Raw genomic sequence first — 72,089 nt, forward strand, 5'->3', positions numbered from 1 at the left:
TCCTGAAAACCGCTCAGTGTTTACAGCGGAGCAGGAGAGAGAGGAGCTGCTACTACTGCAGCGCACCCTTGTCTGTCTCCCTCAGCACAGAGTCCCCCTTTTATTCTGTGTAATGGTGTCCTTGAGTGCAGCTATCATTCCCACCAAGGTCGCATGCAGTCTCGTGCCCAATCACAGTTATATCTTATACTGTGCATAATAATTATGTAGGGTGACCATATTATCCCTTTTACCTGGAATGCTCATGGATTACACAGGTTCTGTGGTCTATAGTCCCCTCAGGGAGGATATTCACACACGGAGGCATATGTTTAAACACCAGTATAATCAGATATACATATCTCCCAACATGACCCTCTCCAGGAGGGACAAAATGCTCTGTTCCTGGACTTCCCTCTCAATGTATGATTGCAGACACCTGTGTTGAACAGGTTAATGGCTAAGAAAGTTGTTTCAGCACTGGTGATGGCAACAAGAAATTAAGTGGGAAGTCCAGTAGCAGAGCATTCTGTCGCTCTTGGAGAGGGTCATGTTTGAAGGTATAAGATATACATTGTTATATGCATTTTCTACTATAATATTAACATAAATAAAGTTATATATATTGTAATTCTTAATATTTATTACACTATTGTAGAGGGTTTTAGTGTATTGTACCTCTGTATTTGTTACATGTGCAAGATCAATTGGTTCTGCTGCTGCCCTCACCACAGGTTCTATTCCCACTGTCGTGGACACCAATGAGTGGGAATAGCCCCTGCAAGCCGGAATTCCGGCAGTTGGCATTAATGGCAGGCGGGATTCTGGTGTCGGTATCCTGACCGCCTGGATCCTGACGCCAGCAAATCAACTACATCCCAGTTGATGAGTGAAATTTTTTTGTGCTTCTATGTGGCTATTAAATGAATACTGAGTATTAAAAGCTTCCATTGCAAATGCATTAATGAAATAGCAGTAAGGTTTCAATATTGAGCATTATGAAAGTAACACATTAAGTGATCACTTAATTAACATGGTCTTAGGGCCTAATTCAGACCTGATCGTAGCAGCAAATTTGTTAGCAGATGGTCAAAACCATGTGCACTGCAGGTGGGGAGGGGGCAGATATAACATGTGCAGAGAGAGTTAGATGTGGGTGGGTTATATTGTTTCTGTGCAGGGTAAATACTGGCTGCTTTATCTTTACACTGCAATTTAGATTTCAGTTTGAACACACCCCACCCAAATCTAACTCTCTCTGCACATGTTATATCTGCCCCCCCCCCCCCCCCCCCTGCAGTGCACATGGTTTGGCCCAACTGCTAACAAATTTACTGCTACGATCAGGTCTGAATTAGGCCCTTAATTTCTATTGTTTACACAAAACACTCCTAGGGATCTCTGGAAACATGGAAACACAAGAAATCCTACAGAACACGATTTACACATTGAAAACGATGGCCAAATAACTATATCTTCTTAACTATGCATTGTTTAGTGCAGATGGTGTAATGGTTAGCATTACTGCCTCACAGCACTGAGATCATGCATTCGATTCCCACCATGGCCCTAACTGTGCGGAGTTTGTATATGCTCCCCGTACTTGCGTGGGTTTCCTCCGGGTACTCCGGTTTCCTCCCACAATCCAAAAATATACTGGTAGGTTAATTGGCTCCCAACAAAAATGAACACTAGCGTGAATGTGTCTGTGTGTACATGTGATAGGTACAGTAGCTGATATTGCCACGGGCAAGAAGGACTTTTGCCCGGGGTGCCACCTTCCGGAGGGCGCCGCACCATGGCAAGATCCCGCTACTGTGCCCCCGCTGTGTCCCGCCCTGGTTCCCCCACTGTGAAGGGAACTAGACGCTACGCGTCTAGTTTCCCTTCGTGGAGAGGACCTTTGCTGTGCGGTGTGCGATGACGTCATCACGCACCGCACAGCATTGTGGGACTGACACAGACGCTTGGGGTCTTAATTGACCTCTAGTGTCTGTCTATGCTGTGCTATAAATCCGAGGAGAGGAATGGCGCCGGCGGAGGTCTGCAGCGGTCGGGAATCAGGAGCGGGGATTGTAAGTATTTTTATTTATTTTTTATTTTTTCTTTCAGCGGCGCTACAGGGGGCACAAATAGGGACGTAACTGGCCATGCCCCCGTATGAAACCACGCCCCTATTTTTTGCCCGGGGCGCCACAAGGGCTAGTACCCGCCCTGGATAGGGAATATAGATTGTAAGCTCCACTGCGGCAGGGACTGATGTGAATGACCAAATATTCTCTGTAAAGCGCTGCGTAACATGTGTGCGCTATATAAATAACTGATAATAATAATAATAATTGTGTATAGTAATGGAAAACTGTATGGCCATATCTTTTCACATTTCAATGTGTGCATTGTTTTCAATAGGGTTACAGTACCAAAATAAATAAATGAACAAACTCATTATTTTTAATGCTTTAATATGCCAAAAAACCTTGTTTCATCTTACTCTTTTGGAACTTGCCTTAAGTGAAATCATGTTTATTGATTTTCAAATTTAAACTACTAAATTATTATTTTGTAGATTATCTGTTCTCTATTAATCAATAGATTATCTGGGATTTAAATGATTTTAATCGATTTGTTGATTAAGGTACTGATATATGAACAAAGATGTAGCAGCCATAGGTGCAGGGAGTGCAGCTCCTATGGGGCCCAGAGGTAAGAGGGGCCCACCTTCCTTGTCACAGTTACATGTGTTATATACAAGGGTGTAGCTACCATAAGTGGAGGGAGTGCAGCTGCTATGGAGCCCAAAGCTGAGAGGGTCCCACCTTCCCTGTCACTGTAAAGTGTTGTAATGTGAATTACTAGAAATAATCATTTTCTCCACAGTGAAACATCGGGGTGTAGAGTGGAAACTTGATCCAGAGGCACCATCAGGCAAAGCTTTGAGTGTCCCAGGAAGCATTGGGGCCTCCTCTATAATCCCGCTTCCAAGTTTAGAGTAGTGCTACAGGCAACAGGTCACTTAACAGGCGGTCTGCACTGGGCATCCCAGAAAAAGATAAGGAGACTTCAAGGGCTGCAGCACTGTTATTTCAGGGTGAAATTTAGTGCTGTGTCTCTGTCACCTCCCAAGCGACGTTGCATACTCCTGCAGCTCAGTTCCCAGGTACTTCCAGTGGAGATGCTCCGGCTTAGGCACATGGTCGCAGATGCTCTCCTGGTTCGCGTGGCTGCTACAAAGGGAGAGGGTCCCCCAGGTGGGAACTGCCACTAAATCGTGTTCCTTGTCGCAGTCTAGGGAGATGGACTGCGACACTGGGACCCCACTATGTCCGCCAGGGCATAGGAGTACAGGTCAGGTGTACTAACACCCCTATTGGTAAGGCTTCATAGTACCGGCGGTGAGGTCCAGCATAGGGGGCGCTTAACCTGTAGCCCATCCCCTGGCCCAGGGCACCATCTCCTCACAGATTTCCTGCCCTGGAGCTGCCTCACACTCTCTCTCAGTTACTGACAGAGGCGCTGGGCGCCATCTTCTGAGCATAGCTGCTGCTGGTCTCTGGGATTGCAGGGCAAGGTCTCCCCTGTAAAGCCACCTGTACACAGCGCTGAGACTTTACAGACACTTGAGTATTCTACATGTCTTCGTACAGACAGCATTAGTTAAGAAAGAGTGTACCTGTTACAGAATATATTGTACGAGTATTCTGATATATACCTCCGATCTAGGACCGCGCTGTGTTTTATATATATATATATATATATATACAGATTACACTGGTTGTGACTTGAAGCTATTGTAGCTACTGGTAAGGTTACACACGCATATGAAATTGTGGTAGACCTGTGTATTTGAACTTGTTATCCAAATCCCTGAATCATAAGGTCACATACCTATATGAACTTGCGTTCAGGCCTATGCATTTGAACTTGTTATTCAAGCACTTAACCATAAGGCTTAATCTAACTTTCACCTGTGTACCCCACCGGTGTGTGGTTTTTTCAAGTATCCAGAATACGTAATTGCCATTTCATTGATGCACTAACAGTATTTATCAAGCACTAGAGACATACCCCTGATGAAGTCTTAGAGTAAGACGAAACGCGTCGGGTTATTTGTTCATAAACATCAAATCTCCGAATTGTCAAAGGAGAAGGAGGAATCTATCAAAGTTATTTCAACTGGTCCTCTGTACTATATGGTGTTATCTGCAAGAAGAGATACTATACCGTTTTATATAATTGCTTTTATGTTGTAATACATTTTTACATGGAACATGTTAAATGTGGTTTTATGCTCACGAATTAGGAGTAAATATCTTAGGGAGACTGCTGTTTTTCCCCATTGAATATTGGGTGGAAAAACAACCCAAATGCGCCCATTCCTCTACTGGCACACATATATATATATATATATATATATATATATATCCAAAAGATGAAGGAGGAAATCCCGAAACGTTGCAATAAAAAACACATCTGCTATTTTATGCAATTTATGTGAAGACTCCGAGTGCCGCTTTCTTCTTTTGGTATATATATATATATATATATATATTGCAAGAATTGGAAAAACAAGCGCCCAAGAGTGAAGTTATTAGGGTTAGGGAAAATGAAGGTATAAAAAACGTATGATAAGGATTGATTCAAAAAACTTATCTGGCAGGTAAAGACTTGACTCAAGTGGTGGTCTTTTTGAGGATTAAGAACATGTGGATAAAACAGAAAAAACTAACATAGTGTGTACCGTTTATGTTACATATTATGTTACTGTTTGCTTTCACAGGCCTTATTAGGGAACTTAGCTTATTCCCATATAGCAACAATTTATAGCCTGAGCAGTATATGGATTAAAAATACAAACAAGTTTTTAATAACATAATCACATAAAAACACACATAAAAATAGCTGTATAGCATGCGTACAAGATAAAAATTAAATCAGGCTTATCTGTCCATGAAATGACTGAAATGCATGCGTACAGGATTTAAAATAGTTTTAGGCTTATCTGTCCATCAAGAGGGGATGTCTGCAGGTACTCCCAACGCGTTTCGTCCGTCAGCAACAGGACTTCATAAAATAGTCCAGGGCAGTTTTATTGTGCTTATAATAATGTCTGCATTGCCTGTGACTGCTGTGTGTGTCTGTATCTGCTGTATGGTTTCACTCTCATGTGTATCCCATCTAAAGTAGCTATAACTATAGTCTGTACCCGTAGGGACTAGGTGCATCACGGTCCTTTAATATAGTGTACACAGTACTTATCGCTATACGGATATTTTACTGTGTGACAGTCATGTACAATGGGATTTAGGGCCTAATTCAGACCTGATCATAGATGTGCTAAATTTAGCACATCTACGATCAGTCACACAGACATGCGGGGGACGCCCAGCACAAGGCTGGTCTGCCACACATGTCAGGCCCGACCTACCCCCCCACATAAGTACAAAAGCATTACAAAGCGGTGATGCTTTTGTACTTAAGGAGTAGCTCCCTGCATGAGCTACACATCGCTGTAAGGGTCGCAGTGGCTGCGTTTGATATCACGCAGCCACCGTGGCCCAACCTCCTCCTAAATGGCGGCCAAATGCTGCCGCCCTGTCCCCTCCCGCCCAGTGACCATCTCTGCCTGTCAATCAGGCAGAGGTGATCGCAGGGCTGAGATAGCCATCGGCTGTCCGGCGCCGTCGCATGCGCAGTTTAGACCTGATCAACAGCTGTGCGAAAATGCACAGCAGCACTCAGGTCTGAATTAGGCCCTTAGTTCACAAGTTTGTGTACTCTTACTCATGTTGTGTACTTTGTCCGCAGATTGTGTACTTTGTCTGGCTTCATTGTACTATTAGCCTGATTGTTGCTGTTTTACAATGTCTAACAATAAGGGCAGTAAAGCTCTGGAGGATCCTGTAAGTTGCAAGGTATGCTCCAGGGGTTTACCTCAGGGGGATGTATTGTGTGATGGGCTGTGTTCTAAATGTCAAACACCTCCCAGTCAGCCTGCAGCTCCTGTGACTGCAATGGAGCCACCCTGGGCTATGTTCACTACCTTCCTGAGTACTCTGGTGGAACATTTAGCCCTCCCCCATGGGACCTCCGTGGCCACTGCTGCCACAAGTTGTCCCTATGGTAAATCTGTCTTGGCCGGAAAATTTGTCTAACCAACTGCAGCAGTTAAATCAGTCTTTGGTTAGACATAAATCTAGTCCAGGTGACTCCCGTGTCACTGGGTCCACTAAGCTGCTTCCTCCTCACAATCCACTCACCTCTCTGATGTTTCATCTAATGAGGAGGGAGAGCATACAGTCCTGTCAGACACTGAATCCTGTGTTATTGACGAGGATTCTCCCTCACAGGTAGATGTCCCTGCCCTAGTGGCGGCTATTAAGCAGATCCTACAAATCCCTTAGGATGAGGATTCCATTACAATGGGTAAGAAAACTGATATGTTTAAACAACAAAAAGTGGTTAAAACTGTATTTTCCCATTCTGATCATCTTGTGGACATCAGGCGGGAACCCTGGTCTACCCCAGGTAAGAAGTACCCGCTCCCTAAACGGGCTTTGGCTCAATATCCCCTCTCTGCCAAGTTATGTAATAAATGGGATAATTCAATGCCAGTTGATTTTCACGTCACCCGTCTCGTGGTGTCGTCTACTCTGCCTATCACCACTGTCACCTCACTGAAGGAACCGACAGATAAGCATGTGGAGGGATGCCTGAAATCTATATATTCCCTCACGGGGGCCATTCATAGACCCACGATAGCTGCCACTTGGGCCGCAAAAGGTATTGAGGCATGGGTTCAGGTGTTAGAGGGTGAGCTGCCCGAGGACAATGCCAGAAAATACCTGTCTCACATATGCGTAATGGGGGTAATGGCAGCCAAAGCGTCATCCACATCTGTCTTGGCTCGCTGCATACTGTGGTTAAGGGTGTGGAAAGTGGATTAAGACTCCAAGAGGACCTTGGAAGTACTCCCCTTCACAGGGGACATTTTATTTGGAGAGGACCTGAATAAAATAGTGTCTGAATTAGCAGCTGCAAAGACTGCTTTTCTTCCTCCTACTAATCCTTTTTCACAGAAGGCGAATACTACCACTTTTTTGTTCCTTTCGACCTCATGGGAAAACCAAAGGTCAGACTTACCCGAGACAATCTCATGCTCCCAGACCACCAAGCCCAAGATGAAGCAGCCCTGGGCAGCCTGTTAGCCTGCTTCAAAACAAGACAAGCCTGCGGCATGCCGAGGCGGCCCCCCCTGGGGGACCCCAGGGTGGGAGGCCAACTTCTACAGTTCACCCAGGTCTGGTTTAAGACCACTTCAGACGCTTGGGTACTGGAAGTTTTCTCTCACGGGTACGCTGTCTCTTTCAAGAGACATCCCACTCACCAGTTCTGCACTATGGTACTCCCTTTGGATCCTTTGAAGGTGCCGGCTCTACAAACGGTGGTAGGTTCCCTCCTGAGTAAAGGACTGGTTGTGTCGGTACCTCATTCCCAGAATGGCAGAGGTTATTATTCAACCCTGTTTCTAGTTTCTAGTGGAGAAACCCAATGGGTCTTTTCGGCCTATACTCAACCTCAAATCACTGAACAAATTTGTGAGGGCAGCCAAGTTTCATATGGAAATGTTGCGCTCTATTGTGCTGGCAATGGAACCTAGAGATTACGTGATATCCCTGGATATACAGGATGCTTATCTGCATATTCCTATTGCCATATTGCATCAGCAGTTCCTGCGGTTTGCTATTGGCCACATTGGCATTTCCAGGCTCTTCTGTTCGGACTGGGCACGGCTCCTTGTATCTTCGCCATGGTTATGGCCATGATGACGGCTCATCGCCAGGGAGACAGAATCCTGTCGTACTTGGATGACCTGCTGATTCTGGCGAGTACCCACGATGTCCTCCTCAGTCATCTACACTTGACGGTGAGTTGCTTACAAGCCCACGGATGGCTGATCAATTGGAAGAAGTCCTTGCTGGTCCCAGCTCAGAACATGGTGCACCTAGAGGCGCTTTTGGACACACACAGTCAGAGACTGTTCCTGTCTCCAGACAAGGTTCTGAAAATCCAAGACAGGATAAGACACTTCATCCATCACCCTAGAGAGTCAATACACTCGGCAATGCAAGTACTTGGCATGATGGCGTCGACATTTGACATTGTGAAGTATGCTCAATTTCATTCCCGCCCTCTGCAATTAATAATTCTTGCCAAGTTGGATGGCCTGCCTCATCAGATCAGATCCCAAATGATCTCATTGACTCCAGAGGTTCATTCATTGCTGACCTGTTGGCTCCAGTACCAGCAATTGAGCAGGGGTTATCCTTTCTGGAACCCTGACTGGGTCCTCCTGATGACAGACGCCAGTCTGAGGGGATGGGGAGCAGTGTTGGAGCAACACTCTTTTCAGGGATGGTGGACCAAGGAAGAATCACTCCTCCTAATAAACATCCTAGAGCTCAGGGTGGTGTTCAATGCGTTGTCACTTGCCCTGCCTCTGGTACAGAACAGGCCAGTTTAGGTACGGTCAGATGATGCCTCTATAGTGGCATACATAAACCATCAAGGTGGCACTTGAAGCCGCATGGCTATGAAGAAAGTGTAAAAAATCCTTTGTTGGGCTGAACGCCATCTGCCAAGTATATCAGCAGTATTCATTCCAGGTGTCCTGAACTTGGAAGTGGACTACCTCAGTCGCCAGGCCATACATGCTGGAGAGTGGAGTCTTCATCCAGAAGTCTTTCAACTCCTAGTGGACAGGTGGGGTCTACCGGATGTGGATCTCATGACGTCTTGACACAATCACAAGGTTTGAGTCTTTGGATCTCGGACCAAAGACCTTCAAGCAGTGATCATGGATGCACTGGTGGTGTCATTGATCTTTTGGCTGCCTTCTGTGTTCCCTCCAGTGTCGCTCCTGCCCAGGGTTCTATGGAAGTTCAAACAGGAAGGATGAATGCTGCTTCTAGTCGCTCCAGGGAGGCCCAGGAGGCATTGGTTCTCAGACCTGCAGGGTCTATCGACATTGCATCCTCTTCTACTTCCTCAATGACCAGACCTCCTTGTACAGGGCCGTTGCCTCTACCCAGACCTGGACAGACTGACTTTGATGGCGTGGCTTTTGAAGCAACACTCCTGAGAGCCAAAGGATTTTCAGAGGCAGTTATTCAAACTATGTTGAAAGCCCGCAAACCGGCCTCTGCCTAGATTTATTACAGGGTTTGGAATTCTTAATTCATCTGGTGTGCTGAGAAGAATTACGATGTCCATAGATTCAGAGCTTCCAGGATACTGGCTTTTCTGCAAAGAGGGCTTGACTTAGGTCTTTGTCTGGCCTACCTCAAGGTTCATATATCTGCCTTGTCAGTATAGTTTCAAAAAAAAATTGCCTCTATACCTGATGTTCATACGTTCATTCAGGGCATTATTTAGATTCAGCCTCCCTATGTCTCTCCTGCGGCTCCATGGGATTTGTTTGTTGTGCTGAATGCCCTGCAAGACTTTATATTTGAATCTCTTGAATCGGTGGACCTCAAATGGCTCACAGCCAAGGTCCTGTTCTTGCTGGCTATTGCCTTTGCAAGAAGGGTGTCGGAATTGAGCGCTTTACCCTGTCGTCTGCCCTTTCTAATATTCCACCGGGACTGGGCAGTTCTACGAACTCACCCAGGTTATTTGCCTAACGTGGTGTCATCTTTTCACCTTAACCGCCTTTTTCTCTTCGGATTTGACTCCAAAGAATGTTCTTTGGATGTGGTTAGGGCTCTCCGTATATATGTGGAGAGGACTGCCTCCATCAGGAGGTCAGATGCCCTTTTTTTACTGTTTGGTTTTCACAAATGTGGCTGGCCTGCGAATAAGCAAACCTTGGACAGATGGATTAGAATGGTGATTGCACAAGCATATGCACAGACTGGACTCCCAGCTCCTGCTGCAGTTAAAGCCCATTATACGCAGTCTGTTGGACCTTCTTGGGCAGCATGCTGTGGCGCGTCCCCAGAACATTTGTGCAAGATGGCTACATGGTCTTCAGTGAACACATTCATTAGGTTCTATGCCTTTGATTCTTCCACCTCCCAGGATGATTCCTTTGAATGCCAGGTTCTCTTACCTGCTAGGGCACGACCCCTGCCTTGAGGAACTGCTTTAGGACATCCCCAATGTTTCCCTGTGGAAACCAAAGTACCCTGCTGCAGAAAAGAGTGATGGTAGACTCACCATTATTAACTCTCTTTCTGCAAAGTACATTGGGTTCCACAGGGTGCCAACCCTGATGCAACTAGCATCTTTGGGTTGTATGGCATTAGCCGCTGGTACCCTCCCCTGTCGTGAGATTTTGGTTCTATGTGACTAACATCTGCCTTCTCTTTTACCTGCTCCTGCATTGGACTGGATAACGAAACTTAGCTCTCAGTGCCTGGAGGCCCCAATGCATCCTGGGACAGTCATAGCTTTGCCTGATGGTGCCTCTGGAACAAGCTCTCACTCTACACCTGATGTTTCCCTGTGGAACCCAATGTACTTCGCAGAAAGAGAGTTAACAATGGTAAGTCTACCATAACTCTCCATATAATCACTATTTTTACAAATCAACTTTCGTAGATGTCTTCCTAAGGGGTATATTCAATTCATGTTGGATCCATTCCTTACAGAACGTATCTGACATGTGAGTATTCAATAATCGGCCAAACTTGAAAGATTTGGTCCATTCCCGACAATGCCAATCTGACTTTTTTTAAAGTCGGATTGACATTGTCGGAAACCGTGCTAAAGCCTGTCAGGTTTGGCCACGCTTTTGACAGTACACGTGGATTCCGACAATCCACATGTTTTCCGACAAGTCGGGAATTCACAATTTATCGGAAAATCTAAGCTGGCATTGAATAGGTCAGACACCCTTCCGACCTAAACAAGTAGGAAACTGCCATCTTTCTGACAAGACAGCAGTTTCTGACAATAACTGAATACACCCCTAAGTCTTCATGTAATAAGAATTAATAATAATAATGTTATTTATATAGCGCTCTTTCTCCAATAGGACTCAAGGCAGGGTCCTTTGGTGTCAGAAAGTAAAGTATTTAAAAATGAATGCCCTCAGGAGAGCTATTGGGAATTCCCATAATCAAAGAATGTGCATTACAGTACTTTATGTACTGTAGATCATTACAAGAATATTTGCATACAATCTAATCCTCTATACCAGTAGTTCTCAAACTGTGTGCCTAGGTACCATGGTGTTCCTAATGGCACTTGCAGGGGTGCCTTGGATAGGCAGTTCAGGAACAATTCAAATTATTTGTGTTCAAAGTAATAGGCAAAACCAGTGCTGGTGGCTGCCAATCATAAAATATATGGACAAACAGAAGCAAATACTGACCCTCACAACACAATTGAATCTAAGGATGACATGTAAACACAATTTATTTCATTTAATATTTATTTTTAAATTTCCCAATAAAAAAACTTTTAGCCAAGGGGTGCCGCAAAAAAAAGTATAGTTAGTCTTCTATTTCTCTGAGGTAGATAAATCCATATCATCTTACCCCTAATTTCCTTTAAAATGTTTATAAAAGTTTACATTGTATTTTGTCTTCTTATTGACTCCTTTATATTCTTCTTTTCAGAGACAAATGGAAGAGACAAATGAAACTTCTGTAAAAGAGTTCATCCTTTTGGGACTTACTAGCTTCCATCAGCTACAGATATTTCTTTTCATCGCATTTCTTATGTTCTACCTGTTTAGCTTTGTTGGTAACCTAAGCATTGTGGTTGTGGTTGTTGCTGATCATGGGCTTCATACTCCTATGTACTTTTTTTTGGGCAATCTCTCCTTTTTGGACTTTTTCTATGCAACTACAACAGTCCCAAAAATGTTGTCTGGTTTGCTTATAGAAGACAAAAAAATATCTTTTCAGGCCTGTATAGCCCAACTCCATTTCTTTCACTTCTTGGGTAGCACCGAGGCCATGCTTCTTATGTCAATGTCTTATGACAGATATGTTGCCATTTGTAACCCATTAAGATACCATGTTCTCATGGGTAGGACAGTATATATTCAGTTGGCCTTTATTTCCTGGCTTATTGGATTCTTGTACTCATTGTCTCATACAATTCTGACTTCCAGGTTGCCTTTCTGCAATATGAACAAAGTCACTCATTTTTATTGTGATATAAAACCTCTTCTAAAGTTGGCATGCACGGACACACATATAAATGAAAGCTTAGTGACCATAATCACTGGATCTGTAGCTGTTGGCACATTTATTTTAATTGTAATTTCATACACATTTATTGCAATCCATCTCCAGCACATTAAATCTGACCAAGGCAGGAATAAAGCCATCTCCACTTGCAGTTCTCACTTGATGGTTGTCCTTTTATATTATGGAACTGCCTTCTGCACATACTTGAGACCAGCCACTAAGGATGCACTGGAGCAGGATAGAATGACTGCCATCTTGTTTACAGTTATTACACCGGCCTTAAATCCTATGATTTATGCACTGCGGAACAAGGAAGTGAAGAGATCTCTTAGGAAAATGTTCTTAGTGTTGAAGTACAGGCACTCTGCGTTGCCTGTGTCTTTGTCCTAGAACATTCTGGGAACTAGGACTCAGTATGGCTTTTCCCACAATTATATAGCATTAGATGTGGGTAATTAATTACTTAACTGATGATTTTTCCCTTCAAAACCATTAATTTAGTTATTTGTTTAATTTTTTTAACATTTAATATAGTTTAAAAGTATTTTTTAAATATTTAAATATTATATTATGTAAATCAGCAGAATGGATCTCCTCATCAAAAACTGGGAGACACGGTGGACCATCACGGTCGCATGTGATCTGACCATGCCCGATAACTGGTTAAATTGCTAAAAAGCAATAAAATATATATTTTGCTGGGGAAATACAGGTCACAGCAAACCCTGTCATAATTAAAGTTTATGGGGATAATGGGGCTTGTAGTTCTACCAGGAAGAGCAAAGCCTGGAAAACAAGTTCCAAAATGCCCTGGCGTCCAGGGTCCATAGAATTTGTAGTCCATCTGTAAATAAAAACAGAAAAAAACAGCTATAAAACTCTCCAACATATTCCCCATTTTCCCAATTTATTACCTAATGTAAATCCAAATGTTGAACAAATCTATAAATAATGGACACCTCAATCCTATAACAAACACGGTAAGAATTGGTAATAGACTATGAAGTTACATAATTCTAATCACAAAATTCAACAATTTGCAAGATTTACAGAAAACACAAAACACTAACATAATATTGTCGGTTGAAAAAACTCAAACAATCCAGATTCTGGGATACAGTGTGTTAAATATGGAGACTGACACAGGACATTTCATAAAAGATAAGTTACAATAATGAAAACATGCAAGAAAGTAAAAAGTTATACCCAGTTACAATAATAGCTAGAACAATTTGGAATACTCTGCTCTTATCTCAGATGTTTTAAGATCTGTCCTAGATGATGACCATTGATAAAGTAGTTTAAATAATAAAGTTCAATTAAAACTTTTGTCGCAAGTTAAAAGCTGGAGGGGATTTGTAGAAGGCTAGAATCTGCTGAAGACAGACCTAGCTTCGATCAGAACTGATCTGCTATGTGTAAGTTTCTAGGCTTTATAGCCCTCCTGAAGGAATCTCCTAACATTGTCTTAAAATTTATTACATTCAGTGTCTGTGAAGTTGGGTGTAGTAGTGATTTGATTCACATAAGATGATTTATCTTATACATGACAACTGTCCTCTTTCACCCACTAATGAACACAATACCCCAAACAACTTACCGTGCCCAGACCATTGAGGGGGGTGGGCCGCTGCTGCGTGATATCACATGCAGCCGCTACAACCCAGGCAGTGATGAGTAGGTCCCTGCCAGCGCACAGGAGCTGCACTTGCTGGGAGCTACTCTTCCAGTACAAAACATGCGAACTAGCCCTGCGCGTCCCGTCCCCCCCTCTCCGCATGTCTGAAGACTGATCGTAGATGTGATAAATTTATCACATCTACGATCAGGTCTGAATTAGGCCCTGCTTATGTCCTTCACACTAGGTCAAATGTGAAAGACAACTTTGGAGCTATATTTCTAACTGGAGCCTACATGTCTACAAAAGCACTTATCCTAATAAAAAGTACATATATAAATCAATGAAGTTATACATATACAAAATGGAGTTATACATGAACAATATGGCGTCAAAAAGTAGTTAAAAATATCATCCCATACACATAACCCCTATAGTTTCCCCGTACTCAGTCAATTTTGAAGTACACTCCACTGGACATGTGTTCCAGGCATTCTTGGAGAAGTGAGATGAGGTGCTTCTTTGAGTTCTTGAGTAATTAGATATTTATTTTTTAGTTATCAGCATTTATTTTTATAGCGTTAGTATATTCCATTGTGCTTTACAGTATGAATGAAAACAATAATTAAATGAGACTGGCTAATAACATACAGACTTAGAGGTAAGAGGGCCCTGCCTGCAAGCTTAAAATCTACGGGGAAATAGGAATTTCATAGATAGGGATAGGTGCTACACAGTGCAAATTGGTCCAACCACATTGCAGAGAATCTTGGTGAGATGCAAGATCCAGTCACACAGCAATGTTGAACTGGAATGAGTGAGTGTAAAAAGAGAACATATGTAAAGATACAGTATGTGTGGACTGTCTAGAATAGACATTGTTAGTAGAATAGTTTATGGAGTTTATGTGGGTTGTTCTGGGATTTGATAAACTGTCTGTAGGGGAATGCTTTAAGCAGGTTTGGAAATGAAAGTGCTATTGTGAGTGGAAGGGCATTCCACAGAGCGCAGAGCGGGTGTAGCCTGAAAAAAAAGTCCTGTTAATGGGAATAGGAGCAGGTATTGAGTGTGGATAAGAGAAACTGATATTGCACAGAATGGAGGGTGAGCTGGTTAATACGATATTTCGAGAAAAGAAAAGAGATATACTGTATGTTGTAGTGTGGTTGATAACAGTATGTGCAAGCAGATTTTTTTTTATATTGAATTAGGTAAAAAAACAGGTAAGCAATATAAAGAATGACAAAGTGGAACATTAAAAATAGATTGTAGGAGTTGAAAGTCTGTTTAAGAGACGACCAGAAAGATGTTGGAGATAATGACTGCCTGAATTAAAGTTTTTCAGGTGTCTTATGTAAAATAGCGGCAGAGTCTGTATTAGGGATCGCCTGTATAATTTATTAATTAGAGTATTCCCCCATACAAAAACTGGTACATGACATATTTATTTAAAATAAAATGTATGTATATATATATATATATATATAAAAGCACTTGAATAAAATGGATATCAGTCCATACGGCATATGCTCATTACTGACAACAAAACATAGTAGGCTCCGGTTCCATAAAAAGCCACATATATGAGTAATGACGGATTTTATGATTTAGCAGGTCATCAGTATGTATTTTTCAGTTGTAGTTCTCTAGCCAGTGGTATGCTACTACTTCCCGCTCCTGATGTTATAGCTCACCATCTGTATGCACAAGCCATCCTGAGTGTGAAGTCTCTGTTGCTCTGTTGAGCTGTTGCTCTGTTGAGCTGGTTGGCTAAAGGTGGGTAATTGCAGATGCTGTGTGATGGGAAATGGAAGGGAGGCCACAGCTGCACTCTGCTATCTGTCGTATTGTGCGCTGTCAATAGGCAGAGGGATCTCGGATCAGAAAAGGAAATGCCGTCCGTCCTTAATGCGTTTCTCTGCCGTTCAGCTCTGGCAGTTTCTTCAGAAGGACAGGTAAGGTAGTTACATCTCCTTCTGAAGAAACTGCCACAGCTGAACAGCAAAGAAACTTGTTAAGGATTGATTGCATTTCTTTTGACAGCGCACAATACATGCTTCATATATATGGCTTTTTATGGAACCAGAGTCTACTATGTTGTGTTGTTGGTAATGAGCATATGCCGTATGGACTGATATCCATTTTATTCAAGTGTTTTTTTTTATATATACATTTTTTATAAATATGTAATTTACCAGTGTGTTTTGAATGGAAGAATACTCTAATTAATAAATTATACAAGCGCTATTTAATTGAGTAATCTGTATTACTCGTTCTTCTGTTAATTATATGTGACCTGCTATGTCAGCTGGAAGCTGCTTCTTTTGAGCACTACTAATGTGGAGCTGTTTTATTTTTTGGCTGAAATACAGTAACTCGTTTGTTTGGGTCCCTGCAAAACAAGCTGCCAATGGTCTCAATGTACACACACTGGCTCTGTGTCACCATTGTCATCCTCAGAGGTCACCATTGTAATCATCATCCAAATCTTCACCAACATCAGTTTGTATATTGTCTTCTTCACTAAATATTAATTCATCACCGCTGGAATCCGTCATTATACTGTAGGTGCTTCTGTATTTTTTGGACATAATTGCCGGTAAAGGTCTTCCTTGTGGAATTGGAATTAATTTTGATGAACATCATCTTTTACACAATTTGGGGTCATAATCATCTATCTTAATCAATGAAAAGGTTTCTGGCTGTGCTGAAAACTCTTTCTGAGTACACACTGGAAAGTGGGCAACTTAAGAAAAGCAAAGCCAGTTTTTGCAAGGACCTCCAATTTGCCTTTTTTTCCTGTGAAAAAAGTGAAATGGACTGCCTGACATGCCTATTTCAGTACTACAGTATCACTAAAATAATCATCAACCATTCTTTTCATGGTGAGTCACTAATTGCAGGCAGTTCCTTCAGTCTGGATAAGATCTCAAAAGTTTTTGCTGACTGATATGCATCACCAAATAGATTTTTTTTCCTGACAGCCTAAGGTGCTGGAGAAACTGAAGGAGGAGATGTTGCCGTGTCACATTCTGCTTGAGCTGACAATTTGCTCAACAACAGCTCTTTGCATTTATTCAGCTTTGTGTCCTTTGGAAAGACAGAATGTATGACTTAAACCTAGGATCAAGTACCTTGCATCTTGGGAAAGCGAATGAAGGGCTTGATCTACAAGTCTGAAATGCTTAGCAGAATCACTTAATTTCAGCTTCTTCTTTAGCTTCACCAGCTGCTTTTCTAAGAATCTAATAAGAACAATTACCTGACTCAAGCTGGCAGTGTCAAAACTAACTTCACATGTGGCAACTTCAAAGGGTTTGAGAACCTTGCACAACATAGAAAGTATTCTCCACTGCACTTGAGTAAAATAGAACCTTCCTCCTTTCCCTACGTCACAGGCCATTGTGTAGAATTGGATGGCCTTACGCTTCTCCTATATCCGCTGAAGCATAGAAAGGGTAGAATTACATCTAGTTACTACCTATTGCTTCAGCTGATGGCAGGTAAAATTCAACAGTACTTGTAGGAGCTGCAATCTACAATCTCCACAGCTGGAGTGAAAGTACACCGATTACTGGGGTAGGGGGCGCATGTAGACTCCAAAATCCATGAGAATCCAATAGCAGGAGGATGATGTTTTGCCTTGTTATAGGATCTGAGTCAGGTGGGAAAGCCCAAGCTGAGCTCAGATCCCAGCTCATATCATAAAGATTGTGTGGGTGAAGTTCGCAGAGTACCGGACCCACTCATCTCTAGTCTGTATATGTTTCTTAGATGTACAGATTTAACCACACTCATTGTGGCTGCACCTAGTCATGGTTGTAACTAGGTTGCAGCAATGCACATGCATGCCACTAATACAATATTCTTTTTAACACTTTCACGGCTATCAGCCCTCCATCCACAGCCCAAGGATGGAGAGGACAGCATTGGGCTTCATGCCAGGCCCTTGGGTGCCTGGAGGGGGAACCCCTTTATTTAAGGGGTGCCCACACCCGCAGGGTTCCCCAGCCCGGGGTGACTAGTTGGGGGTTTGTGATGCTTTGCTGCAGGTATCACCTCCCTGGTTAGTGGAGTCCGGTGCTGGTTTCAAAAATACGGGGAACCCCTAATTCTTTTGTCCCTCATATTTTTGAAACCAGGACCAGTCCAAAAGTCTGGTGCTGGTTGTTTAAATATGGGGAGCCTCAGTCAATTTGTTCCCCGTGTTTTTGCAACCAGGACCGGCTAAGTAATAAAACATGACCAAAAACTGCATGTTTTTATTACTAAAGATCGCCAAAAATCACATGTGAATTCCATTTTAACCTTAAAATTTGCACCCTATTACATGTGTGATTTTTTGTAAAAAATCGCAAGTTACAAACGTGCGATTTGGTGCAATTTTTTAGATGCCTCTAGCCCATGATGTTGTAAGGTAAAACTTGCATCCCCAAGGAAAAAGTTTCATATTCAGACAAGTATTTTCAGGGACATACAGAAAAATGTTGTAGAAGCCCTTCTTTTATTCAATTAATTAAAATATGGTTTCTTAGGACTGGAGGAGCTGGAAAAAGAAACTTACATAGTGTGCCTCATTCTATTTATAAAATTAGTTATGAAAAATTAATTGTGTTCCCCATTTTGTAAAAATTAATTTATTTTTAGAATAATTAGACAATCCTCCATTACTTTTATCTCCATTAGAGATGAGCAGGTCCGGTTCTCCAGGAACTGGACCAACCCAAACTTCACCATCCGAGCTGGGATCTGAGTCCGGTTCAGGTTTTCCCGCCTTACTCAGATCCCAAAGCAAGTAGAAATATCATCATGTGGTCAGATTCTCGTAAGTTTTGGATTCTATAAAGGTGATTCCGCCATCTTACCTCCGGCTGTGGAGCTTGTATTGAAAGGACATGTCCGTGCACTGTCTATCCAGTTTGACTGGAGCGGTACACATGTCAAACCCTAATGCAGGTGTCCTAAGGAAAGCTCAAGGAGGACAGAATCACTGCACTAAAATATTAACATTTCCACAAGCGCACAGCACAACTATACATAATTCAAAGTATAATTTTACTTTAATATCTTGGAAGTCAAAGAAGGGAGATACACAACTATTTTGACTCCAACTTGATACCATATTATTTTTTCTGCATATTGGTAATTCTACTCCATAAAAGTTATTTGGGTGCTATGTGGCAGAATTAATGTGTTGTCCATGCAGGGATGCTACTGGTATTCTCTTCATCCATAAAGAGGTACTGTGTCTTCTAGGGGTACTCTCTCCATCCATAAAGGGGTGCTGTGTCCTCCATGGATACTATCTTCATCCATAAAGGGGTGCGGTATCCTCCAGGGGTGCTCTGTCAATTTAGGGGTACTCTTCCTCAGTTACAAGTACAGAATAAAAGCTAAATATCTAGTTTCCAAAAATATATATATTTTTGGTGATATACCCCAGTGTGCTCTACTATTATTTTTCTGACAGTGCCAGATAGACTGCAGTGTATAATCATATACATATTACAATGCTTTAGGTAGTCCGAGCTTTGTTGTACATAAAGGCGGTGCTGTGTCCTTCAGGGGTGCTCTGTCAATCTAGGGGTGCTCTGCCCTAGTAAGTAAACCACAGTGTTAGATTATTATTCCTGACAGGTATTGTGACAATGTAGGTAGTACATTTTTTGTACATACTGTATTGTGGTGTGTTTCATGTGTGTTTCATGTGTGTGGTTCTTTCATGTTTGTTTGATAAATATAGAGGATGGACAATTGGAGGAGAGCAGGGAGCACAAAGTAGTGCTGCAGGTGCTGTCACCAGTCATGATGATACAAGTCTGTCAAACTCATCTATTAAGACCAGTGCCCAAGGGCATAGAGATCTAAAGTCAGGCCATGTAAAATAAAAGAAGAAATTAAATTTTACAGTGGTAAAGAAAGAAACAGCAAAAGAAAATTACAGATGGAGCCACGCTAATCGTGGCTCTGTCTGTGCTTGAGTACACCCGCCTGGGCATGCCTGTCACTGCATCTGGGGCGATTACGCATCCGTGACATGCACATGCCCCATTCACTGGAATGGGAGCATCTCTATACACTCCCGGTGGGGCTAGGTGGACAGATCGCCTAGCCCCGCCGAGAGTGCACGTATGCAATGGAGCCACACTAGATGAGTGCAGCTCCATCTGAAGCTGCACAGAAACATGAAATTGGCAATATGCCATTCACCACATGAATTGGCAAGAAAATACTTAGGTCTTGACTTTCATTTACAAGTGGTCGTTCTGCAAATGTCAGCGAGGCATCTTCTGTGTTTCTTGACAATGCAAGAACTTTTCACTCTGAGACTATAACAGGTGTCAAAAAAAATGAAAACCACTGAATCAGTAGAACAAACTGCATTCAGAACCATTACATATTCCTGAGGAACACTAAGGTTTCCATGTTAGCTATGTGTGAGTCTGGTATTTCTCACACTGTCCTCATAGAGAAGCCTCTTTTGTCTCCTTCCACCATTTCTGTACCATCTGCACATGTGGGGAGCATTACAATTAAACATAGTGATAAGGACATAATAGAAATTGAGGATGCTTGTGTGGAAGTGGAACAGGATGAGTGGGATATGTGTATACTACTACTTTATAACATTAAAGATGAGGATGTTAATGATGTTGTTTGTGTAAGTCAGCCACAAGGGACTATAGTTCTTGCCCATGATAAAAAGACCCAAAAAAGGCACCTTTTGGGTGTGGGATTATTTTTACCCAAATCCTGACAATATTTGTGATGGCATCTGCTCCATTTGTGAGGCGAAAGTTAGTAGAGTTAGGGACATTAGCTATCTAGGCACGTCCTCCATGTTATGTCATTTGCGTCACGATCATGACATTTATTTTACAAGATTATAATGTAATTAACACCCTCATCATCAACCTCCTCACTAGTGATCAGAGGTAGTCCTTCCAAAAATTGTTTTGTGGGGGCTCAAACAAAGCAAGCACTTCAGCCACAAAGTGTCAATGTGCATGTCCTTTTTAATATCCATCATAGGGGAGGGAGTCCCAAGGACAATTCCATCTTGCATCACTTTTCTTTTCTGCCACTGCTGTGTGGCAATGTTTCATAGATGTGCTATAAGATGCTGTGTGTTTGTGCCACTGCTCTATCGGTTTGTAACCAGCCAGCTTGCTGCAGCCCATGGTTCAATATGTATGAAAACAATATTGTGAGTGGTGAGGTGGTCAAACTTGACTGTAAGTGACTGGAGCAACTGCAATCTCCTACATGCAGCTGCTGAATGGCGAAAATGTTGAATGCCAAATTTTTTGGGTCACAGACAGCATCTCCTGGATGTCCCTGTCATATTTAAGAAAAAAGTTGATTGTGTGAGCAAAATTTGCAACATGTTGGAATTCACCCAGCTGTAATGCTTTCACAATAGTTGTGGTGGTATCAAAAATCCCAAATCCTAAAAAGAGTCCAAGTTGGGTAAGCCCTTATTCTATGACATCCCTTTTTTTCTAATAGGTTGTCACTGGTATGCCTCTTAATTAAGCCAGTTAAACACAAAGTAGCCTGCCTCTGAATGAGCTGGTGTTGTTTGTTAGATACTAATGCTGCTGAAGGTGAATCATCCACCCAGTGGATATAGGCCCTCCTTCCGAGTTGATTGTCCGCTAGCTATTTTTTGCAGAGCAGCGATTAGATAGTTGCTGCCTCTAGGGGAGTGTATTTTCGCTTTGCTAGTGTGCGAACGCTTGTGCAGCCAAGTGGGACGAAAAAGTGTTTTGCTGTTTCTGAGTAGCTCTGGAGTTACTCAGCCCTTGCGATCACTTCAGCCTGTTCGGTCCCGGAATTGACGTCAGACACCCGCCCTGCAAATGCTTGGACACGCCTGCATTTTTTCTACCACTCCCAGAAAATGGTCTGTTGACACCCAAAAATGCCTTCTTCCTGTCAATCTCCTTGCGATTGGCTGTGCGAATGGATTCATCATTTAATCCATCGCCAAGCAATGATCTGCTTTGTACCCATACGATGCACATGCGCATTGTGGCGCATACGCATGCGCAGTAATAATCTGTTCGCTATGCCCGTGAAAAATGGCAGGGAGCAATCAACTCGATATGACCCCCATAGTCATGTAATGTTTACTTTGCCCACTACCGCCTGTCCGCATATCTGTGATTAAGTGGACAGTGGGTACAATGGCATTTGGTTGGCCAATAACTAGGTTAGTTTAATGTTCTAACTGGTATTGCTTGTCAAGTAAAATGGAACGTAGAGATGGAATTTGGAAACGGGGACACAAGACCTCAATTAACTGTCAAAAACCCTCAGCATTAATGGTGGATATTGGTCACAAATATAATACTGGCATACTTGCTTCCCCTTGCAAAGGATTGTTTAACAGTCATTTTATTTTAAATACTAGTCTTCTACTTCTGTGATGAAGACCCAGCACCAGCAAGCCTAATGCTGGAGGATTCTTCTGAGGAATCTTGGATAGGGGAGGAGTTTTCTAACCTTATCAAATTTGATTTATTTACTACCAGTTTTTTATATATCGCACACATATTCCACAGTACCCAACCCTCATTATCATCTTGATGATGAAGACTCATTTTAAGTGTAGTTTTTCTTTTTCTTAAAAAATAAATCAAATATGATTAAAATAAACATGGGGCATGTTTCACACACAAAAGCAAATTCCTTCTTTCAAATGCTTCAATGGACTGCAGCTACTAAAAACTGGGAACTGCAGATCAGCCTTTCTGCAGATAAAAACAAATTTGTCATCCAGAAATACACAGAGATATATTACAGCACTATTCCAATCTTAATTATGTAAAGCAGGGGTGGCCAACCAGTCAGAATCAAACAGCCAGAAAAGATCTGTAGTCAAGAGCAAGAGCCACTATCATGTGCACGAACAAAAATGGGGGCGTGGCATAGTTTTCACAAAGCCACACCCTATTTTTGTGTGCACACCTTTCGGTATGACGTTTGTAGGAGTATGACCTCATATCATAACCCCGTTTTTTCGTCATGTTGTACAGTGACACATACATATAATGCCCCAGTACAGTACATGTAAAAACGCCAAAAAATGGGTGCCTCCACAGTGCCAGATACATATATGTCCCACAGTGCCAGATACATATATGTCCCCAGTGCTGATACATATGTCCCCACAGTGCCTGCTATGCCCTCAGTGCCAGATATGCTCCCAGTGCTAGATACACATGTCCTCACAGTGCCTGCTATGCAACCAGTGCCTGCTATGCCCCCAGTACAGATACATGTGTCCCCACAGTGCCTTCTATGCCCCCAGTGCCAGATATGCCCCCAGTACAGATACATATGTCCCCACAGTGCCAGCTATGCCCCCAGTGCCAGATACACATGTTCCCACAGTGCCAGATATGCCCCCAGTGCAGATACATATGTCCCCACAGTGCCTGCTATGCCCTCAGTGCCAGATATGCATGTCCCCAGAGTGCTAGCAATGCCCCCAGTGCCAGATACACATGTCCCCACAGTGCCAGCTATGCCCCTGTGCCAGATATGCCCCCAATGCAGATACATATGTACCCACAGTGCCAGCTATGCCCCCAGTGCAGATACACATGTCCCCACAGTGCTTGCTATGCATCCAGTGCCAGATATGCCCCCAGTGCAGATACATATGTCCCCACAGTGCCAGCTATGCCCCCACTGCCAGATACACAAGTCCCCACAGTGCCAGCTATGCCCCAGTGCCAGATACATATGTTCCCACAGTGCCAGCTATGCCCCAGTGCCAGATATGCCCCCAGTGCAGATACATATGTCCCCACAGTGCCAGCTATGCCATCAGTGCCAGATACACATGTCCCCACAGTGCCAGATATGCCCTCAGTGCAGATACATATGTCCCCACAGTGCCAGCTATGCCATCAGTGCCAGATACATATGTCCCCACAGTGCCAGCTATGCCATCAGTGCCAGATACACATGTCCCCACAGTGCCAGCTATGCCCCCAGTGCCAGATATGCACCCAGTACAGACACATATGTCCCCACAGTGCCAGCTATGCCCCCAGTGCCAGATACACATGTTCCCACAGTGCCAGCTATGCTCCAGTGCCAGCTATGCCCCCAGTGCCAGATACATATGTCCCCACAGTGCCTGCTATGCCCTCAGTGCCAGATATACATGTCCCCACAGTGCTAGCTATGCCCCCAGTGCCAGATACACATGTCCCCACAGTGCCAGCTATGCCCCTGTGCCAGATATGCCCCCAGTGCAGATACATATGTACCCACAGTGCCAGCTATGCCCCCAGTGCCAGATACACATGTCCCCACAGTGCTTGCTATGCCTCCAGTGCCAGATATGCCCCCAGTGCAGATACATATGTCCCCACAGTGCCAGCTATGCCCCCCAGTGCCCGATACACATGTCCCCACAGTGCCAGATATGCCCCAGTGCCAGATATGCCCCCAGTGCAGATACATATGTCCCCACAGTGCCAGCTATGCCCTTAGTGCCAGATACACATGTCCCCACAGTGCCAGCTATGCCCCCAGTGCCAGATATGCCTCCAGTGCAGATACATATGTCCCCACAAAGCTTGCTATGCCCCCAGTGCCAGCTATGCCCCAAGTGCGGATACACGTCCCCACAGTGCTCCCTCCTCCTCTTCTCTGCTCACTGCACTGCTGCTGCTCACTATCTGGCAGCAGTGTCTCTCTTGCATTAGGTGCTGGTCCATGAACCAATCAAAGCTCGCGGATCAGCAGGCAATCAAAAGCCTTAGCTGCTGGTCCATGAGCTCTGATTGGCTCATGGGCCGGCGCCAAATGAAGAGAGACACCACCGCCAAAGAGGTGTGTATGTGTCTTGGGCTGGGAGCAGCAATGGCCAGGAGATGACCGAGCGGCATGCGGCTCGAGAGCCGTGGGTTGGCCACCGCTGATGTAGAGGTTTTTCACGGAATGCACCTCCTTAAATGCTCTCAAATATATAACAACATTCCTCAATGTTACTTTCACTGATTATAAAGTCCACACAATCAATTATATTTCAACACTGTTCTAAACATGGATAAAAAAAACAAAAGTCTTTTATTAAAAAACTTGCATCATCCGTTTCAAGGTAAAAAGTACTTACATTTATAATAAAAGTAAACAGAGTTTAATGGTAATAGCTTTGGCTATATGTTGTAATGCAAACACTGGGGAATTATCTCACCGGACCAGTCAGACGCCGGGCTTTAGTCATGGCTTTATGTGGACCTGGTCACGATACCATATCTGGGAAGCAGTTTAAATTTGAACAGGGTGGGAGTAGGAGAAGCGGCAGCATCAGAAGGTGCTCAGGGAACCGGAGACTGTGAGGCAGCTAGTGGTGGGAAGATCTTGAGTAACAGCACGGGTAACTACAGTGCCAGTGTGAGAGGAGACACCGCAATACATCAGGCATCTGATGGTTCTGGTGAGATAATTGGCCAGTGTTTGCATTACAACATACAGCTGAAGCTATTGCAGCTGAACTCTGTTTACTTATCTGCCCTGACTTAAGCCCTTATGCCCTTAATCATCAGCTTTAGTAGATGACATAGAAGGACAAGTATTGTCATCATGACTGGTGGCAGCAGCTGCAGAGATAGTATTTGGTTGCTCTTATTTAAAGTGATCATTATCCATTTTTTTAATTTGCAGATCACTACATTGATACAAATGACTTTTACATTTTATATGTAAGTGAATAACAAACACACAAAGGTAAGGTGCACCAGAACAATACAAACAATAGAACATGTATTTATTTTTCACTTCGCAGATCAACTCACACTGTGGCAATTCAAAGGGCTTTTATATGTAGTTGAATAATAAATGCACATGGATACCGTGCACCAGAACCGTACAAACAATATAACTATATATGTATTTTTCAATTCACAGCTCATCTCACACTGTGGCAATTTAAATCTCTTTTATATGTACATGAATAATAAACACACAGGGGTACAGTGCGCCAGAACAGTACAAACAATAAACCACAATATTTATTTTTCACTTCGCAGGTCGGCCCACACTTCAGCAATTCAAAGGGCTTTTACATGTATGTGAATTATAAACACACAGGGGTACAGTGCATCAGAACAGTACAAATAATAGAAAAATACATTTTCTATATTTTTTTACTCAAACTTCAGCTCATACTGTGTGTAGTCAGACCTCTTTTATATGTATGAAAATAAACATACTGCAGTACAGTGGACACAGCTTGTCCAAACTTAAAATAATCAATTTATTCATTTTTTATAAATTATCTCTCTCATATATATATATATATATATATATATGTATACTTATCTTATATAATTCGTTATCTCTCATAATTTCATTAGTAACAGACTCTACTGATTATGTAATTTACCCTCCCTATAGAATTTAATGCTATTAAGAGCTTGGGAGTGTGTAAGCTAATTGCCTTGGCGGCCTTGTGACACATTTGTTCCCAGTTGGTTTGTCCACCCTCTATATAATTGCAAAGCTTCTGATAGAATTAAAAAAACACCATCCTGTGTTGTGATGATTAAGACTACTGTATTTGAGGTTGCAGTTTACCAGCTTTCTATTGCCATTGTCAGACGTATAACAACTTTCAGTTGTCAAGAAAGGTAAAGACAATTAAAGAAGTTTGAAATATTTAATTTATTTATTATTATTTATTACCAGTTACCACATATTCTGCAGCACTTTACAGAGAATTGGCCATTCACATCAGTCCCTACCCCAGTGGAGCTTACAATCTATATTCCCGACCACATGTACATGCACACACGTTCACCCTAGGGTTAATTTTGTTGGGAGCCAATTAACCTGCCAGTATATTTTTGGATTGTGGGAGGAAACCAGAGTACCCGGAAGAAACCCACGCAAGTACGGGGAGAATATACAAACTCCACACAGTTAGGGCCATGGTGGGAATCGAACCCATGACCTCAGTGCTATGAGGCAGTAATGGTAACCGTTACATCGTCCGTACTGCCTGCATTTTATTTCAGTATGCCTTGAGAACAGACACATGTGAGTACAAATTATACATTATTAATTTTCACTATGTAATTTTAACAGCATAAATTGGTTTCTGTACTAAAATAATATTTAGACTATTATTATCTACTTAAATATGAGAATCACCATTTGTTTTTCATTCTCAGCATCAGTGTACAGTATGTTGGGTATACAATATTAAGACCACATTTCACAGATTTCCACTGTGTTAATTTTAATGTTGGTTTTACTACATGGTTCAACTTTTGCTGTTAGTAAATAAAAAATCATTAACCTAATGTTGGATTCATCAATTCTGACCAAAAAATGATTGGGAACGGTGAGCCAGAGATTTGCAAAATGCAGTTTGCTGATTCCCCAATGTATCGACGATCATCCGTGTCCACTTATCATCACTTTGTAATTGACAATTATCGGATTGGTGTCAGGGAATTGCCCACCTAATGTATGACTTTACTTCAGACACTACAGTATGCCAATGTTAAACCCAATATACTGTAGTGAAACAAAATGGTAACTGCAAGTTTACACAAACACATCTATATATATATATATATATATAAAATACTCTACTATGTCTTGAGAAAGGGTTATATACCCCAAAACGTCGATTTAATAGACCTTCTTCTGAAACTTCAAACTGCCTCTTGAGTGCCATTCATTGTTCCTGTGGGGTGAGATATATATATATATATATATATATATATATATATATATACTTAAATCCCAAAAAATACCCTTATCTCGCACTGATGTTTCATCAGCACCGCCACAGGAGGTACCCCTGTCTGCGGGAACCAATAAACATGAATACAGACTACAAATTCCAGAGTGTGCTGATGTGTAGTTGTTGGTAAACGAATGTGGTGTAGCCAGATTTTAATTTTTATATAGAAAGATCTCTTCTATTTATAAGCTTAAAGGATTATTCAATTTTAAAGCCTGTAATAATAACCTCTCACCAAGAAATCACCCAGAGCAATTGAAACAATGCATTAGTAAGAGATACCATACATTTTATTTTGAAATGTTGAAAATAATTGACAGTATAGTATTTGTATAGAACTGTTACAGATTAGCAATACAATCTCATGCATACAAACCAATGTAAGAGAGATGTTTATGCATTTCCTCCCTCACCTTAAAAAGGTGTGAGCTCTAGGGTGGGTGCTCATACAATTGTATGGAGAACGAGATTTTATAAACCCTACACGTTTCATCCAAGATGCGCTTCTTCAGCGGCAGGAATTTAGATAAAGAAGAAAACTCCTATAGGCTTATTGTATCAAGTGGAGCCAGATATTCAATATAATGATAGTTGGTACCAACTTTTTGTGCCAAAAATAGAGGAAAGGGCCTAATGACTTCTCTCATCTGATGGAGTGTGACATTTTTCCAGTGTAATACAAAGGTGAAGTTGACACTATTAGTCAAATATAATTTATATTTAAGTGGAGAGATCTATTAATCCTCTGGCACTTCCACAGTTCGGCCTCAATGGCTAGTCTGAACTACTAAAAATTCTTGCAGGGTGGACAAAAGTATGCATGTGGCCCTCAGCGTATATTCTGCAGTAAAAAAAAGAATATTTATATAAATATATTGTATCATTTTTAACAGGTTAGAGGAGTCAATATACTTTCACAGATGCAATGACTACATGGAAATTGTGATTACCATTAGAAATAAAACTATATAACCACCTGCAATGTTTTTGCTGAGTCATCATAAACATCAAAATTGATGAGGAGTGTCATAATGTTGTTCACTCTATTTATTTCCTTAGTGATGGAATCTTAATGTAACAAATGTGATTTGTAAATATTTTGGGCCACATTCTGTCTTGACTATACCTTATTATATTATTATATGTTTTTCACCAAACTTTTGCTAACATAAAACAAATTAAAGTAAATGTTCACACTTTTTAAAATTGTGTGAATTTACAAGACTTGTTTGCTATGTGATTCTGTGAAAAACATTATCTTTCCTTTTAAACACTGCATTTATTGAATTCTAATTCAGTATACGATGAGTTTTCCTTTCATATAAGAAATATTCTTCTTATTGTGCCCTTTTGTGGCATTCATTTCTTGATGTAGTAAGATAATGTTCTAAAGGTCTGCAAAAAGATGATATATACTGTATGTAAATAAGTGAAATGGAAAGGCTAAATGAGACATCAATAGAAGGATTCATACTACTGGGTATCACTGATCTACCCGAGCTGCAAATCTTCCTCTTCCTCATATTTCTTATGTTCTATGTATTCAATTTATTAGGGAATCTCAGCATTGTCACACTTATTATTGTTGACCAATCTCTTTACAAACCCATGTACTTTTTCTTGGGTAATCTTTCATATTTGGACATTTTCTACTCAACTACTACAGTCCCCAAAATGTTATCAGGTTTACTGTTAGGAGACAAGAGAATAACTACCTTTGGATGTATAGCTCAACTCCACTTCTTTCACTTCTTAGGGAGCACGGAGGCCCTACTTCTAACCTCCATGTCCTATGATAGATATGTTGCCATTTGCAATCCTCTGAGGTACCATGTCTTAATGGCAAGACATATTTGTATTGGGTTGGCTTCAAGCTGTTGGTTCATTGGATTTTTATATTCATTATCACAAACCGTTATAACCTTCAGGTTGCCTTATTGTAACATGAAGCAAGTGGCTCATTTTTATTGTGACATTAAGCCTGTTATAAAGTTGGCCTGCACGAACACCCACCTAAGTGAACTTCTAGTCTCAATAATATTTGCACTTGTTGCCGTCAGCACGTTTTCACTTATCATTATGTCCTATATGTTAATTGGATCCCATCTGCTGAATATTCGATCCACCCATGAAAGATGGAAAGCATTCTCCACCTGCACTTCTCACATCACTGTTGTCTTTCTTTATATTGGGACAGCTCTGTGCACATACCTGGGACCAATCACACAAAACTCTTTAGAACAAGATAGAATTAGCGCTATAGTGGTAACAGTTATCACCCCAGCATTAAATCCTCTAATCTACACACTGAGAAATAAAGAGGTGAAGAGGTCTCTAAAAAAGTTTTTGAGGGGCATCAACAATTGTTCAAAATTTTATTAAAACTGTAAAATCTACTGTATTATATTTCCATATGGTATTCATAAGGAAAAGATGTGTCCATTATATATCATTAAATGTATACTTCAATTAAATATCAATTTTTAGAGATAATAAGCAAATTTGTGAATCACTTGAAAGAGTTTACAGGTCAGATTTAACACTGTGTATGGTTATGAACTTTCATCAGCATTATCTAGTAATGCTAATAATACACCAAATGTTTTTAACTGGCATTTCATGGATGAATACACCTCTTAAGAACAGACAAGTCATCTAAATAAAAAAAAAAAGCATATGATCTAAAATAATACATTATTTAATTTATCTACCATAACAGAAGAATTTATTGTTTGTTATGAAGATTATGTCCATACTTACCTACTGTTTAGTTACATTTGGTAGCCTAAAGAATTTCACAAAGCTCTTCTGAACGCCAAAGTGATACCTCCACGATGCAGTACTCTATCCCCAGTGAAGTAGGTGGTCTGGGGATTGATGACGCAGCTCATGGTAAATCATGTAATTATGACCCTACCCCTTACTGTTCCATGGCAAAATGAAATCATGCACAGCATATGCCACCACACCTCCAACAGCACACCTCTCACATCTCCCTCCAGGAATGGTGGCAAACATAGCTAGACAATTATAATCTCCACACTATTAATGAAGTTTAATAGGCCTGCAGAAATTGATTTGATTTATTTAGAAAGAGATTGAATAATATTGTGTTATTTCAATCAACTGCATTTGGTCTTAAATAAATAAATTGTCCCAAACCATTATACCTTACTGGTTACCTTTTTGCAACATTAAGCAAGTCCATTGCTTTTATTGTGTCATTAAATCTGTTCTTAATCTTTCCTGCATTAATACCCATCAAAGTACATTTATAGTGTCAAAAGGATTTGTAGTTTATTAAATAAAATGGTTTAAATTACCAGTTGTCTACATATTTAGGTTGCACAGGTACTGTACATACCTCCCAATGTGACCCTCTCCATGGGATGCGGTCAAGATCCCGCCAGACAGCATCCTGGCGGTTGGAATACCGACACCGGAGTCCCGCCTGGCACAATCCTGACATATTCTTCCTCTGTGGGTGTCCATGTTGCGCTCGCCCCCCTGTCGGGATTGTGCCAGTCGGGATTCCGGTGTCGGTATTTCGACCGCCGGGATGCCGTCCAGCGGGATTTCGTACTGATCCCCTCTCCAGGAGGGACAGAATGCTCTACTCCTGTACTTCCCTCTAAATGTATGATTGCCAAACAGGTGCAAACAATCATACATTAAGAGATTAGTCTAGAAGCAGAGCATTATGTCCTTCCTGTAGAGGGTCATGTTGGGAGATATGTAGGTAGTACATAATTAATGCACAACACCTGAGATGATCAGTATAGGCAACTGTTATTTGAGAAGTATTTCACTTCACATTCAGCTGCATGATGCATATTTGATTATATAGGAGACTACCTGTTTTGTGCATGGTCTAACAAATACATACCTCCTAACATGACCCTCTCCAGGAGGGACACAATGCTCTGCTCCTGGACTTCCCTCCTAATTTATGATTGCCATCACCTGTGCGGAAACACCTTTCTTATCAATTAACCTGTTCAATACAGGTGTTGGCCATCATAAATTAAGAGAAAAGTCCAGAAGCAGAGTATTTTGTCCCTCCTAGATAGGGTCATGTTGGGAGGTATGCAGATATGTAACAAAGTGTTTAATATCTGCAAAAACTCTATCCGCCATCCAAGGCTGTTGTTATGCAAAAAGGTAAAGTGGCTGCTAAAATACCCAGATTCTGTTTTATTTTGCTCATTTCTATCCTGCATCTAACACAAGAGACAATTTACTTAAAGGGGTAAGGAGACTGCCAATGCACAAAGTCTGCTTTATTTTGCACATTTTCAGTATATGATTTATAGGATCAAAGCATTCTTGCTTTTAATATGTTTTTCTATCTGAGATGTTTCCATGTATCATCTATTCCCTTGTAAGTATTGACCAATGGGCAGTAGTGGATATCGGAGGGTACTGTTATGTACCACTCCACTCAGTGTTATCCTCCATAGTAAGGGTTCAAGTCTAGGTTGTGGGACACCCCCAAACCAGCCTAGCCAAATCACAGCAAGGCATCACACTCGTTAATTTTAAAGGATGTTAGATAGATAAGAACAGCTACTGCATATGTTAGGAGTGTTATAAGGGTGAAAGATAATTGTGAGAAAAATGCAACATACAGTACTATACGTATGTGTGCGCAGGGGGGGTGCCTGGTGCGTACAGGCACCCCCTAATGTCCGGCACCCCTATCTCACATGCCTGATGCAGCCGAGCAGGCTGATTACTGGCCCCTCTGCGCTGCACCCTGTCAGGACTGCATTACTGACCAGACGCCTGGGTTAATCAAGGGTGCCACTGCCACCGGCTTTCAAACTCCCGGCTCTGCCTCCATGTACAAAAACAGCGTGATGTGACGTGATTATGTCATGCTGCTCGCACGCCCACCCGTCACACCCGCCACATGCCCACCTCTCTCCTTCTATGCTATGCCAATGCCAGCCACAGATGAGGATCAGCATGCAGCCAGCATTCCTCTTAGGAAGACAAATTCAATACTGGCAGGCGGCTGGCAGCAGCATTGACACGTCACTTGTTTTTCCTGCAGCGGCAGTACTAGTCTGTGACTGTCAGTGTCAGTTTAGTTACTCACTTGTAAGTAAGCTGCTGAAGCTTGCAGGGGAAAGAGAGGGAGAGCCAGACCAGGATGAGGAGGAGCAGTGTAATTGCAGTGAGTGCCATCAGGGGTGTTTGTTTGGTACACTCCACAATATCTGACAATGTATCTGCTTTATTAGGATTGGTACAAGGGCGGATATTTTATATTGCGATGACTGTCAATAGATGGTGCTAGACACGCCCAAAAGGTGGCGCTAGATACACCCCTCCGATGGTGCACCCCCTAATAAAATGTGCTGCGCACGCCTATGGTACTCTATAAAAACAAACAATTAAAGTGCTCTACAGTGCTAGAATAAGCTGTGATGCTCTGAAGCAGCCCATCCACAGCCACAGCCATTCAGGGGGCCCCATGCCCCCAAAATGACCCCACAACTGACATATTATATAAATTTATAGGTCTTACCTTAACTGTTCCTTGTTCTTTTTTTCCCAAGCTATGTTTATTACACAAACATTGCATATACAATTATTACATTTTTAAATAGAGACAAAATGATGGTTTTATTATAAATTATAATATTCATTATTAATGTATAATTATAAATTAATTAATTATTAATTATTAATTATTAATTCATTATAAATTTGCTTAAAAAATTAGACAATTAATGTTTGCCTGTTGAGGTTTTTTAAATATCACCTGCAAAACCTTTCTTATTTTACCTTACCATATGTTGCATGACATACCGAGACCCAAACAGAGAGAGTGAGGCTTAGTGGTCCTAATAGTATCCTTATTTTTACCACACTATTACTTCATTCACCCACATTATTCCATCTTATTACAAAAAAAACATTCTCTGATACATGCTTGGGGATAATGTTCTCATATATCTTCAATATGTCTCAAAAAACTTATCTGGGTTTTTTCTTTCTGGAGGCATGCCTGTACCCAGTCCTTTTGAAATATATAGTAGAGTTTATCTAAAAACATAGCCATTGGGGGCTTAGTGGGTGAATCCACATTTGCATTAACATTTTTCTTGCCACTGCGGAGATTGCCAAGAATAATATTAATTTTTTCCCTCTTACCTTGGGGCATCATACTGAAAACAGCACATTCTGCATGTATCTAAAAATCTTTTTTTCCACGTATAATTTTAAAAAGCCTCCAATTCTCCTCCAAAACAGGGCAGTCCCATAGGCAATGGATGAGATCAGCTCCTCTCGAGCCACATTTTAAACATTTAGAAGCAGATAAACCCATTCTCCCTATTATGTCTCAGTGGAGAGAGATATGCCTTGTGGAATATTTTTAAAAACATTTCCAAATATATCGGAATTGGAAGTAGTTTAGATGATTTTCACAATGCATCGTAGAGTACTGTATGTCTAACAATATTTTTGGAAACTTTTCTTTCCATCTAATAATTCCTGTTGTTGTCTCCTTATTATCTAATAATGTTCTTACAAATGAGTAATAAAATGTCATTGCTTTGTAGTTTGGGCTATTCTGCAATAGAAGTTTATCCAATCTGTTACTCCAATTTCTCTCATCTAATACTTGGATCACCCTGCTCATGTACTGTTGGGCTTGGATAACTGCTAAGTTTGGGGCGATTATCCCTTTGAATTCCTCTCATATTTAAATATATGTTTTTAGTTTTTTTTGTTACATGTGTCAGCTAGTTGCACTACTCTTCTTGCCCATCCTCCTCCATAGGGTACAAAGGTGTGATGCTTCCCCCTCCTGGAAGTTGGTATTCCCCAAAAAGGGTAAATGTGCCAACGCATTGGGATTTATTTTCATTCTGTGTCGTAAAATATGCCACTCTCTTCTAGTAGTTGGAAATAATGGATTTTTTTGGAGCTTTTCAGATCTATCTCCGCATCTATAGCATTAATAAATGCTGACAACCCTATATTTTAGAGGAATGACCACTCCAATGAAGTGTAAGCATAATTATCTTTATCAGACAGCCAGTCTTTAATACAACATAGCTATGCTGAGAAATTCTACCATTCCAAATTTGGTATGTTCATTCCCCCCTTAGAGGTAGGTTGCTGTAACTTAAGTATGCTTATCTTTGCTTTTTTCCCTTTTAAGATGACTATTAAATATATTGTTAATCTCATATACATCACTTCTGGTCATTAACATCGGGAGTGTCTGTATCGGGTATAATAACCTCGGGAAGGAGACCATTTTTATCAGATTGATACCTCTTATGAGAGAGATGGGTAGGCTTTTCCATCCTATAAATTCTTTTTTGGCTTCCTTTACATTAGTACTATATAATAAGATGAAATATTTCAGAAGTTTTACCCCTAGATAAGTTTTATAAATTGTAAATGCCGGTTTCCTAAAACCCAATTTAAGATACATTGCTAATAATTTATCTACATTTATTGTGAAACCTGAAGTTCTACCAATTTTTTATAATTTTTACATTAGTGGTTTTAAAGAAGAAATTGGTTTTGTAATGTACATCAACAAGTCATCAGCAAATGCTGTTATTTTAATCTCTCTGTCTCCAACCACAATACCTCTCAAGACCGACCAATTCTGCAAATATTGTAACATGAAGGTTTGTGTTCCTGGAACACTGGGCGGACTTCTCAGTCAGGCGCCATCTTTTTTGTTGTGATGGATTGCACCTGAATGAGGAGGGGGCAGCTGTGCTGGGGGGAAGGTTGGTGGAGATTTTAAACTAGGAGCCTAGAAACTACAGGTCATGCAGTGACAATAGAGGGGATGGCAGTAGTAAACAAAATGGGGGAGGAATAGGGGGGAGGGAAAGAGCAGCCGGTAAGGATATTAACATGGGTACTAAAAAAGGTTTTATCATAACACTAACTAATAACTATTATGGGTCATTGATGCTGCATAAAGTGAATGATGTCCCTAGCACAAGGGGAAATACCTATCTTAATTGTATGTATGTAAACGCTAGAAGCCTTACAGGTAAAACGGGCGAACTAGAAATACTTGCAGCAAGCAAACAGTATGACATTATAGGCATTACTGAAACTTGGTGGGTTGAATCTCATGAGTGGACAGTCAATCTAGAGGGTTATACGCTGTTCAGGAGAGACAGATTAAATAAACGGGGTGGAGGGGTGTGTCTTTACGTAAAGCCGTTTTTAAAACCTGATATACGGGAAGATATTCAGGAGGAGACTGTAGACACTGTTGAGACGTTATGGGTAGAAATTGCAAGCGGGGGTAAAGGAATAAAAAAGTTAGTATTGGGTGTATGCTATAGACCGCCTGGTATTAATGTGTCTGATGAGGAATTGTTACTGAAGTAAATTGAAAGAGCAGCAGGAGTAGGAGATTTTAACTACCCAGAGATAAATTGGAAAAACGATTCATGTGATACTGCTAGGGGTAACATGTTTTTAAACACACTAAATGATAACTACTTAGTTCAACTAATCGAGGAACCTACTAGGTACAATGCAATCTTAGACCTGGTATTAACAAACAATGGGGAATTGGTATCAAATATTATAGTAGGGGAGCCCATAGGAAACAGAGACAGCAATATGGTCACATTCAATATCAGATTTCATAAACAGTCCTATAATGGCTCAACTAGGACACTAAACTTTAGCAAAGCCAACTTTGACATGATGAGGGAAGCTTTAAGGGATATTGAATGGGAAATTATGTTTCAAGGAAAAAATACTATGGAAAAATGGGATGTATCAAAATCACTGCTAGTTAAAAATACTCTCCAATTTATTCCCATGAGCAGCAAAAAAAGGAATAAAAATCCCAAACCAATGTGGCTTAACAAAAAGATAAAGGAAATTATGGGCAAGAAAAGGCGAGCATTCAAAAAATACAAATCTGAAGGGAATGCAGAGACATTTCAGCAATATAAGGACTGTAACAAAATATGTAAAAAAGAAATAAGAGCGGCTAAAGTAGAAACAGAAAAACTAGTAGCAAAGGAAAGCAAAGTGAATCCCAAAGAATTCTTTAAATACATCAACAGCAAGAGATTAAAGAAGGAGTGTATAGGCCCTTTAAAAGAAAAGTTGGAAGTCTTAGTCAAAAATGATAATGACATAGCAGAAAAACTAAATGAGTTGTTTTCAACTGTATTTACAAGAGAGGACAAAATTCAGGGACTAACACACAATCTCAATAATGATAATGTCCCACTGATAAGTGCTTATTTAAGTGAAGGGGTAGTCTGTGACCGATTAAAAAATGTAAAGATTAATAAGTCACCGGGTCCCAATGGAATTCACCTAAGGGTTCTAATGGAGCTTCACTCTGAACTTGCAAGACCGCTATTTTTGATCTTTAAAGATTCAGTTATATCAGGTATGGTTCCCAAAGACTGGCATATAGCGGAAGTAGTGCCAATATTCAAAAAGGGAAGCAAAGTTTTTGTCAATGACGTCTGATGAATGCGCTCTAGGTGACGTATAAGGGAGGATGTTCCTAGGTGGTTAACGTCCTTACCGCTACTTATTACAGCTTGACAAAGGCAACACACGGCTTGACACCAGTTGTCTGCATTTCTGTTAAAATAATTCCACACCGAAGAGGTGATTTTTTTTGGTATTTTGACCAGGCATGTCAATGGCCTTATTCATCCCATGGACAACAAGTGTTTTCCCGGGTGCCTGACTTAAACAAACCATGTCTCCATCAGAATCCTCCTGGTCAATATCCCTCAGCTCTAGCAACACCCATATCCTCATCCTGGTGTACTTCAACAGTGACATCTTCAATTTGAATATCAGGAACTGGACTGTGGGTGCTCCTTCCAGCACTTGCAGGGGGCGTGCAAATGGTGGAAGGAGCCACCTCTTCCCGTCCAGTGTTGGGAAGGTCAGGCATCGCAACCGACACAATTGGACTCTCCTTGGGGATTTGGGATTTAGAAGAATGCACAGTTCTTTGCTGAGCTTTTGCCAGCTGAACTCTTTTCATTTTTCTAGCGGGAGGATGAGTGCTTCCATCCTCATGTGACGCTGACCCACTAGTTATGAGGAGCATAGGAGAGGGCCTTAGCCATTCCTTGCCCCTCCGTGTCGTAAATGGCATATTGGCAAGTTTACGCTTCTCCTCAGACACTTTTAATTTAGATTTTTGGGTAATTTTACTGAACTTTTGTTTTTGGGATTTTACATGCTCTCTACTATGACATTGGGCATCGGCCTTGGCAGACGACGTTGATGGCATTTCATCATCTCTGCCATGACTAGTGGCAGCAGCTTCAGCACTAGGTGAAAGTGAATCTTGATCTTTCCCTATTTTACCCTCCACATTTTTGTTCTCCATTTTTTAATGTGTGGAATTATATGTCAGTAATATATCTGGAATTAGATGGCAGTAATGTCTGGAATTAGATACCACTATAGATACCAGAAACCACTGTGACTGGAATGATGATAACCTATGCACAGTGACAGGACACTACCACAGCACCCTACAGCAGCAAGATGCAGCACAAGACACTGGACTTTTAGTCACCACAATGCAGCACTGACACTGAGCAAAGATATTAAGCACTGTTCAGGAGAATAGAAGTGACACGGAGCTGCCAGATACAGCAATGGACTACTGTACTGTACTACTATATACTGGTGGTCACCACAACGCAGCACTGTACTACTATATACTGGTCACAACAATGCAGCAAATATTGAGCAATGATCAGGATACTAGAACTGAGTCTGACACAGAGCTGCAAGATACAGCAATGGACTACTGTACTGTACTACTATATACTGGTGGTCACCACAATGCAGCACTGTACTACTATATATACTGGTCACAAAAATGCAGCAGATATTGAGCGATGATCAGGAGAATAGAACTGAGTCTGACATGGAGCTGCAAGATACAGCAATGGACTACTGTACTGTACTACTTTATATTGGTGGTCACCACAATGCAGCACTGTACTACTATATACTGGTCACAAGAATGCAGCAGATATTGAGCACTGATCTGGATACTAGAACTGAGTCTGACACGGAGCTGCAAGATACAGCAATGGACTACTGTACTGTACTACTATATACTGGTGGTCACCACAATGCAGCACTGTACTACTATATACTGGTCACAACAATGCAGCAGATATTGAGCACTGATCTGGATACTATAACTGAGTCTGACACGGAGCTTCAAGATACTGCAATGGCCTACTGTACTGTACTGTACTACTATATAGTGGTGGTCACCACAATGCAGCACACTGAGCACAGATATTGAGCTTTTCAGGCAGAGAACATAGCCACATACTCTCCCCTCAATCGACAATGCATGAGTGAAAATGGCGGCGATGCGTGGCTTTTTATACGGAATCCGAATCTCGTGAGAATCCGACAGCGGGATGATGACGTTTTCCCCCATTCGGGTTTTGCAAATTAGGCGGGAAGAACCGAGGCTGCCTCGGACCCGTGTAAACCACATGAAGTTCAGGGGGACTCGGATCTCGACGAACCGAACCTGCTCATCTCTAACAGACACTAGAGGTCAATTATGACTTTTAGCGTCTGACTCTGACAATGGTGCCAGCTGCAGTGGCTCCGGATGCAGCCTGTGGACGCACCCGCGGGCTGCAGCACCCTGGGCACCCACCCTGCTTGCCCGTGCCTAGATCTGCTCTTGGCATAGGGGTGTGGTTCAATCAATGTGCTTACAAACATATGTTTGTAGGTCTACTTATTAGTGTTTAGTTTAACTGATTAAGCCTTGGCTGACTGAATTGGGGCAAAGTTATCTAAGGATTTAGTTTTAAAGTGTGACGCCTGCACATAGCCTGGACTTAAGCTGGACGAAAACTGAAAGAAAACATCAAACAAATGATAAAAAAAACATATTAAATCAACACTTGTACTGCTTCACAACTACAAATGTATGTTCATTTCTAACATCCTTCAATCCTCACTGTCTGTGAACACAATACAACTAATGTCTGTAGACAACATTAGAAATGTAATGTTTTGCTTGACATTGTAAATACTCAGGATACAAATTTTGGTCTGAGAAGCATAGTTAATGAAGGTACACTGGGTTGCTTTTGCATAAACAAACACTGTCATTTTTCATCTTTCATAAGCTAAACATTTGCCTTACTGTTAATCTGTGTACATTAACCACAGTTTATATACTTGCAAATCATGTCTGAATTACCTTGGTAATACTATCTCCGGTATTTCTGAAATTCTACTGCTCTGTCTTTCAATCTGCCACCATACCTATTTTCCATTTACTACCCCTATTTACCTCATCCACACTACTGTATGTCCAGGCTGACAACACCACCCAACACTCCTTGTCTACCTAATTACTTTATCCTTCTCTCCTAGAATCCTACATCTCTTCCTATCTCCTCTCCTCTGTCTCCCATCCTCCCCTCTGCTTCACTTCTCCTGTTACCCCACTGTCATTCACTTCTGCCCCATCAGGGGCACTCTACCCTACCACCCAGCCCTGCTCTCTCCCTCCTCTCTCTGTCACCTCACTTCTTCTCCACCAGTATCATAATGCACTCCTGCAGTTTTTTCTTCCTATCCCAGGACCTAGCACCATCACTACAACCTCTATATACCTTACTTCCAAATTCATATCACCTCATTGCTACAGCAACCCTAATAATCTCAGACTCTGTCCCTCTCTCCTGTGCCCTCTGGAATGCCAAATCTGTCTGTAACAAACTGATCCCAACCCATGACCTCTTCATCTCTAATTCCCTGCATCTCCTAGCCATTACTGAAAGCTAGATTACCCTCTCTGATAAAGTTTCTATTGCTGATTTTTCTGCTGGAGGACTGACATTCTCACATATCTCCTGGTTGTTGTGGTGTTGGGGTCCTTTTACCATTTAGCTACACGTACCAACTCATACCTCACATTCTCTACATTTGAGGTCCATGCTATACACCTCTATCAACCTGCTATTCTTCGAGTTGCTATCATTCACCATCCCCCTGGCATTTCCTCCAAACTCCTTGACAACTTTGCTTCCTGGCTTCCTAATTTACTCTATTCTTACATTCCCTCCATTATCATAGGTGATTTCAATATCCCTATCGATATCTCCACAAAATCCCCTGCCTCTAAACTACTTAACATAACTTCTTCCCTTTGTCTATGTCCTAGTGGACCTCCTCACTCTCCCATGTGAATGGGGGCTCACTGGATCTGTTTTTTACTCACCGTTTGTGATATTTCTGATTCAACTCCCCTTTTCCCATCTCTGACCACCACCTGCTCTCTTTTAATCTATCTATCTATCTATCTATCTATCTATCTATCTATCTATCTATCTATCTATCTTTCTATCTATGTAACATTGAGACAATTGACAAAACATCCCTATGCTCCCTGTGCAACTCACTTCTATCTCCTATTCTCTCTCTCTCTCTCTCTCTCTCATGCCCTGAACAAGTCACTACCCTATACAATGCATCCCTTACTTCTGCTCTTGACTCTGTTACTCCACAGACCACTATTCAACCTAACAGATTAAAACCTCAACCCTGGCACATCGAATGCAACAGATATCTTCAAAAATGTTCATGTATTGTGGAGCAAAAGTAGAGGAAATCACACTCTAAGGCAGACTTCCTCCTTTTCAAACTTTCAAGATTTTCATCTCCAAGTCCTCCAACCCCCGGCGCCTCTTTGCCACTGTCAACTCCCTCCTCTGCCCACTCCCACATTGTCTCCCCTCCTCCTTGTCAGCTCTAACTTTGCCACTTATTTCACATCCAAGATTGACTCTATACATCAGAACATCACATCCCAGCAAACCATAAGCAAGCAGCCACCTCCTTTCCTTTACTACCCCTCCCTATTCCTCTCACCAACTCTGACATCTTTCTCCCATGTATCTGATGAGGAGGTCATGGCCCTCATCTGTTCCTCCCCCACCACCACCCCTGCTTGACCCTATCTCCTCCCTCCTCCACTACTACGTCTCTCCTTCTGGCTGTTCCCATCTTTCCCACCTTCTTAATCTCTCCCTCTCATCAGGCACTGTCCCTCTGCCTTCAAGCATGCACTTTTCTCCCCTATTCCTAAAAAAAACCTACTCTTGATCCAAACACCCTCTCCAACTACCAACCAATCTCTCTCCTTCCTTTTGCCTCCAAATTCCTTGAACTAATTGTCTAAAATCGCCTTACTTCCTTTCTTTCCTTGCACTCACCGCTCCAGTCTGGTTTCCATTCTCTCCACTCCACTGAAACAGCCCTCACAAAAGTCTGCAATGACCTCCATGCTGCCATATCTAAGCGCCACTACTCTCTGCTTATTCTTCTTGACCACTCTGATGTTTTTGACAATGTGGACCACTTCTTGACCTCTCCTTCTACAAAACCTTCACTCCCTTTGTCTGTGTGATACTGCCCTCTCCTGGCTGTCCTCCTACCTCTCTGACTGTTCCTACTCTGTATCCTCTTATGACTCCACCTCCCCCCAACTTCCACTAACTGTTGGTGTCCCTCAAGGTTCTGTTCTTGGTATTCTCCTTTTCTCTCTCTGTACATTCTCTTTAGGTGAACTCAGTTATTTTGACTTCCAATATAATTTCTACGCTGATGATACTCAAATCTACCTTTCCACTCCTGAACTCTCCCCTGCTCTCCTCACTTCCTCACTCATATCTCCAATGTATCCCTGCTATCTCTTCTTGGATGTCCCTGTGCTTTCTTAAATATAACATGTCTAAGACTGAGCTGATCTTCTTCCCACCCTCCTGCACAGCCTGACCTCCCCCAGTTTCATTATCTATTGATGGCACTACTATCTCCTCTAGCCCCCAAGTACGCTGTTTTGGGGTAATCCTTGACTCCTCCCTTTCCTTCAAACCACACATTCAGCACATTTCACAAACCTGCCATTTTCATCTCAACAGTATTTCCAGGATCAGACCCTTTCTTACCCAGGATGCTACTAAGATCATTATCCACTCACTGGTCATTTCCAGACTAGACTACTGTAATATCCTACTAACTTGCATCCCTACCAAATGCCTCTCTCCACTCCAATCAATCCTCATTGTTGCAGCCCTGTTCATCTTCCTCACCAAACGTACTATGTCCACCTCCCCTCTACTACAAGCCCTTCACTGGCTTCCCTTTCAGAATCCAATTCAAACTGCTCACACTCACAAAGCTCTCACCCACTTCTCTCCCATTTACATCTCTGACCTTATCTCCCTCTACACTCCCACCCATCCTCTTCACTCTGCTAATGCACGCCACCTCTCCTGCCTACTAATTACTTCCTCCCGCTCCTACCTTCAAGATTTCTCATGTGCTGCTCCCATTCTCTGGAATTCTCTACATCTCCCCCTCAGACTCTCCACATCTCTACAAAACTTCAAACGGGCACTGAAAACCCACTTTTTCACCGAACCCAGCCTAATCTCATCCTAACCCTATGTTCCTCACTCACAGTCTACCCCATCTGTGTCACCCCTGTCTGTCTGCACCTCCCTTTTAGAATGTAAGTACTCACAAGCAGGGCCCTCAACCCTACATGTGCTTATCTTAAATCTTTGGCACCTAACACCACGGTTTTCTGCCACCCTGATACTTATTTCAGTGTCATCTGCTGATGTAGCTATGTTTATTTACCCTGTACTTGTCCTATATTGTCTTCAACTGTAATTCATGATTTTCCTGTTGTGATTATTTTGTTCATGTACTCTGTAATTGGGCATTGAGGATCCCTTGTGGTGCCATATAAATAAAGGATAATAATAATAATGATGATAATAATAATAATAATAATAATAATAATAATGCATACTAACATAAAAATCACAATGCCCATACTTTTGATTTTATTAAAATATATATTTGGCATCAGACAACAGTCAATACTTATATAATTATATGTGACATTAAATCATGCAATAAGTGGTGATTTATAATGGGTTTATACTGTACAATGCTACTGCATAACCTACTGAGATGGTTGGAAACCATACATGTATGGATTTAATAAAGCCTAAATCTGAGGGTAACAAGACACAGATAGAACAAATTACATTTACTTATGCACCAAGTCTTTAATAAAATATCACACAGTACTGTATACTTCTCTGGTCTTTGTCCTCAAATTGATAAAATATAATAAACTTGAGCTTGGGATTGGTTGGACTGTTTTTAGGTGGAGATTAGAGAAATTTCTGTGGAATTGGCAAAACCAAACTAGTTTTGCCTTTTAAATGATCGACACTTTAAAACATTGGCCAGAATTGCTGGAAATTTCTCCAATTCCTGTAAGTTGCAGGCTAATTACATTTACCCCATTCTGATGATGATACAATCAAAATAGCATACTGTATGTCTGTTGTGGACAAACAGTATTTGTGAAACATCTACATTGTTTTCAATAAATGGTAAAGAGAAAGTCATGGTTCTACTTTTATCAATGTAGTCGAAGGCTCAAGCTGTTACTCCTATGTCAGTGGAATAACTTAAAGAGTTTAAAGAGCCTTCTTGCTGATTTCTGAACCTCCTGGTTTCGCAATGTATAAATAATAGGGTTCATTGCTGGTGTGATTACAGTAAACAATAATGCTGCTATCCTGTCTTTTTCTATGGAATTTTCTGATGAATTTCCAAGATAGGTACACATTGCTGTACCATAGAAGAGAAAGACAACTGTAAGATGTGAGGAACATGTTGAGAAAGATTTGAACCTTCCATATGAAGAGCTTATTTTTGTGAGTCTAATAATAATATAGCAATAGGATATCATAGTAAGAACAAAGGTGCTTGTGCTTAGAAAGCCAAGAACATTAGTCAGTATAGCTTCATTTAGTTGGATATCTGTGCAGGCTAACTTTATGACTGGTTTAACATCACAGAAAAAGTGTTTAATTTTGTTAGAATAGCAAAAAGGAAGCTCTGAAGTTAAAATTGAATGAATTAATGACGTCATGAGGCCAATGACCCAAGAAATTGAAACCAATTGGATACAAACAGTCCTTCGCATTAAAGTGTTGTATCGTAATGGGTGGCAGATGGCTACATATCTGTCATAACCCATGAATGCCAGGAGAATCCCTTCTGTACATCCCAAGAAGTGAAAGAAATACATTTGGGCAATGCAGTCTTTTAGAGAGATAATGTTTTCGTGCCAAAACCCAACCATCATCTTAGGAACTGTGATAGATGAGAATAACACATCTACAAATGAAAGGTTAGCCAGTAAGAAGTACATGGGAGAATGTAAAGAGGCATCCCTAACCACTAGGGATATAATCATGAGATTGCCAAAAATATCAAGAACGTAAAAGAAGAGTACTAAAGCAAAGAGGAACTTTTGAAGCCATGGCAGATCAGTAAGACCGGTGAGGATGAACTCAGTGATTGATGTTCCATTCCAAAATTCCATTAGCTCAGTTCAGAAACCTTGAAAAAGAAAGTAGAATTCACCATATTTTGCTAAAACTTATCCATATTTAAAACTTAATTTCACATTACAGATGGATAGTGTAAGGCATTAACAATCTGCCTGTGCTGGGTTAAACCCAGAGGTTGTAGAAGCACGGTGCCTTTAAGGATTATAGCTAGTTTCCTTAGTATTTTACATTTACCTTGTTTACAGCCTATGAGTTTCATAGGGGCATGATCATTTGAATTTATAAGTGCATGTCCCCAGGAAGCAGTCTCCTTGCCTATGGAAGTCACTCCATCCCTTTGTTAGTAATTTTAAATTTGCATGCTGTCAGAGAAAGTATGGTAGTTTGCTTGTTTATTTTAGATGGGTGCACTCTGCTTATTCTATTATAGGCCAATTGGTCCATGTTGGGAAATTACACAGCCCATCAGGGCAGTTTCTTTTTCTTTTTTTGGGAGAGATAAACACCAACCATGTGTGCATGTTATTGTTGTAATTGTCCAGTCTTTGTTGTCCGCCACCATACTAATACCCCTTTTCCACAAGCCAGCATACAACATGGGTTATTGCACATGAACGTGCATAACTCGTGTTGCTGGCTGGTGTAAAACGGCTGAGTTGGAATAATCCGGGTTGAGTGATCCAGAATTCCAACTCAAGTAGCTTGCAGGGTTGAACACGGGTTCAACCCGGTAAACTGTGCAGTGTAATGCGACCTGGCTCTCGTTTATACTGTATGGGAGGGCGGAGATGGGAGATCATGTAATCTCCCAGCGCCGCCCCGCTGCATCACCGGCAACGTCACCAACATGTCGGCAATATGCAGATGGAAAGGGGGCTGACGTGGGTCGCAGCTGGGTAGCACCCGTGTCAGGCTCCCACCTGCGACCCACGTTATTAGATGGAAAAGGGGTATTAATCTAATTATAAAAAATCAATTACATAATGTATGTGATCAATTAAGAATTTGAATTTAATTGGTTAATGTCAAAGTAAATTTGACATAAATTCATTTTAACTCCTCTTGTCTGTGTATTTATTTTTAGATAAGATTTGACAGTTGCAGTAAGTCATAATGGTAAACTGTGAATATCAACTGCTAGGGGGATATCAATTGATACAGAATTTATGAATTTGAAAAAATTATTGACCTACGGTCAATATTGCTTTAATATAAGTTATATGTGTAGTCAAAGTTAATTATTTATACCAGAGGAAAGAAGAAATAAGTTATTGAAAGACATTACTTGTGAAACTTGAATTGCACTGTATTTTGTTATTACTTGTTACTATCACTTGAAGTTCTAAAGACTCAATAATCCAAAAATTTCACACATGAACATACTGTGCACAGTATAAAAAATGAATAAGCCCCAAATTCCAAGGCAGGTGAGAAGTTGAAGGCACAGCTGGTATCAGGGGTAATGCAGGTAACTAAAATGATCAGAGACAACAGTCCTCATGATCCTGATAATAATAAAAAAAAAGCATCTTACTCTTCCATATTTCATAAATTAATACTTAAATAGGGATGAGCGGGTCCGGTTCCCCGGGAACCGAACCCACCCAAACATTGCTATACGAGGTGGGATCCGAGTCTGGTTCGGGACTTCCTGCCTTACTCGGATCCCAAAGCGAGGCTGAACGTCATCTTCCCATTGTCAGATTCTGGCTTGTTTTGGATTCCATATAAGTCCCCGTGCATCAGCGCCATCTTTACTCCGGCTGTGGAGAGTGTACTTGGACAGATGTGTCCATCTCAAGTACTGTGTTGCCTGGCATGTCGTGGGGTGGGTGCTCTGTCTGCAGTATCTGAAAGGGGTCCTCTCTTTGTCTGTTGTATCTGAAAGGAGTGCCCTGTCTGCTGTAACTGAAAGGGGTGCTCTCTTTGTCTGCTGTATCTGAAAGCGGTTCTCTATCTGTCTGCTGTATCTGAAAGGGGTGCTCTGTCTGCTGTATCTGAAAGGGGTGCGCTCTCTGCCTGCTGTATTTGGAAAAGGGGACCTCTGTCTGCTGTATCTGAAAGGGGTTTCTCTCTCTGTCTGCTGTATCTGAAAGGGATGCTTTGTCTGCTGTATCTGAAAGGGGTGCGTTCTCTGTCTGCTGTATCTGAAAACCGGGACCTCTCTCTGCTGTATCTGAAAGGGGTGTCTCTCTCTGCTGTATCTGAAAGGGGTGCACTGTCTGCTGTATCTGAAAGGGGTGTGCTCTCTGTCTACTGTATCTGAAAAAGGGGACCTATCTCTGTCTGCTGTATCCGAAAAGGGGTGCTCTTTCTCATTGCTGTATCTGAATAAAGGGTGCTCTCTCTGTCTGCTGTATCTGAAAAAGGGGGTGCTCTCTCTGTCTGCTGTATCTGAAAAAGGGGTGCTCAATCTGTCTGCTGTATCTGAAAAAAGGGTGCTCTCTCTGTCTGCTGTATCTGACAGGGGTGCTCTCTCTGTATACTGTATCTGAAAGGGGTGCTCTGTCTGTCGCTGTATCTGAAAAAGCGGTGCTCTGTCTTGTCTGCTGTATCTGAAAGGGGTGATCTGTCTGTCCGTCCATCCATCCATCCATCCATCCATCCAGCCAGGGGCTCTGCCCCAGTGTAAAATTAAAATAATAAAAGCTAAAAACAAAAAGCCTAAAATTATAATTATTTTATATATATATATATATATATATTTTTTTTTTTATTTTTATTTTTTTATTTTTTTTGGTGCTGTATCCCAGTGTACTATTCAAATTTTATTTTATTTACTGTGACACTGCTGGTCAGTCCGCACTATGGCCCTCATTCCGAGTTGTTCGTTCGCTAGCTACTTTTAGCAGAAATGCAAACACAAAGCCGCCGCCCTCTGGGAGTGTATCTTAGCATAGCAGAATTGCTAACGAAAGATTAGCAATTGCTAACGAAAGATTAGCAATTCTGCTAATATTAGCAGGATTGCTAATGAAAGCAATTTCCTTGCAGTTTCTGAGTAGCTACAGACCTACTCCTAGATTGCGATCACCTCAGTCCGTTTAGTTCCTGGTTTGACATCACAAACACGCCCAGCGTCCGACCAGTCACTCCTCCGTTTCTCCAGCCACTCCTGCGTTTTTACCTGGCACGCCTGCGTTTTTTAGCACACTCCCTGAAAATGGCCAGTTTCCACCCAGAAACACCCACTTCCTGTCAATCAGCAGAGCGATTGAAAAGCTTTGTTCGCCTGTGAGTAAAATAGCATAGTTTTGTGTAAATTTGCTTAGCGCGTGCGCCCTGCTGTGCATACGCATGCGCAGAACTGCCGGATTTTTGGCTATTAGCAATTCTGCTAAAATTAGCAGCGAGCGAACAACTTGGAATGAGGGCCTATATTATATCCTACTCATACACATATTGTGTGACACTGTCAGTAAAGGTCAACCGCAGTGTGTAATTATAAATATATTTCTGACTCATTTGTGTGACACTGTAACTGCCAGTGTGATATAAAAAATAATACATATTTCTGACTCATTTGTGTGACACTGTAACTGCATATGATGCTGTCACCATTGAAACAATGGATGATGATTTTTTCATTGATAGCATCCAAATTGGCATGTCAGTCGGTCGGTTTCAATACTGGCAGGAAAAAGAGGCAATTTGGAGGCCCTTGCACAAACTGGCTTTGTTCACTTAAGTTTCGCAGCCATCAATGTGTACTCAGAAAGAGTTTTTAGCGCAGCCGGGAACCTTGTCAGCATTTGGCATAGGAGGTTAATTCCTCAAAATGTGGAAAAGATGATGTTCATCAAAATGAATTACAAATTCCACGAGGAGAACCTTTACCAGCAATTACCTCCAAAAATTAGAGAGGGACCTGCGATGGTGGATTCCAGTGGGGACAAATTAATAGTCTGTGAAGAAGAGGATGTACACACTGATGGGGGTGAGGAATCAGATGCTAATGATGACATTGTGCCTATTTAAAGTACTAAAGCCAGTTTGTGCACTGCCCATTGCCAGCTTGTTTTGTGGGGGTCCAAACAAACCAATCATTTCAGCCACAAGTGGCAGTCCCTGTCGCTGATATCATTGGTTTGGTAAACTTTGCTTGTCCTGTTTAATATACAACATAAGGGTGGGAGGGAGGACCCAAGGACAATTCTATCTTGCACCTCTTTTCTTTGCATTATGTGCTCTTTGGAGCATTTTTTGGCATAGCTTATAAAACTGATATCCTGTCTGCCACTGCAGTCCCACTCCTAGATATGTCACATGTTTGTGGCGCCCACTTCTGTCGCTTAGCTTAGTCATCCAGCTACCTCAGTGCAACCTTTTTGCCTAAACTGGCTGAAAATGATATTGTGAACTGTGATGTGTTCAAAGTAGACTGGAAATTAGTGAAAATTAATGCTATTGAGGTTAATAATTCTGTTATTTTAGCTGTTTTTATTATTTATTTATTTATTTTAAATACAGATCCAAAACCAAAACCCGCAAGGGCGGCTTTGGCAAAACCAATACGGATAAAAAAACATGAAGGAGATATAGATCCAAAACCAAGACACAAAATTCCCAAAAATGGCCTGGCACACACCCCTAATTTAAAACCATCCAGTGTCAATGTAACGTTCATGATTAGAGTAAATCAACCACTAAAAGCACCTGATATTTTTTATGAAAGACATGATATTTTTTATGAAAGACATATTAAAATCAGCCAATTATAACATTCTGTTGCAATTTTTAATATTACCAACTAAATCTTTAAGACCATCAATTCCTATAGTACCACACATATCTATGCAATAAGCACAGAGTATAAGTAAAGATGCTTGAACCTGTCTAAAACTGATTGAACCTTTTTAATATTCTATGGATATAAAGTATATCTGTACAGTATACTTCAAATTAATAATTTACCCAAGATAGACCTCTTTTAGGTATAAAACTAAAGCATTGTCATCTGTCATTGCAAAAGTAGTTCTAGTAGGAACATTGTTTAAGGTAGAAATATCTGCATGCTCTAATTTATTGGTAATAATATACACAGTTAAATAATCTTCTCTATAAGGATAAAATTTAGTGTCAATTTAATATTATTTGCTAAACCCTCCCAATCTCTATTATCATTTGTTTATAAATACTTCTAATAGTTAATGTTCTTTATACAGTAATAAAAGGCTAATGATGATTGTTTTTTGTGCCGGTGGCTACTAAATGGAGTGTTACTTCATTTGGGCCGCCAGCACTGACATTACTGTTATGTTGTTCTGTTATTTTGACGGGCTAGTAACTATGAAGCAGGAAGACGCAGCCCTCTTGTTGTTGAAACCCAACAACTTTAAGGGTTTATTGATCGACATGGCAAAACTAAATTTTACTGAACATTGCAAGGGTTCAAATTGAAACAGTATCTCAGATGTTATTAGTGGAATTCTAGGAATAAAAATGTAATTTCCTTTGCCACAACCAAATTGTATTTCTTTCCCCTATCTTTAGCAAGTAATAAGCAAATAGACCTGAGTTGTAATCGCAATAAATTCTTGCTTGCATGTTAGTTGTAATCTTCAAAGTTTTAACATTGTGCCACACAAGATTTATGGCATGCTCAATTTTCATCAGCTTTTGTTCCCTTAGGTACCGTATAACTGGCAGTGTTTGTATAAAATCTCCTAATAAGGCAACAGTTATATCACCCATTAAATTCTTATTTCTTAAATCCTGTAGACTATTGTTGAGCACTACCAGTGCTTTTTTATGAGCCACTGTACATTCATCCCAAACTACAGTATAAGTTCATATCTTTTGAAGACCCCTCCCATGCCAGAATTCTTAGTATTTTGGCACACAGCTTCTTTGGTAGCAGCTAAACCCAGAGGAAGATTAAATGCTGAATGAGCTGTGCGACCTGCGACCATAAGTACAAACATACATTATAGCATCTTGAGTTCTTTCATGCATGTAATGTGGACCACCTGTAAAAGTTGCTGGAAGAATGCAAAGTTGTCCAAGCTCTTCTCCAGCTACTGTACATCGTTGTTGATGCCATCTCTTAAATGTATTTACAAATTGCTTCTTAATTCTTTCTGTCAGCATCAATGATGATTTTGATTTGATTTTCTAATGCATATTTGAAACTTTGAATGTAATTGTTTGAGGCATGAAGCATTTCTTGAGGTTTGAGAATTAGTTGAATCTATTTTGTGCTTGTTGTTGCAATTTTCCATCAAAATATCTCTCTTCATGAGGTAATGGTCGTAGTGATCCTATTCTGTAATATATTTGACCTTGAACTTTAAATGTTGGCATGAATCTTCTTTCAGTAATTATATTAGTTCCAATATGGTAATTGAAATGCAGAATTATGGCCCTTATCCAGCTTCATTCGCAGTTTCGCAATTTTAGCAAAAGTGCAACTGGCTGCGATCGCATGCTGAGGGCCGCCCAGCACAGGACACGGCCACCCAGCATGCAAATAACTGGCAGCAATGCGATTGCAATTCAATTTCAATTGAAATGCTGATTTGTGGATGCTCCCCTGTCTCCGCTTCTAGGCTGCGAAGGCAGGCTCAGGGCAGCTGTGTGTGATGTTGTGCCCCCATTTCTGTCACTATTCCCACCCAATGTCATGTCACTGTCACTGGGCATGCAATACCGCATTGCCACCCTGCAAAAGCCTCTATCAATCAGGCAATCGCATCTCCCCGGCCTGCTCACAATGGGGTAAATTTACTAAAATGGGAGTTCTATTTAAGATGGGATGTTGCCCATAGCAACCAATCAGATTCTGCTTCTCATTTATCTAGCACCTTCTAGAAGATAATACCTGGAATCTGATAGGTTGCTATGGGCAAAAGCCAATCTTAAATAGAACTCCCATCTTAGTAAATTTACCCCAAGCAGTGCAGTTCCTGCCTGTGGGCACTGTGGCGGACCCTGTTAGAATGCAAAGGCATTTCAGATGCATCCACTAGTGAATAGGGTCAAACATGCCTGAATATTTTCTAATAAATGCTTAGATTGGGTGTGATATGAGATACCTGTGTTTGGGATGCCGGCAGTCATAAGCCTGACACCGGCATCCAGATGCTCCGCATCTCAGTCGGGTAATTATTTCTAAACTAGTAATCTGTGAGCAGCTTGTCTCATCGCTTGTGCTTAAAGTCTTTGCTTGTAGTCTTCCTCTGTTTAATCTGCTTCTTAATAATCTGATTCTTTTAGCTTCAGAAGACTTAACAAATAAAGTGTGCCTCTTCGATGATATAGTCAGTTATATAACTTAATATTATTTCACTTATCACAATACTTTAGTACTTTAAAAAGTAAAATATACAATATAAGTTTTAAAATTACTTAACCATATTTAACAAATTTGGTTTTAGAAATATTGATTTTGATTTTGGTGATTGGTGCTTTATACAGTTTTGCTCTTGATTTAAACATTTTTGAGAAATGTAGATAATTTGGCTGAAGATAATGTATTAATCTAGAAACATGTTGCTTTGTTGCATTCACGCTGTCATGCCGTCGCAACGTTTCCTTCCGTCAAACAATTGTTTAAAACCAAAAAATGATGTTTTCAATATTTGATGCTCTGTTGCTTTGTCGCATAGTTGCGCTGCCCCTATGTGGTCTAATAGCTTAATTTTTCAATACTAAATAACTGTGTAAGATTTGGCAGGTTCACCTTGAGAGCTGTGGAAGATATTCACATACTGTACAAACAAACATTATTTTACAAGTCTTTTGCAGCAGTCTTAATCATCATCTGTGACTTTAAAAATCACTGCTAGAAGAGAAATTGTAAAAGAGCGGCACATTCAAGGGAGAGAACCTCTCCTCCACTCCTCCCCCCCCCCTCCCTTTCCATTCCCTTCCCCCGAACTGGACAGACCAATAATCACATTCAGGGGAGGGAACCTTCCCTCCTCTCCCCTCACCTCCCCCCCCCCCCCTTTCATTCCATTACCTTCCCTTCCCCAAACTGGCCAGACCAATAATCACATTCTAAATAACCGCACTTTATAGTCTTAATGGATTTCTTCTTTTTGTCAGATTTTTGTAATGACCTTTCCATTCTGTTAATTATAGCGATAAGGGAGACTTAAGTATATTTTAATTATGTATAGTTTACTTTTTTGTTCGATATTTGGTTTTGTTTAATATTATATATTTTTAGAATTATCTCGTTGCAGCATAGGCATATAATACTTTTTTTTGTATTTCACTGTTGTTACTCATTTTTTTAGATACTGTATGTGTGACTGAGCATACCATATAAAATGCAGATACATTTATACAGTATCATGATGCGGTAGAGAAGATACCAGTCATCATTATCAACTTAATTATGATGACTGATATTTTAATGTATAATGTTAAAATAAATACATTTAACAAAAAGGTGTGTCCCCCTCCTGACCCCCTCCACCCCCCCCCCCCCCCAAATATATGTTATTTAAGCAACATGACAACACATAGCCTTGGCTGATTACAGTATCAGGGATTTGAACAACATGAGTCCTCACAAAATAGCCATGGCTAGGCTATGACTATGTCTGTGCTGGTTACACTATGATAGAGAAACCCCCAGTGTAAGGTCTTTATATCACATATCACCAGCCTGTTTAACACATGTCTGAATTCCCAAGGAGTATTATGATCTTCTATCATCACCTACAGTACCTCCCCTGTTTGTCTCATCTCCAAATGAAAGCAAGACTTATATCATTAAAAATAGGCTTTATTTTTTTATCAAGCTTTTTCTGAAATGAACAAAGATTTACAAATATTTTTTTTTAAACAAATGAGATTTTTGCCTGCACAGTTTCTTATATTGGGAGGGCATTACTGGAGCACAGGTAAGGGGTTCTGGGTTACTGGAAGCTGGTAGCTGTTTCAGGCTGTGTGTGCCTGGTGCACAGAGGAACAACTGTAAATAAAATTAAGAACTTACTGCCAGTACAGACATACAGTACTGCCAGCAGTCAGTTCTTGCAATATAAATAAAACAAACACTCAGATGTATAAACCCTCGCGGATATGACTACATTGCTGCATTGCCGGAGGGCAAGTGCTAATAGTCTCACCGGCGTCCATTAGAATTACAAAGTGAGATCACGGGTGAGACTAGTTGCACCTGGGCGCACTAAGACCCTCATTCTGAGTTGATCGCTCGCTAGCTAATTTTAGCAGCCGTGCAAATGCATAGTCACTGCCCACGGGGCAGTGTATTTTCACTTTGCAAGTGTGCAAATGTCTTTGCAGCGGAGCTCTGCAAAAAAAAATTTGTGCAGTTTAAGAGTAGGTCTGGACTTACTCAGCCCTTGCGATCACTTCAGTGTTCTTGTTCCCGGAATTGACGTCAGACACCCACCCTGCAAACGCCTGGACACGCCTGCATTTTTCCAAACACTCCCAGAAAACGGTCAGTTGACACCCACAAACGCCCTCTTTTTGTCAATCTCCTTGCGACCGGCTGTGTGAATGGAATTGTTGTAGAAGCAGAGAGAGAGGGAGAGATACACATGGAAAATAAACTTACTGTACCTCTACTGAAAGCAGAAAGTGAGTACAATCATGTCAGGCAGTCTACTCATCTTCTGCTCAGACTATCTTCTCAGCCGCATGGAGACGACTTCTACTCAGTGCAGTGATCAGTTCATATATGAAAGCATATGTACTACAAATGTGTCCACATACACTATTGCCATAGTCGCTCCGAACAGCCCTTCTCGGTGCACCAGGTCCATGCGACTCATCTTGCACCAAATGATATTTTTGCTCAAATGTGCATCTTAGTCGCCCAAATGAAACAATTGGATGTGACAAAACTAAAGATGTGCGGTGGGCACTTTTCATGTTTTGGTTTTGGTTCTGGTTCCATGCTCATGTTTTGGATCTGGATTGGTTTTGCCAAAACCACCCTTTCAAGTTTTGGTTTTAGCTTTAGTTCTGGATGATTTTTGAAAAAAAACATAAAAACAGCTAAAATCACAGAATTTGGGGGTAATTTTGATCCTACGGTATTATTAACCTCGATAACATTAATTTCCACTCATTTCCAGTCTATTCTGAACACCTCACACCTTACAATATTGTTGTTAGGCCAAAAGGTTGCACCGAGGTGGCTGTATGACTAAGCTAAGCGACACAAGTGTGTGGCACAAACACCTGGCCCATCTAGGAGTGACACTGCAGTGTCAGACAGGATGGCAGATTTTAAAAATAGGCCCCAAACAACACATCATGTAAAGAAGAAAAATAGGTGCAATGAGGTAGCTGGATGGCTAAGATAAGCGACACAAGTGTGTAGCACAAACACCTGGCCCATCTAGGAGTGGCACTGCAGTGTCAGACAGGATGGCACTTAAAAAAATTAGTCCCCAAACAGCACTTGATGCAAAGAAGTAAAAGATGTGCAATGTGGTAGCTATATGTCTAAGCTAAGTGACACAAGTGTGTTGCACAAACACCTGGTCCATCTAAGGGTGGCACTGCAGTGGCAGACAGGATGGCACTTAAAAATAAATAGTCCCCAAACAGCACATCATGCAAAGAAGTAAAAGAGGTGCAATGAAGTAGCTGTATCACTAAGCTAAGCATCACAAGTGTGCGGCACAAACACCTGGCCCATCTAGGGTTGGCACTGCAGTCCCACTGCATTAATGGTGGATAACAGATGCACAGCCAACACCAACATAGCTGTCAAGGCTTCAGTTATTCGCTTTACAACAGGATGACTGCTGTCATATTTCATCTTCCTCGCAAAGGACTGTTGGACAGTCATTTGCTTAGTTGAAGTAGTACAAGTGGTCTTCCAACTTCCCCTCTGGGATGACGATTGACTCCCAGCAACAACAACATCCACAGTAGGAGGAAGTGGTTCTTGATCTTTCCCTATCTTATCCTCCAAATTTTTTTGGTTCTCCATTATTTTTCTGGCATTATAAAACAAAATGCAGCAACGGAGAGCATACCTCTACACCACACAGGGCAAACCCTGTAAAAATTATTCGGACTAAATATTAATAACCCCTTTATTTGGAGTAAATAATATACAGCACAGGACAGCACCACTGAACTTATATGGCAGCACCACTGGACTGGACTTATACGCCAGTACCACTGGACTGGATTTATATGCCAGAACCTCTGGATTTATACGGCAGTACCACTGGTTTCATATGGCAGTACCACTGGACTTATAGGGCAGTATCACTGGACATATACGGCAGTATCACTGGACATATAAGGAAGTATAACTGGATTTATATGGCAGTACCACTGGACATATATGGCAGTATCACTGAACTGGATTTATACGCCAGTACCACTGGATTTATATGGCAGTATCAGTGGATTTATATGGCAGTACCACTGGACATATACAGCAGTATCACTGGACTTATATGGCAGTATCACTGGACTGGATTTATAAGCCAGTACCACTGGATTTATACGGCAGTACCAATGGGCATATACAGCAGTATCACTGGGATTATATGGCAGTACCACTGGATATATATGACAGTATCACTGGACTGGATTTATATGGCAGTACCACTGGACATATATGGCAGTATCACTGGATTTATACGGCAGTACCACTGGACATATAAGGCAGTATCACTGGACTAATACGGCAGTATCACTGCACTGGATTTATACACCAGTACCACTGGATTTATATGGCATAATCACTGGATTTATATGGCAGTACCACTGGACATATACGGCAGTATCACTGGACTTATATACCAGTATCACTGGACTGGATTTATACGCCAGTACCAGTAAACATATATGGCAATATCACTGGAAATATATGGCAGTAACACTGGACATATATGACAGTATCACTAAACTGGATTTATACAGCAGTATCACTGGACATATAAGGTAGTATCACTGGATTTATACAGCAGTACCACTGGACATATACAGCAGTATCACTGGACATATACGGCAGTATCACTGGACTTGATTTATTCACGAGTACCAATGGATTTATACAGCAGTATCACTGGACTTATACAGCAGTATCACTTGACATATACGGCAGTATTACTGGACATATACGGCAGTATCACTGGACATACACAGCAGTATCACTGGACTTATACAGCAGTATCACTGGACTTATACAGCAGTACCAGTGGACTTATACAGCAGCACAGGGACACCACCACTGGACTGATGCAGTACAACACAGCACCACTGCAATGGACTGGACTTCAGCACTGGACATATGGCAGCAGAGGACACCACCACTGTGACTGGACTGATGCAGCACAAGACACTACCACTGTACTGATGCAGGACAACACAGCACCACTGCAGTGGAGTTATACATCTACACTGGACATATGGCAGCAGAGGACACCACCACTGTGACTGGACTGATGCAGCATAAGACACTACACTGGACTGAGCAGCACAAGACCGCACTGAAATCGCCACCCCATTTTCCCTTTCCACAGAGACACAGAGGACAGAGACATGACCTCTTGCTACACTCTCCAATGCCGGAGTCAAAATGGCGGCGACTCCTGGCTCCTTATATGGAATCCAAACCCCGCGAGAATCTGACAGCGGGATGATGGTGTTTTGCCTCGTTCTGGTTTCCGAGTCAGGCAGGGAAATCCGAACCGGACTTGGATCCTCTAGACAAAACCAATTAACAAGACTGCACTGATTTATTTGATATGCAACACTTGTATTTCTGTGTGCAAATGTATACAAAGAGCTACGCTGCAAAGGTTCCAGCTTGTTTTCACTCCAAATTCTGCTGTGCTTCATCTGTGACTTTGTACGTATTTGAAATTAATTCCTGTCCAGTTAAAGCTAGAGACCGGTGACACAAATTTAAAGGGAAAAAGACACTACACCACACCGTTCTCTGTGACTCTGTGTTTAAGGAACACCTGTACAGTATTTCTGCCTTTGATGCTGGACTGTCTGGCTACATGAAATAAATTTCATATATTTAAAATATTAAAAAGAAAACATAAGTGCATTTGTAACCATGTGTAAAACATGGCTAATCAAAGGGTTTCTCATGCTTTTGAAAATGTTCACCAATAAGTGGACAAAACACATTAGAGGTTACCTTATGATGGTATGTCATATTGGATTTCTACTGCCCGGTGCCCATGTGTGACATTTCTGTTCAGTGTCAGACTGGGGCATGAAGGGCCCACCGGGGGAATGCACTGAGAGGGGTCCATGCTTAGGGTGTGGCCAGCCACCACATAGGATTGGCTAACCTTTATTGAAAGGGGTCCATGCTTAGGGTGTGGCCAGCCACCACATAGGATTGGCTAACCTTTAGAGAGTGCATGGTCTTGGCAACTTGAAATACTACTTGTGTATGCATTATAATGTACGAGATTAATAACAGCAAAGCACTGTAGAAAATACACCATAGCCCTGTGCAGTATAAGGTAACATATGTATAATGTATCATTAAAGTGCAAAGTCTGGAGCCTAATCCATAGAAGAGGGGGTGGACTTTCAGGGGGTCAGGGCCCACCAGGGGGTTCCCCTGTATCCCTGTGGGCTAATTTGGCCCTGTTTGTGTCCTAAAAATGTCTCTATCACTCCAATATATGACACTGCAGTTGCATCGGTAGCAGAGGCATGATGCTTCAGATATAGTGGCCTTGGAGAGTGGTGCCCGGAGCATGCTTCATTACCTACAGTGGCATAGCCATGCTGATTTTGCCTTAGACATGAATGCATTCGTAGCAAAAAAGGCGCGAATGCACCTAGTTGTAGCCATGATGAGCGTGGATATACTGTATCTGTACTTTCCCAAATCTGGAGTGGAGAGCGGGGCCACAGTACTAACGGCAGATACCACATCTCACTGGGGAGTCAGACTGCTGATATGAAATAACTACAATGGATCATGGGGGTCTTTCCGACCCGATCACTCGCTGCAGTTTATCGGAGCGCAGCGTTCGGATCTGATCTGCGCATGCGCCGGCGCATGCTGGACGGCCGAAGGCCATTGTTCCATAGCGATCACCTCTGCCTGATTGACAGGCAGAGGTGGTCGCTGGGCGGGAGGGGGCTGGACGGCGGCATTAAGCCGTCGTTTTAGGGGGAGCGGTCCGGCCAACGCAGGTGTGGCTGGACCATTGAGGGGCTGGTCCACGGCAGCTGCATGACATCACACGCATCCGCTGCGACCCGAGAAGCGAAGAGGTTCTCCCGGCCAGCCGCATGAGCTGCACTGGCTGGGAGTTACTCCTCAAATGCAAAAGCATCGCCGCTGTGTGATGCTTTTGCATTTCTGCGGGGAAGGGGGGGCGGCACTGACATGCGGGGTTGACTAGCCCTGTGCTGGGCACCCCCCCGCATGTCTGAATGCCTGATCATAGCTGTGCTAAATTTAGCACAGCTACGATCAACTCGGAATGACCCCCCATGTGTAAACTGCATTGCGCTCATCCAAGTATCCACACTAATTGGATGAGTGTGCAGTGTTAACATTTTATTATCTTATTGAACTTGAACTGGCACTTTATTCACATTCAACATATACTGTATTTTATTACAGCGTAAGAAAGATAAATTTACCAAAAGGGCTGTTTATGTATGCATACTGAAAAAGTTTTTTTTACTGATTATTAAGCAGGGTTTTTTTTTCTCATGTCACATAAATCACTAAAACCCCTCTCAATTGGCAACTTTGACATGAAGTTTTTCTGTTCCCCTGCATGAGCTGAAAACCTCAAGTGAGTACACATTAGCGTAAGGGTACGTAGGGATACTGAGGCGTCAACAAGTCACCTTTTTCTACAGACATCTTCCTTCCATTTCAGATTCATGGTGTAGGTCTGGAGACACATAGATTGTGGGCCATTCATTCATCTTCTGGGATGAAAAATTTGTCAGGGATCATAAACTGAACAGTGGTAGGAAGAAGCAGATTAAAATTACACGGTGTTTAGGAAAGAGGAATGAAGTGGGAACAATTGAAATCAGTACTCACCACAGTGGGTAACTAGAATGGGAAACCATATAAGATAGTAATTCACCTAAGAAGTAATGATTTAGGCAGAATGACATTAAGAAACTTAGTTAAGGCAATTAAGCAGATGTGGAACAGCTAAAATCCCAGTGGCCAGGCACCTGCATAGTTTGGACGAATTTGGTCCCAAAGAGATGTTGGCATGGAAGGTCAGGTGCAGGGATGCATAGAACAGGGAGAAAAGTTAATACCTTAATGAAGTATTGCATGCATGATCTAGAGGGTGAGATAATATGACACCCACGACAAGATACTAGGATGGAATTCTTGTTCAGAGCAGATGGCATGCATCTGTCTGAACTTGGCATGTCTTGGTTTGTTGAGGATTTGCTACAAGAGATAGGAGGTAGGAGCTCAGTTTCTGGCGAGCTAGGTCCTACCTGTTACAGGAAACACAACTGCAAACTAAACATAACAAGTTTACATTGTTAACAAGGTTATGGGAGGATGATATGTCCTCCGGGGCCGTGTATTGATTTTGTACACGTACACTTAACTGAATGGCCTGCCTCATGCCAGGCAGAAGACACCTAAGTCAGTGTATGACACCTGTGCTAGGTGAGGGCATCGGTGCTGCTAGTAATATCATGGCTCTGTTGTCTGTTGTTAGATCATGAAGGCTGATCCTCTCAAGCTAGCCATGATGGAGGTATTGGTACCAAACTCGGGTGATTACCCCGTTAGCAATGGTGGAGTGACTGAGGTCTGATTTCATGATCAATTAGATTGCAGAACCCAGTCAACAAAGTGGGTGTGCACATCAGTGCTCACCTGTGGAAAGGATGGGTAGGAGTACCTACCCCAATTACAAAATTGAATAGTATGTTTGCAATTGCTTTTCCTGGGCCACCAACTTTGTGGAAGCGATCAATAAAAATTGGACCTTCTTCCACCAGCCATGATGTGTTGTGTCTTATTCAGTCAGGGGTCAGAAGGGTTCATCCCAAAGAAAGGGAAGTCCTCATAAGTAAGTGGCTTAGGTGGAAGCTGTGCCTTAAATATATGCGCAATGAAGTTAAGCAATGTAGTATTGGGGCTATAAATTGAAGGATTTGAGATCTGTAGGAGCAGGGGGGTTTAACCCAGACAAGGCATAGTTAAAAGATGATATGAAGAAAGGATAGGGAAGGTCCAGAGACAAGAGAGGAGGAGACGTGGGAGGACAACAAAAGGCAGTGCCAAAAGAATTGTGCTTCGTCTGTGTAAGAATCTTTCCCTCCATTCCAGCACAAAAGAATTCCTGTTTCTAAAAAAAGTTATTTTCTTTTGGTTGTTGAAAACCCGTAAAACGCAATTGCAAACGTCAAACATAACAAACATAACAAAATTACATTGTTAACAAAGTTATGGGAGGATGATATGTCCTCCGAGGCCGTGTAGTGATTTTGCACACTTCACAGAATGGACTGCCTCATGTCAGGCAGAAGACACCTATGTTGGTGTATGACACCTGTGCCAGATGTGGGCAGTACAGATGGTGTAATGGTTAGCATTACTGCCTCACAACACTGAGGTCATGGGTTCAATTCCCACCATTGCCCTGTTTGGAGTTTGTATATTCTCCCCGTACTTGCGTGAGTTTCCTCCGGATACTCCGGTTTTCTCTCACAATCCCAAAAATATACTGGTAGGGTAATTGGCTCCCAACAAAATTAACCCTAGCGTGGATGTGTGCGCATGTAGATGTGGTAGATTGTAAGCTCCACTGGGGCAGGGACTGATGTGAATGGACAAATATTCTCTTTAAAGCACTGCGGAATATGTGTGTGCTATATAAATAACTGGTAATAAATAATATATATGTCTGCCTGTGATATTACAAGGTGGACAATTTAATTTCCAATGTCCTGCAGCACATTTACTCCGGTGATATCCTGAGGAGTCTAAGAAGGTTTTCAAGCCAGCGCAGCTATAGAGGGGAACCTATGGCACTTTTCACTGTTATCTAAAACAGTTACAATCTAACATGTTCAGGATGTGGATACATTTCTCATTACAGCCTGGATTCAATTACTAACAAAGGAACAGCGGGAGCAAAAAAACTCCAATTAAGTCACCAGAAAAAAAAATCTCCCTGAAAACACACAGGTTTAGTGAAACCTGTGTGTACTTGGTAGAAACAGACCCAGATGAAAACGAGACAGTTTTCAGGGATTTGACTTTGTCTGCCTAAGGCGAGTGTTTGACAATAATTAAATATTAGAATTCATTTTTTATGCAGAAGTACAGGTCCCAGCCATAAATTTCTTGGGCAAGAAGGTGCTTGTAGAACATGTAGTGCCAGCCTATCCATGGATGTCAGAGCATTCTGGCATTTGCAGACCTAAAAGCTCCCGCATCTCATGGTTTCCTAGGACCACTATAAATTGGAAGCACTATATAAAAAAAGACTTAAAAACACACACAGCTTCTAAAATAATGTAAATAAAGACTTCTCCTATCTCTCTTTAAGCAATGTATTAATCACCTAAATTTGGGGGAGAGTCATTTTTTTATTTTGATTTTAATACAATGGGGATAAAAACATTTGCAGAGCTGCAACAAGAGCAGAACAGGTGGTCTGCAGGCTTCTGACCAACAGAGCAACTTTGCTCTTATTGGTCAATGTGTGAGAACTCTGCTCTGAGTGGTTATTAATGGTTAGACCCTATGTGTGCAATCAAATTTGATTCCATCAGTTAACTATATTATGGCAATAGATAGGGCCTGAATTTTTTTGGGAACAATCCTTCATTAAAGTAACGTCACCCTAACTCTGACTTCCTTTTACATAGACGCTGATCACATTTTAAACACAATAACATGACATACAATAGTGTAATTCTGTTATATAGAATTATATATACAGTATATTGTCCTGCATGTCTGCCTTTCAGCATGAGAGGGTGACATCTTCCTTTCCTGTATCACCAGGTAAAAAACATTCACATTTGTATAAAAGGGTTCTGACAAGGATCCTGGTACCGGCAGTCGGATCACAATCCCGGTGCTAGAATCCAGACCTCCGGAATCCCACACAAGTGTTTGCTGGGCAGCTGGAGAGATAAGCTGTATGTAGGGGGGGCTAAGGTTTAGGCTGCGGGAAGGGGTGTTAGGGTTAGGCAGAAGGAAGGAGGGTTAGGTTTAGGCTACAGGAAGGGAGGATTAGTATTACAGTGGCATTGGGAAAAGGTAAGTATATTTACCTTGCCCCTGTTGGGATTCTCACCATAGGGATGTCGCGGTATTCTGACTGCATGCATCCCGACTGCCAGCATATCAGACCCAACCCGTATAAAAGAGCCCTTTAAAACAAATGCTTACATGTACACTGCAGCTCAACTGGAACTTTAACTCTGAGTGGTATCATCCTGTAAACTAATACAGTAGTCTGTAAATATAATATACTAAGTGGAAACCACCAATAGAATTGATTACAATGATCAATACAATGCAATTTTATACATGTATGTGCTTCATTACTCACCCTTATCCATTTGAAAGAAAGAAATGTCAAGTTTGACTAAAATGAAGAATGTTATTCTACTTAAAGAATCAACTGTAATGAAAATAAATCCATTCAAAATAATATCACATATTTAGTTGCCTTGTACATAGATTATGATTTTCTAGAACATATGCAGAATACTGGGCTGAATGTCAGCAAAATGATGTGTAGGATATAAAAATGTACATTCTTATTACACGGGTGAACTCTTCATTAGTCATGTATCCATATCAGCTGCAATATATAGCCATGTGAATTATTCTGAGGAAATTAATAGGTTTCACTGGGAATATTTAACTTTAGGGACTAGAGAGCATTCCCAGAAAGCAATAAGAACACTATGACAACAAATCAGGTACAATTTAGATTCCAGAAACATAATGAATGCATCTAACTAGACTGATGCATAGAAAGCTTAAAATCATGATGACACCTAGACAGGGCCAGATTAACAATGGGGCGGATGGAGCTGCAGCTCCAGGCCTCCAAATAAAAAAAGGCCCATCAGAATGTTAATGACCAACTGCCTAGTTCACCACAGTCACCCATAAATCATAAGGATTGAAATTGTATTTTCTCACAAAGTTATGAAATTTATATATATTCGGTGACATAGATCTAATCGTGTAGCTCAGTGGTTCCCAAACTTTTTTGAATCTCTGTACCCTAGAGTATCAGAATTTTTTTCACGACACCCCTAGGCCAAAAGTCTCTTATTGAGAAATTTACAAATAAATATTAAAATAAGTAAATTGTGTTTATTTGTCATCCTTAGGTTCAGTTATGTGGTGAGTGACAAGTTTTGCTTCTATTTGTGTACAATATTTTATGACTGTCACACACCAGCACTGGTTTTCCCTATTACATTGACCATACATAATTTGAATTGGTCCTGGACCACCAATCCAAGGCACCCCAGGGCGTCATGGCACACAGTTTACGAATCATTGGTGTAGGGGGTGTACATGCCCACATGGTACTGGCCACACTCACAGTGCACTGGTCACAGCTCCTCCCCTTCTCAGTATAGGCCTTTGAACATTTTCAGCTCCAGGCCAATGTGGCCCTTAATCCGGCCCTGCACCTAGGTAATATATATTTATTTTTTGATGTAGAACATAATATTTTGGGAATGTGCCATCTAACTTTCACAATATGGGGCTTATTCAATTAGCTATAGGGTTTACCCTGCATCTAATTACAGGGGCAGCTTGATTCATTTAGCATGGATTCACAGTCCATGAGAAAAAGGCACAATCGGGGGTTCAAGCACAGACAACACTCATGGGGGTATATTTACTAAGATTCGTAATTGTCGGAATTTGGTTGAAGTTTAAACACGAATGACATAGGGAGTGATCATTTGCAACTTTTGGGGTTTTTTTACGCCTCATTTACTATGCTGTCATATTCTGCATTGTCGTGTTTTCCGATGTCGATTTCATTCGTAATTTCGGCCAGTGTTTTACGGGAGTGATTAGTAAAACACTGCCGAACTTAACACAATGAAACCTAGCTGGATCTGTGAGATCCGTGCAGGGTTTCATTGTGTAGCTTAAAAAAAGTGTTTAAAGTGTTAAAAATCAGGAAAAAAAATTGCATGGGGTCCCCCCTCCTAAGCATATCCAGCCTCGGGCTCTTTGAGCCGGTCCTGGTTGTAAAAATACAGGGAAAAAATTGACAAGGGTTCCCCTATATTTGAACAACCAGCACCGGGCTCTGCGCCTGGTCCTGGTGCAAAAAATACGGGGGACAAAAGACATAGGGGTCCCCCATATTTTTAACACCAGCACCAGGCTCCACTAGTCAGAGAGATAATGCCACAGCCGGGGAACACTTTTATATTGGTCCCTGCGGCCCTGGCATTAAATCACCAACTAGTCACCCCTGGCTGGGGTACCTTGGAGGAGTGGGGACCCCTTAAATCAAGGGGTCCCCCCCTCCAGCCACCCAAGGGCCAGGGGTGAAGCCCGAGGCTGTCCCCCCCATCCAAGGGCTGCGGTGGATGGGGGGCTGATAGCCTTTTGTGTAAAAATAAGAATATTGTTTTTTGTAGCAATACTACAAGTCCCAGCAAGCCTCCCCGCAAGCTGGTACTTGGAGAATCACAAGTACCAGCATGCGGGGGGAAAATGGGCCCACTGGTACCTGTAGTTCTACTACAAAAAATCCAGTGTAGATCGGTCCTCTTCTTTACATTTGTAATCCAGGGACTTGGCAAAATAAAAAAAACGGATTATCCGGACCACGCACTGAAAGGGGATCCATGTTTACTAGTGATGAGCACCGGAAATTTTTCGGGTTTTGTGTTTTGGTTTTGGGTTCGGTTCCGCGGCCGTGTTTTGGGTTCGAACGCGTTTTGGCAAAACCTCACCGAATTTTTTTTGTCGGATTCGGGTGTGTTTTGGATTCGGGTGTTTTTTTCAAAAAACCCTAAATAACAGCTTAAATCATAGAATTTGGGGGTCATTTTGATCCCAAAGTATTATTAACCTCAATAACCATAATTTCCACTCATTTTCAGTCTATTCTGAACACCTCACACCTCACAATATTATTTTTAGTCCTAAAATTTGCACCGAGGTCGCTGGATGGCTAAGCTAAGCGACCCAAGTGGCCGACACAAACACCTGGCCCATCTAGGAGTGGCACTGCAGTGTCACGCAGGATGGCCCTTCCAAAAAACACTCCCCAAACAGCACATGACGCAAAGAAAAAAAGAGGCGCAATGAGGTAGCTGTTTGAGTAAGCTAAGCGACCCTAGTGGCCGACACAAACACCTGGCCCATCTAGGAGTGGCACTGCAGTGTCACGCAGGATGGCCCTTCCAAAAAACACTCCCCAAACAGCACATGACGCAAAGAAAAAAAGAGGCGCAATGATGTAGCTGTGTGAGTAAGCTAAGCGACCCTAGTGGCCGACACAAACACCTGGCCCATCTAGGAGTGGCACTGCAGTGTCACGCAGGATGGCCCTTCCAAAAAACACTCCCCAAACAGCACATGACGCAAAGAAAAAAAGAGGCGCAATGAGGTAGCTGTGTGAGTAAGCTAAGCGACCCAAGTGGCCGACACAAACACCTGGCCCATCTAGGAGTGGCACTGCAGTGTCACGCAGGATGGCCCTTCCAAAAAACACCCCCCAAACAGCACATGACGCAAAGAAAAATGAAAGAAAAAAGAGGTGCAAGATGGAATTGTCCTTGGGCCCTCCCACCCACCCTTATGTTGTATAAACAGGACATGCACACTTTAACCAACCCATCATTTCAGTGACAGGGTCTGCCACACGACTGTGACTGAAATGACGGGTTGGTATGGACCCCCACCAAAAAAGAAGCAATTAATCTCTCCTTGCACAAACTGGCTCTACAGATGCAAAATGTCCACCTCATCATCATCCTCCGATATATCACCGTGTACATCCCCCTCCTCACAGATTATCAATTCGTCCCCACTGGAATCCACCATCTCAGCTCCCTGTGTACTTTGTGGAGGCAATTGCTGCTGGTCAATGTCTCCACGGAGGAATTGATTATAATTCATTTTAATGAACATCATCTTCTCCACATTTTCTGGATGTAACCTCGTACGCCGATTGCTGACAAGGTGAGCGGCGGCACTAAACACTCTTTCGGAGTACACACTTGTGGGAGGGCAACTTAGGTAGAATAAAGCCAGTTTGTGCAAGGGCCTCCAAATTGCCTCTTTTTCCTGCCAGTATAAGTACGGACTGTCTGACGTGCCTACTTGGATGCGGTCACTCATATAATCCTCCACCATTCTTTCAATGGGGAGAGAATCATATGCAGTGACAGTAGACGACATGTCCGTAATCATTGTCAGGTCCTTCAGTCCGGACCAGATGTCAGCATCAGCAGTCGCTCCAGACTGCCCTGCATCACCGCCAGCGGGTGGGCTCGGAATTCTGAGCCTTTTCCTCGCACCCCCAGTTGCGGGAGAATGTGAAGGAGGAGATGTTGACAGGTCGCGTTCCGCTTGACTTGACAATTTTGTCACCAGCAGTTCTTTGAACCCCAGCAGACTTGTGTCTGCCGGAAAGAGAGATCCAAGGTAGGTTTTAAATCTAGGATCGAGCACGGTGGCCAAAATGTAGTGCTCTGATTTCAACAGATTGACCACCCGTGAATCCTTGTTAAGCGAATTAAGGGCTCCATCCACAAGTCCCACATGCCTAGCGGAATCGCTCCGTGTTAGCTCCTCCTTCAATGTCTCCAGCTTCTTCTGCAAAAGCCTGATGAGGGGAATGACCTGACTCAGGCTGGCAGTGTCTGAACTGACTTCACGTGTGGCAAGTTCAAAAGGTTGCAGAACCTTGCACAACGTTGAAATCATTCTCCACTGCGCTTGAGACAGGTGCATTCCACCTCCTATATCGTGCTCAGTTGTATAGGCTTGAATGGCCTTTTGCTGCTCCTCCAACCTCTGAAGCATATAGAGGGTTGAATTCCACCTCGTTACCACTTCTTGCTTCAGATGATGGCAGGGCAGGTTCAGGCGTTTTTGGTGGTGCTCCAGTCTTCTGTACGTGGTGCCTGTACGCCGAAAGTGTCCCGCAATTCTTCTGGCCACCGACAGCATCTCTTGCACGCCCCTCTCGTTTTTTAAATAATTCTGCACCACCAAATTCAAGGTATGTGCAAAACATGGGACGTGCTGGAATTTGCCCAGATTTAATGCACACACAATATTGCTGGCGTTGTCCGATGCCACAAATCCACAGGAGAGTCCAATTGGGGTTAGCCATTCTGCGATGATCTTCCTCAGTTGCCGTAAGAGGTTTTTAGCTGTGTGCGTATTCTGGAAAGCTTTCATACAAAGCGTAGCCTGCCTAGGAAAGAGTTGGCGTTTGCGAGATGCTGCTACTGGTGCCGCCGCTGCTGTTCTTGCGGCGGGAGTCCATACATCTACCCAGTGGGCTGTCACAGTCATATAGTCCTGAGCCTGCCCTGCTCCACTTGTCCACATGTCCGTGGTTAAGTGGACATTGGGTACAACTGCATTTTTTTAGGACACTGGTGAGTCTTTTTCTGAGGTCTGTGTACATTTTCGGTATCGCCTGCCTAGAGAAATGGAACCTAGATGGTATTTGGTACTGGGGACACAGTACCTCCAACAAGTCTCTAGTTGGCTCTGCAGTAATGATGGATACCGGAACCACGTTTCTCACCGCCCAGGATGCCAAGGCCTCAGTTATCCGCTTTGCAGCAGGATGACTGCTGTGATATTTCATCTTCCTCGCAAAGGACTGTTGGACAGTCAATTGCTTGGTGGAAGTAGTAAAAGTGGTCTTACGACTTCCCCTCTGGGATGACCATCGACTCCCAGCAGCAACAACAGCAGCGCCAGCAGCAGTAGGCGTTACACGCAAGGATGCATCGGAGGAATCCCAGGCAGGAGAGGACTCGTCAGAATTGCCAGTGACATGGCCTGCAGGACTATTGGCATTCCTGGGGAAGGAGGAAATTGACACTGAGGGAGTTGGTGGGGTGGTTTGCGTGAGCTTGGTTACAAGAGGAAGGGATTTACTGGTCAGTGGACTGCTTCCGCTGTCGCCCAAAGTTTTTGAACTTGTCACTGACATGATGAATGCGCTGCAGGTGACGTATAAGGGAGGATGTTCCGAGGTGGTTAACGTCCTTACCCCTACTTATTACAGCTTGACAAAGGCAACACACGGCTTGACAAATGTTGTCCGCATTTCTGTTGAAATACTTCCACAGCGAAGAGCTGATTTTTTTGGTATTTTCACCAGGCATGTCAATGGCCCTATTCCTCCCACGGACAACAGGTGTCTCCCCGGGTGCCTGACTTAAACAAACCACCTCACCATCAGAATCCTCCTGGTCAATTTCCTCCCCAGCGCCAGCAACACCCATATCCTCCTCATCCTGGTGTACTTCAACACTGACATCTTCAATCTGACTATCAGGAACTGGACTGCGGGTGCTCCTTCCAGCACTTGCAGGGGGCGTGCAAATGGTGAAAGGCGCATGCTCTTCACGTCCAGTGTTGGGAAGGTCAGGCATCGCAAACGACACAATTGGACTCTTCTTGTGGATTTGTGATTTCGAAGAACGCACAGTTCTTTGCTGTGCTTTTGCCAGCTTGAGTCTTTTCATTTTTCTAGCGAGAGGCTGAGTGCTTCCATCCTCATGTGAAGCTGAACCACTAGCCATGAACATAGGCCAGGGCCTCAGCCGTTCCTTGCCACTCCGTGTGGTAAATGGCATATTGGCAAGTTTACGCTTCTCCTCTGACAATTTTATTTAAGATTTTTGAGTCCTTTTTTTACTGATATTTGGTGTTTTGGATTTTACATGCTCTGTACTATGACATTGGGCATCGGCCTTGGCAGACGATGTTGCTGGCATTTCATCGTCTCGGCCATGACTAGTGGCAGCAGCTTCAGCACGAGGTGGAAGTCGATCTTGATCTTTCCCTATTTTTGGAACCTCAACATTTTTGTTCTCCATATTTTAATAGGCACAACTAAAAGGCACCTCAGGTAAACAATGGAGATGGATGGATACTAGTATACTTATGGATGGACGAGCGACTGCCGACACAGAGGTAGCTACAGCCGTGGACTACCGTACTGCGTCTGCTGCTAATATAGACTGGATGATAATGATATAAAAAATATATATATATCACTACTGCAGCCGGACAGGTATATATTATATAATGACGGACCTGCTGGACACTGTCAGCTCAGCACTGCAGACTCCTAAAGTAAGCTACTAGTAGTATCAAGAAGATAGAAAAAAAAAAACACCACAGGTAGGTGGTATACAATTATGGATGGACGAGCGACTGCCGACACAGAGGTAGCTACAGCCGTGGACTACCGTACTGCGTCTGCTGCTAATATAGCCTGGATGATAATGATATAAAAAATATATATATATCACTACTGCAGCCGGACAGGTATATATTATATAATGACGGACCTGCTGGACACTGTCAGCTCAGCACTGCAGACTCCTAAAGTAAGATACTAGTATCAAGAAGATAGAAAAAAAAAAAACACCACGGGTAGGTGGTATACAATTATGGATGGACGAGCGACTGCCGACACAGAGGTAGCTACAGCCGTGGACTACCATACTGCGTCTGCTGCTAATATAGACTGGATGATAATGAGATATAAAATATATATATATATATATATAGATATATATATATATATATATCACTACTGCAGCCGGACAGGTATATATTATATAATGACGGACCTGCTGGACACTGTCAGCTCAGCACTGCAAACTCCTAAAGTAAGCTACTAGTATCAAGAAGATAGAAAAAAAAAACACCACGGGTAGGTGGTATACAATTATGGATGGACGAGCGACTGTCGACACAGAGGTAGCTACAGCCGTGGACTACCGTACTGCGTCTGCTGCTAATATAGACTGGATGATAATGATATAAAAAATATATATATATCACTACTGCAGCCGGACAGGTATATATTATATAATGACGGACCTGCTGGACACTGTCAGCTCAGCACTGCAGACTCCTAAAGTAAGCTACTAGTATCAAGAAGATAGAAAGAAAAAAAAACACCACGGGTAGGTGGTATACAATTATGGATGGACGAGCGACTGCCGACACAGAGGTAGCTACAGCCGTGGACTACCGTACTGCGTCTGCTGCAGTGCTAATATAGACTGGATGATAATGATATAAAAAAAATATATATATCACTACTGCAGCCGGACAGGTATATATTATATAATGACGGACCTGCTGGACACTGTCAGCAGAATGCGTTTATAGAATAAAAACACCACACGACGAGTGTTTAACTTTTTCAGGCAGACAATCACAATATACTGGTGGTCAGTGGTCACTGGTCAGTCACACTGGCAGTGGCACTCTGGCAGCAAAAGTGTGCACTGTTAAAATATGTACTCCTGCTATAACTGCTCCCCAGTCTCCCCCACAATTAAGCTGTGTGAGCAGTGAGCACTCAGCACAGTCAGATATACAGTATTACATAGATGATGCAGCACACTGAGGCTGAGCACAGATATGGTATGTGACTGTGTCACATTGTGTATCGTTTTTTTTCAGGCAGAGAACGGATTAATTAAACTGGTGGTCACTGGTCACACTATCAGCAAGTAGTACTCCTAATATGCTCCCCAAAATTAGTAAATCAAGTGTCTCTACTACTCTCTAGTCTACTCTAAACGGAGAGGATGCCAGCCACGTCCTCTCCCTATCAATCTCAATGCACGTGTGAAAATGGCGGCGACGCGCGGCTCCTTATATAGAATCCGAGTCTCGCGATAGAATCCGAGCCTCGCGAGAATCCGACAGCGGGATGATGACGTTCGGGCGCGCTCGGGTTAACCGAGCAAGGCGGGAAGATCCGAGTCTGCCTCGGACCCGTGTAAAAAGCGTGAAGTTCGGGGGGGTTCGGTTTCCGAGAAACCGAACCCGCTCATCACTAATGTTTACACATGGATCCCCTTTCCACGACTGGCAGGACCCCCTGTGACTGCTGTCAAAGAGGGACCCTTCAGCCAAT

General features: G+C 42.0%; 3 protein-coding genes across 3 annotated transcripts; 2 read left to right on the forward strand and 1 right to left on the reverse strand.

Moving 5' to 3' along the window:
• The first annotated feature begins 11,609 nt into the window (after positions 1-11,609).
• Positions 11,610-12,572, forward strand: LOC134979962 (olfactory receptor 12D1-like). Its single transcript, XM_063946566.1, has one exon. The coding sequence runs from the start codon at positions 11,610-11,612 to the stop codon at positions 12,570-12,572; it is 963 nt and encodes a 320-aa protein (XP_063802636.1).
• Positions 12,573-29,011: 16,439 nt separating this feature from the next.
• Positions 29,012-29,959, forward strand: LOC134979963 (olfactory receptor 12D2-like). The gene has a single exon (XM_063946567.1). It carries the CDS (start codon positions 29,012-29,014, stop codon positions 29,957-29,959), a length of 948 nt encoding a protein of 315 aa, XP_063802637.1.
• Positions 29,960-44,102: 14,143 nt separating this feature from the next.
• LOC134979964 (olfactory receptor 12D1-like) lies at positions 44,103-45,038 on the reverse strand. The gene has a single exon (XM_063946568.1). The coding sequence runs from the start codon at positions 45,036-45,038 to the stop codon at positions 44,103-44,105; it is 936 nt and encodes a 311-aa protein (XP_063802638.1).
• Positions 45,039-72,089: the final 27,051 nt, after the last annotated feature.

Source organism: Pseudophryne corroboree, chromosome 12 (genome assembly GCF_028390025.1).
Source record: "Pseudophryne corroboree isolate aPseCor3 chromosome 12, aPseCor3.hap2, whole genome shotgun sequence".
Lineage (NCBI taxonomy): Eukaryota > Metazoa > Chordata > Amphibia > Anura > Myobatrachidae > Pseudophryne > Pseudophryne corroboree.

Bases quoted from the DNA above. Each gene is read 5' to 3' on its own strand.
- LOC134979963 (XM_063946567.1), top strand. From the start codon at position 29,012: ATGGAAAGGCTAAATGAGACATCAATAGAAGGATTCATACTACTGGGT.
- LOC134979962 (XM_063946566.1), top strand. From the start codon at position 11,610: ATGGAAGAGACAAATGAAACTTCTGTAAAAGAGTTCATCCTTTTGGGA.
- LOC134979964 (XM_063946568.1), bottom strand. From the start codon at position 45,038: ATGGAATTTTGGAATGGAACATCAATCACTGAGTTCATCCTCACCGGT.